Genomic DNA, 72,089 nt, shown 5'->3' with positions numbered 1-72,089 from the left:
CCTTTATGATTTTTTTTTTATCCCTTTTTTGCCACCTATAGGTAAGTGATGCTAGGAAATACAGAAGGGTCAAGCTTGATGGGCACTTGTCTTTTTTTAACCAAATTTAATTATGTAATTATGAATAATACTGTATATAACTCAAAGGAATTCTTTTGCCATGCATTAAGTTTTAGACATTTATGTATTGTAAAATTATATATGCTTTTGTCTGTTGTGCATCAGTGAGAGCCATAATCTCACCCACACTTCTAGCTAAATTAAAGGAGAACTAAAGCTTAACTAAAGAAGTAGGCTAGAAATGTTGTAAATTATATTTTGGGTTCTGTACCAGACCAAGGCAACCACCGCCCTTTAGCAGGGAAGATCTGTGCCCCCAAAGATGCACCAGTATCTCCCTATCTTCTTTTCTGCTGTCACTTACCTCATCTTAGGAACTGAAAATATACTGTATATATAGAACATAAATGTGACAATATAATAAAAGTAATTACTACAGGCAGTTACTACAATGAGCTCTGAAACCAGTACAGCTAGCATCAAAAACATATGACAGGCCAACCTCATTTTCTACTTCATAATTTGCGACAACCCCTAAGCTTAGCTTCTTAACAGCTGCTCACAGCTCACTAAGAATGTTGTGTTGCAGATACTTTCCAAGATGGGGAGCTCCTGTGACAACTGTAAAGACCTGGATCATTGCTGCTATTGAGGTGCTGAAACTTTAGACTGGCTAAGTAAGTTAAATATGTAAAATATGGCATTTTTAGCCATATTCATTTGAGAGCTTAGTTCTCCTTTAAGTTTATAACCAAGAAGAGTCCCTTAATAAGATAAACACAATCTACCGCCAACTCTTGGGGCTTTCAGAAAGCATCTGAGCAGCACTTAACGGTTGTGCTATAGCACAGCACTAGAATATATATCCAAAAACAGATAGGAAGCAGAAGTGGTCATTACTGATAAGTAAAATGTTTGCTGCAGAATACTTAGTATGAGACTTTTTTCTTAAACTTATTAGCTTTGTTAGGGATTTCTATTGCTTTACAGAATTAGAGTAAAATTAGTGTTACACAACATACATTAGTGCAGTGCTGTCCAACTGGCGGGCCGCATGTTGCCCGCGACCCCCCTCTGTGTGGCCCCCCACCTGTCTGGCTGCTTTGATGGTTTTATCCTTGTATAACATTTAAATGGTATCAGTACTGAGATTAACTGCCCCCCTGCATGGTTCTCACCTCAGATTCAGGCTGTAATCCCTCTGTATTGTTTAAACATGTAATCCCCTGTATTGTTCACACCTTTTAATCTATGCATTGTTTACCCCCTGCAGTGTTGACACCTCAGGCTCAGGCTGTAATCACCCTCATTGTTCTCCTGTTCACACCTCAGGCCTGTGTGTAGGCAGCATAGGGTAGGCAGAGTATGGCACATAGGCAGCATGGGGAAGGGAGGGTATGGCACAAACAGGCAGCATAGGACAGGTAGGGTATGGCACACTCAGGCAGCAAAGGGTAGGCAGAGTATGGCACATAGGCAGCATGGGGCAGAGAGGGTATGGCACAAACAGGCAGCATAGGACAGGGAGGGTATTGAACACACAGGCAGGGTAGGGCAGAGTATGGCACACACAGGCAGGGTAGGGCAGAGTATGGCACACACAGGCAGCATATGGCAGGTAGAGTATGGCACACAGGCAGGGTAGGGCAGAGTATGGCACACACAGGCAGCATATGGCAGGCAGAGTATGGCACACACAGGCAGGGTAGGGCAGAGTATGGCACACACAGGCATCATAGGGCAGGCAGAGTATGACACACACAACAGGCAGCATATGGCAGACACAGGCATCATGAGGCAGGCAGAGTATGACACACACAGGTATCGTAGGGCAGCTACCCTATGCTGCCTGTTGGAGGTGAACCCGGCAGGGGTTTGTTCTGGGAGTTTGTTAGCAGTTGGAAATAGCCAGTAAATGGTCCCTAAGGTGTGTAATTATGTACTGGGGGTTGCTGTGCTATCCACAGGGGAGGAGGAGTCATGGATTTTATGGTGTGCCTTAATATTACATAATATAATTCTTTCACATATGAATGATGGTTGATATCCCTGCAATGAGGACAAAGCATTTGGGTTTTTGCTGCACTACCACCATTGTGATAAAATGGGTGTGGTTTGAAGTGGGTGTGGTTTAAAAGGGGGAGTGGCTTCCATTAGCGTCCCTCCACCATGTATGCGTGAGACATTCTGGCCCTCGGCACCGCAGAAGTTGGACAGCACTGCATTAGTGTATTCTTAGTTTTACTAGAATTTACTTTGCCAAATATACAGTATCTTGGCATAATACAGGTATAGGATCTATTATCCAGTATGCTTTGGACCTGGTATCCTTCTGCAATTTGGATCATTATACCTTTAGATTTTAAAAATCCTTTAAACATTAAATAAACCCAATAGGTTAGTGTTGCCACCAATATGGATAGTTACCATTACCTGTTTTTATTATTGCAAAGAAAAGGGAAATTTTTGTAAAAATAAATATTATTTGCTTAAAATGGGGTTTCAGGTAAGGGATTTAATTTGTAATAGTAATAAGCAGGAACTTCTGCTTATGTATCACTCAGACAGCCCTTTTAAAAAGCGGCCTTTCCAGGGGAAAAAACAGACAGGTGGCAACCAGGGGTGGCATTGCCAGGGGTGCAGGGGGTACAATTGGACCCAGGCCACACCTCCTTGTGGCCCGCCAGATGCTTGCACCTATGTGAATTGGCTGTTAAAATTGTCCAGAGGAGGGTGGGGGCCAGGGTGCAGCCCGTGCATACTCATGTGGCGCATATAGTTACATTTATTGGTGCCAACCCAAACTATAAGGCTGCCTTGCACAATTTAGCTATGTTATTGTATTAGCCCCCTAGTTATAAGTACAATAAGTACAAGCCCCATTTGATGTCCAGCTGTTGGTCAGCTACCACCCTCGCCCCCTTTAACAAGGGTTCAGATATATCATGAACCCTTGTTATGGGTGAAAGTTACTGTTTGGGGTGGGAGGGGGTTTCACTGGGGGCTTGCATAGGGTGCCCTTATGTGTTGGCCCAGCTCTGTCAGTGAGGCACATGGCACAGTTTTGCAGGTGCAATGCATCCCTGTACTTTAATGCAGGGGGTAAGTACAGGGCTTTGCTGTACCCTGCACCCTCAGCTCAGCACTAAGATAATGATTCCTATTATCTACACAGCTGTGAAGTTAATAAAAATTAATTTTCCACAAAATATTGTTTTTAACCCAAAAGCCACTATAAAATTACAAAATGAATGACCCTGGGAAAAGCTTGCAGTGCCGCTCCTGCCATGAGGCAAGGTGAGAACCTTTGGTAACGTTATGAGCCGTAAGCACGGAGTGAGAGAGAGGGGGCGGCATTGGGGCACAGAATTGCTGCTGAGAGCTTGGAATGTTTGGAAGCCATCATATCATAAAGGATTGTTAATGCTTAAACTGTTTTACAATTTTTAATACTCTGCTAAATTAGTTTTTTTAGCAGAGTCCAGTCAGTTTGGCCCTTTTGCAAGGCATATCTGGGTGTGTTTATTTTAACATTTGTACATAAAACTATGGTGTGTTACGTAAAGGAAAAATTGCACAGCATTAGAATGCTGTTAGTATCTCTCAGTCGCAACATCTTATAGTCTGATAGAAAGTGGTGCAGACAATTCTGCAATTTTAGACGTAATACAGTGCCCCATCTAGTGTACATTTTACATAGTGGCCACTGTTAATCTACTTATCAATTTCTCTTGAACATTGAAAGCTTTATACAAACAAATACAATTCAATTATACTTGAATCTATGAACACTCTAGAGCAGGGGTCCTCAATATTCGGCCCCCATGTTCATTTACCTGGCCACCGATTCGTCCTCACCCTTGGTTACTACTTCGCTGCCTCAGCATGGTTCTTGGCCACGCCACTTCCTCCCACTGGGCGACGCTAATGACGCGCTGGGGCCGAGGACCACTCTGAGGCAGACAGGTAGTAGCCAGGGGTGAGGTCGCAGCAGGGGCCGTAGTTTGAGGACTAACTATAGTCCGGCCCCCCAACAGTCTGAGGGACCATGAACTGGCCCCCTGTTTAAAAAGTTTGAGGACCCTGCTGTAGAGACACTCGGATTCTTTGCTGGACCAAACACAAGTGTTTGGGGAGGACCCTTCTGTCTGGGTTTTTTTTTTCTCCCCAAATGTTGCCTTCTAGGTTTTACTCAGTTTAGCCTGTACGATCTGCCAAACGGCTAAAGACAGTCTGTGCCAACAAAGCAATAACTGGAACTAGAAAGGGAAGTTTGAGAACAAACTTCATGTTGGTTTGAAAAATGTGAAGTCACTGAATGAAATCTGATCTGTTTTTGGCTCCACACACTTTTTCTAACCCGGGACCACAGTTATATAGTAAAAGCCACTAAGCAAAGTTTGGGGACCCTGGTTTTAATAGTGTCTGAATGGCATCAACTTAAATTTCCCCACCGAAAGTCAATGAGTGACATCTAATTGGTGGTTGGTGGCTCCACCCACTTTTTCTAACCTGGAACTGCAGTTACCCAGTGACTAACTCTGCAAAGTTTAGGGACCCTAGGATTAATAGTTAAAGAACGGCAGCAGTTTAAATTTAAACCTATAAAAGTCAATAGGTAAATTGTGATTCCCCAGTGACCAACTTTGCCAACTCTGACCAACTCAGGCATAAAAATTGTGGGACTGACAGCATTTTACACTTCAAAAGTAAATAGGTGAAATGTAATTGGCTGTTGGTGGATCTGCCCACTTTTTCTTCCTTTGAACGGCAAATACCCAGTGACTAACTTTGCAAAGTTCAACAACCCTGGAATTAATACTTAGATATAAACCAATGACATTTAATGGGTGGAAATGGATTGGCTTTTCCTAACCCTGAATACGTTGTCAGCCAGTGGCCATACCCCCCAACTGTCCCGCTTTAAGCGGGACAGTCCCGCTTTCTATAGCTCGTCCCGCTGTCCCGGATAGTTCCCTGAATGTCCCACATTTTCGTAATAGATTACGGAAATGCGGGACATTCATAGAAGGATCCGTGACAGCGGGATGAGCGCTCCGACTCCTTGCGCTGCTTCTCTCATGTGGCTCCTTCTCCGGCGGTCCCTGGCCCTTTTATAAGGTTGCGCCCGTGCGTAATGACGTCACACGTACACACGGAGCGCAACCTTATAAAAGGGCCAGGGACCGCCGGCGAAGGAGCCACATGAGAGAAGCAGCGCAAGGAGTCGGAGCGCGTATGGGGGCTCTGTGTTTGGGGGGCCTCTATGTATAGGGGGCTCTGTGTATGGTGGGCACTGTGTTTGGGGGGGCACTGTGTTTGGGGGGGCACTGTGTATGGGGGGCCTCTGTGTATGGGGGGCCTCTGTGTTTGGGGGGCCTCTGTGTATGGGGGGCCTCTGTGTATGGTGGGCCTCTGTGTATGGTGGACCTCTGTGTATGGGGGGCTCTGTGTATGGGGGGCTCTGTGTTTAGGGGGCCTCTGTGTTTGGGGGGGGCCTCTGTGTATGGGGGGCTCTGTGTTTGGGGGGCCTCTGTGTATGGTGGGCACTGTGTTTGGGGGGGCACTGTGTATGGGGGGCTCTGTGTATGGGGGGCCTCTGTGTTTGGGGGGCCTCTGTGTATGGGGGGCACTGTGTATAAAGGGTACTGTGTATGGGGGGGCTGTGTGTATGAAGGGCACTGTGTATGGGGGGGCTCTGTGGGCTTCCTTAGGTAGTACAGTATGAGGGTATAGCACATTTGCATCTGATCCCACCATTTCAACTATATAAAACGAGTATTTTTAGAAAAAAATGGGGTGTGTTAATTGGGGCGAGGTCACAAAAGTGGGCGTGGCCAAAAAATTTGCCGCGCTGCGCACGCCACATCTTTTTGTCCCTCTTTTTGTTTTTCAAATGTTGGGAGGTATGCCAGTGGCTGACTGTGCAAAATTTGGGAACCCTGACATAAATAGTGTGAGAAAGGCAGCATTTTAAATTTAAACCAAAAAAAAAAATCAATAGGTGAAGTCTGATTGGCTCTTGGTGGCTCCATCCACTTTTTAAAAACTAAAAATGCAGTCCCCTAGTGACCCTTTTGTTAATACTGTGAGAATGGCAGCAGGTTGAATTTCCCCATTGAAAATCAATAGGTAAAATCTGATTTGCTGTTGGTGGTTCCACCCAGTTTTTCTAAATCCTAACCGCAGTTACCTGGTGACTAGCTCTGCAAAGTTTGGTGACCTTAGTAATATTTAAAGAATGGCAGCATTTTAAGTTTAAACGTATGAAACCTATATGGTGAAATGTAGTCACCCAGTGACAAACTGTGCAAAGTTTGGGGACCCTGATATTAAACATATGAGAGCATATGAACATATGAAAGCAGTTAAAATTTCCCCACTTATAACAATGAAAGAAATGCGATTGGCTTTTGGTGGCCCCGCACTGACTGTGCAAAGTTTTGGAACCCTGGCATCAAACCAATAAAATTCAATAGGTGAAATCTGATTGGCTGTTGGTGGCTCCACCCACTATTTGAAAACTAAAACTGCAGTCCCCTAGTGACCAACTGTGAAAAGTTTGGGGACCCTGGTGTTACTACTGTGAGAATGGCAGCAGGTTGGATTTCCCCATTGACAGTCAATAGGTAAACTCTGATTGGCTGTTGGTGTCCAATCTGAAATCCGATTGGCTGTTGGTGGCTCTGCCCACTTTTTCTAACCTTGAACTTGCCTAACTCTGCAAAGTTTGGGGACCCCGGTGTTATTACTGTGATAATGGCAGCAGGTTGAATTTCCGCCAAGTCAGCTAAAATCTGATTGGCTGTTCACAGCTCGGCCCACTTTTGGGCATCCAGCAATCATCATATTTTCATTCAAGCTGACCCCATGACTATGTGATTCATGTTTGGGGAGTGTAGCCTCAAAGCTGTAAGACTGGCAGCAGTTTCAATTTCCCCATTAAAGTCAATGGGCCCGATTCACTAAAGTGCGATAAAAATTATTGCACGCTTTTTTGCATTAAATAAGGCACGACAATTAGCGCGCGATTCACTACAGCATTACCCCATGCGATAAGTCGCCATTTTCGCATGCGGTATTTCTCGCGCTAGTTTTACCGCATGCGTTAATTTCTGCGCTGAAAAGAATACGATCGCAAGATTCACTATAACTTTGGCATGTTAAATATCGCATTCGGCTATGCGAAAATTAACACCTACTAGAGGCAGGCGAAAAATTATAGAAAAGTACAGTAAATGAGTTTTTGGCAATAAAATATGGACTTACAGTGTTATTTATTCAAGTATGTGTCTTTTTATTCAATTTTACTAAAGTCTTGGCATGTATGGAATTTCGCTACTAATATACAGTACTATAGCGGTGAATATTTTGTCGCGATAATGTACTGTACTGTAGCGGTGAATATTTTGTCGCGATAATGTACTGTACTGTAGCGGTGAATAATTTTTTTTATCGCGATTTTGTAATCTCGCGACTTGCGGACATTTTGTGGCGATTTTGTAATCTCGTGACATGTGCGACTTGGGGCCATTTTGTGTCATTGAGCCTGCAGCCACCAAACTGAGAGGACCATGCCTGGGGTTTCTGATCTGCTACCAGGGGAGAGGCGCTATATCATCAGCGTGCTCCTGCGTGCAGGATATGATGATTGTACTTTATTATGCTTTTACAGTATACGTTCAGTAAAAGATTTAGCAAGTAATTTGAACTAAAGGTACAAATGTAAGAAATGTCAGGGATGATGAAAGTAACATAGTAACATAGTAAGTTGGGTTGAAAAAAGACATACGTCCATCATGTTCAACCAAGCCAGTGAGGAACTGAAACGTTGGTCAAAATAAACCTCTGAATATTATTTCACATCTTTGTGACTCCTTGTGAAAATCCTGTGTGTGCTGTCACCCCATGCCTGTCTAGATTTTGTTTTGCCACAGGCACCCAGGTATTATTGTTCCTTATGGTGTGCAGCTTCCCAGCACTTCCTATTGTATATATATATATATATATATACACATCTATTTTCAAATACATATGCATAAATAAGTTTAAAGCAGTGGGGAAGCAGCAGGGAGCGGCCCATAGTGTGAGTCATTTGGGGAAGGGCCACGAATGTTTTAGGGGGCCCTGGCTAACAATGTCTGTGTGTATTGATGTGAGGGTTCACAGGGGGAGGGGCCATTGGGGGCGTGGGTGGAGGGGGGCCAAAAAAATGTTGTTGTGAGGGTCCCCGTTATTTATGATGGTGTATGAATGTATATATATAATATATTACACAAAATAACATCTTGCAATACTATTTCACAGAACTTCAGCTGGCGCCTCCTCCTCAGGCCCAACCCCAGGCCCCCCAGGCTCATGTGGCCCAGCAGGCTCCTCCGGCCCCAGAGGCCCGACCACCGGCCCCAGAGGCCCCAGGACCCAGCCAGGCCCCAGAGGCCCCAGGACCCAGCCAGGCCCCCGAGGCCCCAGAGGCGGAGGAGGCCGATGAGGCAGAGGAGGCCATGGACATCCCCCCCCTTTACTCCTCCCCCAGTTTGCCCCCAGTTTCCCCGGACCTTGAGTTCCCCTCCCAGCCCCCGGATGCCAGCCACCAGGTTCTCCTGCTGACGAGGGAAGATCACGTCGGTCCATGAAGGAGGACCTGGACAATATGAAGGCCGAGCTGGCCCAGCTCCGGGGGGAAGTTGCTGAACTGAGGAGGGATGTCACCGAACTCAAGGGCAGCAAGCCCTAAGTTTCCCCCCCCTTTTTTATTTTATACTATTAAGTAAAAGTTTTTAGTTTTATACTTTTGAACTGAGTAATGTCTCATTATTTATCCTTCATTGATATGGTATTCTATACTTTCATGTAGTTTCCCCTACACTCTTACATTTAGCAGTAACACATCAATATGCTATATGGGTTAAATGTTTGCAAATATTCTGCCAACAATTTTGTCTTTAGCCCATTTTGCTGAATAGTAAAACTTGCGTTAATTAGTACGTAGCGTATTTTCTGGCGAGTGTGATAACTGCCAATCCAATGTTTTGTTGCCAGAATAATTGCAATATTATATTTGTCCCCGTTTAATAAAGTGCCCATAACATATTTGCCATTTATTCTGTGTCTAAAATCTCCCACTTAATTTAAGCCACTTTAGCAAACGGACCCCTAAGTATTTGGCTAAATATTCTTAAATTCCCCCCCCCCCCATTTTATTATCTCTAACACTTCTTTTTTTTTTCTTACTTATATTTTTATTGGTTTTTTGGGGTTTTTTTTGCAAATAAACTTTTATACAGCACCTCTCTAGCACTTTGTGCTCTCCCAGGGCAAAATGTCGCCAGCTTTATGCTGCCGATTGTCGCGTGCGTAATGGCGCGACAATTAGCGCATGCAATAAATACCGCGCACGCGATTTATCGCGACGAAAATATCGCATGAAATACCGCGCGTAAAATAGCGCAAGTAGGCTTATAGTGAATCATGCGAAAATTCGCGCACGTTTTATCGCACTTTAGTGAATCGGGCCCATTGGGTGAAATTTGATTGGCTGTTGTTGGCCCCTCCCACTTTGGGTGATCTAACAAATGTCACTGTTTCATTATTATGTTATTCAAGTTTGTGGGGTGTAGCTTCAAAGCTGAAAGCGTGGCAGCAGTTTGAAAATCTTCCCTGTCAAAGTCAATAGGAAATTTAGGGTGTTCAGAGCGGCGCCACAAAATGAAAGGGGGGCGGGATCACTTAGAAAAGCACAAGCAACCTGCTCCGCTATAGGGTGAAGAAGTATGGAGAGTTTGGATGTTGTACCCCTAAAACTGTAGGAGGAGTAGCGTTTAGAAAATGTGGGGCGCTAAGAATAAGTATTAGAAGAAGAAAAAGCGAAAAAAGCTGAAGTCAAAGAACAGTATGTGGGGGGTTTCAACCCAACATAATAAAACCCCTGGTATTGAACACAAAGCAATAAATAAGATGACAATTGGCTAAATGACAGGGACACTCAGTGGTGTGTAGCAAACGTTCCCTCTGCAGTTGTGTAAGGTGTAATCAGGTTGTGTCATTAGTCCCTGATGGTCAGTGATAGAGCAATGCACCTAAGCTAGGGCTCATCAGCTGAATAGAATCTCAAAACTTTTTGTAAAACATTCAATATAGTTAAACCTGCAGCCAGTAGTGATGCTGCGCCCCCCTTCCCCCACCCATTAAATAACAGTTCCCTCTCCCACAGCAGCAGTAGCGCTGTCTGTCCTACTGGGCAAGGAGATGCCTAGCAACCGTTTGAGGCACTGGGATCTCGTTTGCATATCAGTTATGGCGGTAGAGTCCATTACAAAGAGAGAAATATGTTCATTTATGCTTTGATTAAGATACCCGAGGAACACGCAGGGGTAATATTGATGATACGCACAACACTGTGCACTGAATATGGCAACCTTTGTTTACTCTGCAAAAGGCCAACAGGATGGGCAATTCAAGGTCTCTCCCTTCAGACATGCCGGCAGCTCCCCCTCCAACCCCCCCCCCAAATTAAGTAAACTCTTAATCTTTCAGCATTCTTGACTTTTTTCACAATCCTATTCAGCCGCTTATGCCAAATACAACCTGCTACAGCTGCCCCACAGACAGGGGGCCTCCATCTTTCTTTATTCACAACTCTAGGGGCCTATATAGGAAAAAGGCACACTATTTATACTCTTTATTAAACACACCAATAAATACAATTTACATCCACAAACAGCCCCCTAGTTATACAATTATGTAAGTTGTGAGCGACTGTATTGGCTTTGCCAGTAAATTGATTTACTACAAACTTGGCACCTGGTTATTGTATACAGGATTAGTCTAAAAAAACAGGTTGTTTTCTTTCACAACTTTCTTTTGGGACTTTTATACTGTATTTACTTAGCTGTGGAGTTTGGTCGGTATTCATTCACATATACAATCTGTGGACTTGAATGGACTTACATTGGATTTATGGACTGACTTTATTTCTTTCATGACTATCGTTGGGGTTTGCCATTTTCACCACCCCTTTCTCCTCCCTTTCTCATGGTATTTACTTAGCCCCTTTTCTGCATGCCATTGGCCTCCAGCTGGACAACAATGATCTATGAATAGCATTACCTGATAATTCTGTGAATGTGTGGAATATGTGTGGGAGTGAGTAACAAATACACTTTGATGGAATTTGTGTGTTTAAAAAAGTTGTATATCTACTTTTAAAAACATGCAATACTTGCCTTTGCAAGTATTAACACTTAAAACTCCATCCCCATGCCTGAGAAACAGCAATAGCAATGAAGAATACAGAATGAGGTTTAACAGGGCATTCTAAATACTGAATCCTCATGCTGCTATTTTACACTGATTTTACACACTCTTTTGGCAATTCAAAGGGATTGTTTCAACTCATACTTTTTAGGCAGCCATGATAGTCCTCAGTAATCAGTTTCACAGCAAATGTACACTACTCAACCTTTACCATATAAATATTAAGGGTTACCATGGAAACAAACCTAAGCATTTGTGTTATTCATTGCACGGAATCCAACCTAACATACCACACATTCCATAAATAGCGAATGCAGAAAAGAAGAGGTTTGGGGCCGAAAGCGGCTTTAATAATGTGATTCAGGGTGCTGTACCTTATTATTAAATAAGCTTGCACTAAATTTATCACTTATATGACATTCTCATTGGCCTTCCTTTGTAGGAAACTAAGGGTTTTTGCTGAATGTCTATGAAGACTTTAATTCATCCAGGTCATGGTATATCTACTATAAATACATTTAAAGCAACTGGACTTGTTTGGTAATCAATGATTATCAGGTTAGCTAGTGAGCAGCTTGAATCTCTGCTGAGGAGAGAGAAGGTCCTGTGTGTACCTCCTTCAGCATAGGGATGCAAATGCACAGACTTTGGGAATACTGTAGCTCGCCTAGGTTCCACTTGGGAGGCCTGATACTGGGGATTGACCACTTTCATTGACTAAATCCACAGCTCTGTTATTGACCCCTGATGAGTAAATGCTCCTGGGAAACTTTGTATGTGAGTAAATGCAGAATAACTTTGCTGAATCTATTTGTCACTGTCCTCCAAGTGATTGTTCATATGTTCCTGTGAAGAGGTATTATTCCTTAAGAACCCTTGGCCACAGTTGATTTAATCATTGTGAGTTTTGTAGTCCAACAACAGCCTCTCTATTATATGTCTATATGTCTCTATTGCCTTTCTGGAACAAACAGTACTGTTTTGATTCATGACAAGGAATCCAGATATTCTTAATGTCCTAAATATATTGATAAGGACTTATCTGCAGGACTCAATGTTCAGCACCTAGTTATTTAATTGAAAGGGTCCCATTTCCTCATTTATAAAAATTCCATTCTCTGGGTTTATGAGTGTATCACTGCATCCTCCATGCAGTTGCCTTGGAAACTGCACCTTTATTACTCTAATAAAGCAGCTAAGGATTTTAAGGGCTCTGCCACATAAAGAAAATTTTAATGAATTGTTAGTTCCACGTGCTCTACAGATACAGTGCAGAGTCTTGTGAAATCACCATGATTTGATCCTTTATCAGCAAAAGGTTGTAAGTTAAATGGCATGAAAAGACAGTATAGAATTTATTAGCAAAGCCTTAAACTGAAACAGCTTGCCGCTGCCAACACTGCCATGATAAAATTATCTTGTATTTGCTTTCAATGGAAAACCAAATACTTTTCTTTTTAGCAGGTGTAATATATATAATTTCCAGAAGGTGTCACTGCAGTCTTTGTGATGGTAAAAAAAAAATACATTGTTATTCTGACATTACTCATATATACATATAAGAAAATGAGTTCATGTGTACACTCCATTAATTAGGGATTCTAACAGTAGTGTAGAGCAGGGGTCTCAAACTCGCGGCCCGCGGGCCATTTGCGGCCCTCGGTACAATATTTTGTGGCCCTCACCAACGCCTTCTCAAAAGCAATGAATGGATCGCAATTTTTATTGCGATTCAAGGGATAATGCAAGGCACGGCGGGCGGGAGCTGCTGATTGCGGAAATGACGTTATGCCATCATAACAGTTATTATGGGAAGACGTTCTGTGTGCACAATTAGCTGCTAAGGAGCTAATTGTGCACACAGAACGTCTTCCCATAATAACTGTTATGATGGCATAACGTAATTTCTGCAATCAGCAGCTCCCGCCCGCCGTGCCTTGCATTATCCCTTGAAAGCCAATTTTTTGTGAAATCCCTTATGCGGCCCAGCCTCATCCTGACTTTGCCTCCTGCGGCCCCCAGGTAAATTGAGTTTGAGCCCCCTGGTGTAGAGGGACAAATTCTGGCCCTAAACATTGTGCAGTTTTGCTTGTGAATCAAGTTATCTTTCTAAAATTTAGAGGAGCATAAAAATATTTCCTTCCTGTTACAAACTGCTATCAGTGGCCACAGAATACCGCAATAGTTGAACACCATTTATCACACACTGTCAAAAGGTCTTATATAATTGCACTGCAGTGGGCAAAGTGCAATTTTTGGACACAAGTCGACATGTATTTTTCCCACAATGCTGTCTTTTTTTCTATTTTTCTTCTTTGCTATTATTCGGAGATTGTGTGACTTCCAGTTTGCTAATGAGCGTGGTGTCACAAATCTATTGCAACTAACACAACCCACTGCAGGGACCCTGGAACTACTGCCTTGTCCAGGCTGTCAGTAATTCCAGGGCAGGGTAAGGATGGTTACAAATAGGCCTCTTGTAATTCCCAACTTCCAATTGTCCGCATTTAACATCCGCAGAGTACCATTATGGTGCCTAATTGCAAGCAGATTAAAGACTCATCCTTTGCTAAAAAGAACTAAAGATGGATTATAAGGACTTTAACTCACTTTGGTACAAACCTATTTTCCATAGAAATCATTATTGTTTTGTGATCCAAACCTGCCACCTAGAGGGTATGTTCTTACAAACACACCTGATTGAAGCTTCTCTCTGTTTCCTGTTATATTCTACACAATTTTCTGTGTGATGCTATTCAATATCGCTGTCTTGCCACACAAATTTGTATATACAATATGTTTAAAGTACATTGAATGAAAGCTTTGCTGTTCATATGAGCACATATATTCTTTTTAAAAAGGAAATAATGCTGTCTTTTGTAGCACGACGGCATGTTATCACACATTTCAGACACATAAGCAAACAATAGAATCGTTACATCATAGGGGGCATTTACTAATGATTGATTTTTTTCCACGATTCATATTTATTGTGCCAAAATAAATGTATTGTGATTTTTTGGGGGGAATTATTATGCAACAAAACTACGAAAACCTGAAAGAAAAAATATTTTGTTTGTGCTTTTTTTAATTTAGATCTTTTAATAAATGACTTTTAATAAAACCATGACATGGTTTTAGTCGAAATGAGTTTAGTTGGGGTTTAAAAAAAACTCTAAAACCATGAAAATTAGAATGTTAATAAATCTGCCCTAAGATGAGCCCTTGGGCTATAGCTTTCAATGAAAATTGAGCCCCAGTGATCATTCACATCAGCCCATGCCCTAGTGTAACTTACTATGTAAGGTCTGTATCACATTCACAGATAGTAAGGTTAGATTAAGCCAGTTAACTTAGCTGTATGTTTTTGGAGTGTGGGAAGAATCCAGAGAACCCAGAGGAAACCCACACAGACATGGTTAGAACATAACATCTTCTTGCAGATATTGCCCAGGACAGAATCAAACTCTGGACCCCAGCTTTTGTACATCTACATGAAAACACCATTGGAATATATGCGGGGTAAGCCTCCAGCTTTTGCAAAAGTTTGTACCACAAAAAAAAGTGTGAAAATACAATTCCCCAGAGTGGAGCTCCACAGCCCTCTATATTGAGTATATCATTTTTAAGGGCATATTTATCCAAGGGTAAGAAAAGTAATGCAAATGTTCTCTCTGGTGAAATGTGGCATGATACATATGCTCCCAGGCCTAGTAACCTACAGCACCAATATGCAGTATGATACTGATAAAGCTAACCTGAGGGGCATCTTAAATTTACTCAAAACTAAGGTGGTATTTATTAACATTCGTATTTTTTTCACGATTTGTAGGGGTTTTTTTGCACTTAAACTCACATTTTTCATGAAAATAAAATTTGCTGCAATTTATTAAGTGTAAAAAACACTAATACTAAACTTTGCCACCTAAAAAGCTGTCTGTCATGTATGGTATCCCAAAACCCAGAACAAATGTCAAGATTCTGATCTGAGCTCATTCTTCTGCCTAGGGTTGCTATCTGCCTTGTTTTGTCCCAGACAGCCTGGATTTTTGGTAGGACTGTCTGGGTCAAAACTGCCTGCCCGGTTTGCCTAATTTAGAAGACGGGGCAGGATTCTCCAAGATTGACGTGGTAATTGGCCAATAGCTGAGTCTGAGCCCCACCCCATGATGTCAGCAACCCGCCCAGTGATGTTACACTCTGCCTACCTGCCCGGAGTTGACAAGCACCAAACAAGGCAACCCTACTTCTGCCTATAACAGCCTCCTTTCACTTTGGGAGGAGCCCTCTGCTAGTCGGATGCCACCCGGACTTAGGGGCAGATTTATCAAAATGTGAGTTTTGAGCTTAAAACATAAAAACTCACCCATGTTCTATTCGTTCCAATGGAATTTTTAGGGGCAAATTTATCAAATGGTTAACTCACTTTCACCCATTGATAAATACACTTATAAAAATCCCATAGGAATGAATAGAACGTGGGTGAGTTTTTATGTTTTAAGCTCTAAATTCACATTTTGATGAATCTGCCCTTAATGTGGGAAAACAAAGGCAAGAGTTCTGGCCAAGCAAAGGAACCTGAGCGTATCAGGAGAAACAGGGAGAGTACAGCAAAGTCACAGAGAACAGGACAAGGTCACAACCAAGCAAGCAGCCGAGTACCAAATCAGGATCCAAAAGGCGTAGTCAAAAAGTGAGCAAAAGGGTCAGTTTAGGCAGCAAATTTCAAAGTCAAGAATCAGGCAAAGGTTGGACACAGGAATCAGTCAATAAACACACCCAGGAGCTACAAAAGACAAAAAGTAAAAACCACAAAAAAAATTTGGTTTTTATGTTTTTTTCTGTTTTCATTCTGCATTTTAATTTGTTTGTGCTTTTTCAGTTTGGATCTTTTAATAAATGACTAGATATTCGTAGTTTTAGTGGAAATTAGATTATTCATAGTTTAAGCCTCTAAAACCACGAAAATCAGAATGTTATTAAATCTGCCCCTCAAGAAGCATTTTCCTGAGGTAGTGCTACAGGCTGTTAGGGCAGAATGCAGTGCAGCAAATGCATGCAAGAGAACAGACACAGGCACGGAGTCTAGTTGTTCTGTCCTACCTGATTGGTGGGCAGACCTTTATATATATTGATTTTGTACATAGCATGTTAATGTTATGTAGGTGGTCCTGCTAGATGACCAATCAGATTTAAGCATAGGGCAGTAGCAGCAGCTGGTATTTAACATTGTGTACATGTTTTTGGTGGACAATTATTACAGCTCAGTACTTTGGGCGACACTAAGGGGCAAATTTATTGAAGCTCTATAAGTTTTCATTTTTCTTAAATTTTCAAACTCGACTCATTCCCTCAAATGTCTAACATTTACTAAACGAAATCCATTAGCAAAAGTCTGTGTGAGAAAAAGTTGCAAAAAACGTAAATTTTTTCGAGTCGTAACTCCAAAACCTTGACTTTTTCAAAATGTCCCACAAAAACCAGCATAAAAAATCTGAAAAACTCGAAAGTTTCTAGACAAAAGAAGAATTTGTGTTTTTAGCCATTTAGACACAAAGTAAATCTCAAAAAATCGTGATTTGTTTTTTTGGCGACTTTTAGTGCTAAAAATCCGAATCGAGAAAAAAAATTCTGATGATTAGTAAATGGGCCTGTAAAGAGTCATTATCTTAGCTAATTATTTACTAAATGGCCTGTGTACAACCTGTATTTCTTCATAGTGTATACAGGGTGTGGTGTGCACTGAGATTTTGTAATAGAAGCAGTTAATTAACAGGCTGAGCCTGTGTGAGTCAGACTAGTGAAAAAAATCATGTACCATACAGCCAAATTCTTTACCATGTTGTCGCGTTGTCTCTTCCAGTTACCACAGGAAAACAAATACCAAAATTTACCACCAGGGGGGTGCATCATCTGTGGCTTTTCTATTGTGTTTTGCACCATTTGGGCTATTGCCAATAAACTAAAAAACATATTTGCAGTTGGAGTTACTCATACTAAGTACTTGCTGGGGCTTGGTGCAGGTACGGAGGGCTATTTTGATAAAGGTCTGTGCTGTGCCTCATGGTATTTGTATAAGCTGTGTGATCACCAAATCAATAGCTAGAAATTTTTCAGAGAACGTAAGAGATGAAGAAATCAGCTAAACTATGGGATCATCAGAGCATGCATAGAATGATGGGAATTGTATTAGGAAATCAGTCAAACATACAAAGAGAATTAGATAGAAGTTGCCTTATGGTATTTGCACGAGTTGCATGCAAGGACAGTATCCAATCAGGGCATCTGGAACTAGTCCACAATGATATCAGTGGCTTAACAAATCAATACCTGGGAAACCCCCAGATACAGTAATAACTGGAGATACAATAAATGAGCTGAGCTGGCAGAGAAAGATTGGAGTTGCAAGTGATTAACTAGTATACATAACATGATTGGAGATGTATGGGATGAGGAGCGCATACAGAAAGTAATGGGACAGTTTTATTGGCCTCCTCTATTCATATTCCTGTCTCTCTTTCAAACCACTGCCTGATTGCTAGGGTAAATTGGACCCTAGCAACCAGCTAGCTGCTAAAATTGCAACTGGAGAGCTGCTGAACAAAAAGCTAAATAATTCAAAAAACACAAATTATAAAAAATAAAAAAATAGCGCTCTCTACATCAGGGATCCCCAACTTTTTTTTATTCATGAGCCACACTTAGATGCAAAAAGCATGAAATGTTCTTTGGGGATGTCAAATAAGGGCTGTGATTGGCTATTTTGTAGCTCCATGTGGGCTTCTGGCCTGCAGCAGGCTCTGCTTGGAGAAAATGGTGTCTCTGTGCTTCTAAAACTTGCCTCCAAGCCAGAAATGTAAAAATGGCACCTACTTTGAGGCCATTAGAGGGTGGTGAGCAACATGTTGCTTGCAAGCCACTGGTTGGGGATCACTGCCCTACATCATACTAAAGGTTATTTTAAAGGTAAACAACCCATTTAAAGGTACACTATTGTTTGAGCAATCTCAATTAAATAGGGCTTGTTTTAAAAATATCTTTTGCTGAATTTATTATTTATTTTAATTTTTAATATTTCTATAGTTTGGGGCGTATTTTGTACTAAATAGCACAGAGCAGCACAAGGAGACATAGAAAAAAAAATATATATATACATACATATATATATATTTTAAAGTTTTTTTAGTGCCAAAACTCTCAAAAACTCAAATGTCTAATATTTATTAAGTGCAAAAAACCAGAAAACTCTTATGTAAAACTTTGACTTGACATCTTGACATCTTAAATACATAAGTTTATGTAGAAGAGAGCTGTCCTAGGCAAAGTCAAGCCATATTTTGAATTCGAGATGTTTCATATTTTTAGAATTTTATTTGAGCTTGTAAACTCACAAATTCGACCTAATTAAGTTGTTTTATTGTTGTTTTATTGGAACGAGTTTTCCATATTAATTAATAAGCAAGGATTTTAATTTTTTTTAAAATGTGAGTTTATTTGAATTAGTAAAACACTTCTGAAAAATAAGCCCATATGTCTGAAGTGATTGGAAATGCATTTCTGTACATTCTGTACATTTAAGTTAGGAACAAACGTGTATCCCCCAGGCACTGAATAGGTTATTCCTTGCCCTGTACAGTTGTGTACAGTCATGAATGAGTCAGGGCAGAATAAGCCTGAAATAGGGCTCTGGCTCTCAGCAAGCATTTTATTGTCCGTGGGATGTTTCTACAGAAAGGGAGGAGCAGGCTCACAGTCGGTGTAAACAGAATCCATCACTGCCTCTTCACGTATTCCAGGGTCAATGTTCTGTGGGAGTGTAAGTCAGAGTGCCTGGCACCTGCTGGTGTAGGAAGGTGGGCCAGCAACAATAAACCCACAATCAACCTTGATGGCTGTGCTAAGTGCAGACTGTAAATAATAAAAACATTTTCTGTCAGAGCTGGGAATAGTGTGTTGGGTAAACAGAAGGAATTACAACAGCCCTTATACTGCAAACAGGTGGCGGCATGTACTTCTCCTCCTCGCTTTCTGTCCTCTTCTTCCTCTTTTGCTTGTTTGATGAAATTGTTCTTTTTCTGTATCGGGGGAATCAAAGTATCAAGAGGAATCAAAGAATCAGGGGGAATCAAAGAAAGCAATTTCTGAGAGCAATTCCACACAGAGGAGGAGGGGGACATTTTTAACTAGGGAAGATAATACTAGAAGGCTCTCTGTTGCAGAACATATATATATGAATAAATAGCAGCAGTTAATCTGTTTTGGGGGGCCAAATCCTACTCAATCTTGATTATTTAAGTATATGGCTCCACAGAGAAGGGGTCATTTACAGATCCCCAGGGCTCAGGAGCTAGAGTGCTTAGGGGGCGCAAATAGCCGAGAGCGCAGCAACAGGAGGTGCAGCTGAGCCCTGTCCTTACTGTATAGGAAGTGGTTGCGGCAGGGCCTTGCTGCAGTCTGCACCTCCTGAATAGAGCGCTGGTGTGCTCAGGGCCACAGCAGCACAAACTACCTATTTGTGGCACTATTGCCCTAACCTGACTTCACGCATATGTTAGAGCTGTCTGCTATAAGCCTGATTAAATGGAATGTCCACATTTCTATCACAATCATTAATATTTTTTAGTAATCGCCAAGCAAGCATGTAAGTAATTCATTTTCATTAAGAGCACAATATATCTAAGATGTAAGACTCTTTATTCAAGAGTTGGTTTGCATTTTGCTTTAAGAATTTCCACACATATATACAGTACAGGTATGGGACCTGTTATCCAGAATGCTCGGGACCTGGGGTTTTCCGGATATGGGATCTTTCCGTAATTTGGATCTCCATACCTTAAGTCTGTTAAAAATCATTTAAATATTGAATACACCCAATAGGCTTGTTTTGTCTCTAATAAGGATTAATTATACCTTAGTTAGAATCAAGTACAAGGTACTGTTTTATAATTACAGAGAAATAGGGAATCATTTTTAAAAATTAGAATTAGTTGCTTATAATGGAGTCTATGAGAGATGGGCTTTCTGTAATTCGGAACCTTCTGGATAACGGGTTTCCAGATAAGGGATCCCATACCTGTATTTAGATAATTGCATGCATTTATTGGCTGACAAGGCTGGCTTCTCTTAAGTCTTTGTCTTCTGCCTCTGTGATTTCTTTTTATATTTATCTCCTTTCTGAACTAACTTGGCAGAAATATTTCTCTGTGCAGAGCACTGAAGATCTGTAATGTGGGTTACAGGGTAGGGGTCTATTAGGAGAAAGGATATTTTTCTCCAAATTTTAGGAAAGCTTTTCATATTCTAAGGCAAAAAATAAAAGAAAACCCTCTCATTAGAGGTCAAACTAGATAGTGAGGGTAGTGGAAAATAAGGTCTGAAAATAAGGGTCTCAGTATTAGTCAAGTTTTTCAAAGTAACTGCAGTGCTTCTACTGTAATAAGAACTATTTACTATTTTTACTTTACTTTAACTTTTACTATGGTTCTTCACTTTTTGTTGTGGTTTTTTTAATTAGTCAGCTTTTTGTTTAGCAGCACCCCAGTTTGGAATTTCTGCAGGTATCTGGTTGCTAGGGTTCAAATTACCCAAGCAACCAGGCAGTGGTTTAAAAGAGAGGCTGGAATATGAATGTGAATAAGAGTGGGCTGAATAGAAAGATGAGTAATAAAAAGTAGTTATACCACTTAAATTGTAGCTTTTACAAAGCAATCATTTTAGGCTGCTGTGTTCAGTGGAAAGAGCTGGAAAGAGTCAGAAGAAAAAGGCAAATCATTCAAAAACTATAAGAAATAAAAAACAAAGACAGGTTGAAAGGTTGCTAAGAACTGGCCATTCTATAACATACTAAAATGGTGAACCACTAACTGCACCCTCATGTAATAAAAGGCACTATGTTTGCCCAGGAGCAGTAACCCATAGCAACCAATAAGATGTTTGCTTACAAAGAGGCGACCAGTAAATTCTACCTGCTGATTGTTTGCTATAGGTTACTGCTATGGGTTAACTTAGTGCCTTTTATACCATAACCCCATAAAAGTACCCAGCATCAGGGCCCAACATAATGAATGCACAATGAAGTAAATCCCACCAACAATGTTCCAAAAATCTAGTGGAAAGCTTTCCCAGATGAGTAGAGCCTGTTATACCAGCCAGGGTGGGAATGGGCCACTTGGACATTGGGAAAAATCCCGGTGGGCCCCGGCTCTAGTGGTCCCCGGCGGCTCAGACCCGACCCTTGCCGGTGCTCCCGCTGCCCGACTGCTCCTCCCGTGATGCGTTAAATTTACACACGCTCGGGGGAAGACGTTGGGTGGGGGCCCCTGCGGGGGCAGGGGGTACCTGCAGGGTCCCTGGGCGGGAGCCCCAGTGGGCTCTTCACCCCCCCAGTCCGACCCTGATCCCAGCAATGGGAGGACCAACCCCATATTAACCTTGATTTGAAAAGAGATGTTAAACAGACACATCCTTTGTTAATATAGTGTACCACTAGGGGGAACCACCTGACCCATTGCATTTTGTTTCTGAGTTATAGCTAGCCTGATTTATCTCAGCGCTTTAGATTTATCAAAAAAATAGTTGCTATCTTTAGAAAATAGAACACAGAGTTCTATTTTTTAAAGGCTGCCACATTTTTTACCAACAGAACACCATTTTATCAGTGTAAACACCACTGTTAATTCCATGGAACATCATCCATGAACCTATTTCTTCTATAACAATGGTTAAAAAACTGATCTGTTTAAAACTTAAAAGGAGCCCAAAAGCTGTGTCTGTCAGTCCCCACAGAATTGTTGTTTGAAAACACCTTTAAACGGAATGCAAAGGTCCCGAGGAACCGGGTTTTTATTAATGACAGTAAGATGGTAGCATTCGAAAGATGATTATTATCCTATAACATTACTAAACAGCAACTACATAAAAACTACAAACCATTTTGTGTTATAGAGAAAATACTGATTACTGCTGAGTACTAAAATAAGTACAATTCCTTAATGTGCAACATAATTGTGCAATAACATTTATATTTATGGTGTTAAACAGGATGTCAGCATGTAGATTGACTCTGACATACAAGGTGCTGTGCTGCAATATTGGTGTTTATGGACACTTCTTTTTATCTATGAATAGATTGAAACTGAAGTGGAACCACAGATATATTAATATGTCATGTTATAAGTGCAACATTCATATTACCTTATACTAGAAAAACAACAGTCTTTCTAAATTACTTGTGCATAAAAAAGGTTTACAGTAAGAGACCAAGTACAACACTGCTAAATCAAATCCCTTGCAGATCACTTGAATCCTTGTCTCTATCAATTCATATGCTTATGGCAATAGAAACTAACAATGGAGACTATAAAAACCTCTAGTAAAGAATTATTTATCCCATTTTTTAATAACGTGCTCTCAGTTTTAACTGTATGTATGCCTTGATACAATAGAAAAGAACAAATAACATCCTACTCTAATGGAATCAGTCATCAAAAACCACAGCAGTGTAAAAATATTATTATTACTATATATTTATAAAGAACCAAAATATTCTACCACACTGTACAATATAAATGCATGTCCATCAATATACAGATTACATGTAATTACTGACCAAAGAGGGCCCTGTCAAACACGGCTGATTCTCAGCCTATAGATAAACACATAAAGCGTGAGTATGCATTTCAGTGCTGAAATCTGCTCCATGTGCCTGCAGCTGGGCCGATGCAGAGGTTTCAGGTTCAGACATGGGAGATGACTAATGCTAGTGTAAAACTCTTGCTAGCACAGCCTCAGTTTAAAAAACACATTTGTTTTTGTTTGAAGACTTTCTCATACGCGCTGGTGCCAAGTTTGGGTGACTGTTCTTTGTGGAAGATCTTGGCTTTTTTGAACAAGAGATGAGATAATAAAAAAATAACATCTCTTATTTATGGTTGCAAGGTTCTGTATATACATGATAGGAAAGGGAGAAACCACTTGGCCCATTTAGAAGAAGTAGAGAATGTAGAACTCATTTGTAAGGCAGAGGTGTACCCCATGGTTCCTTATTAACATTTTATAAAAGAATATATAACTATATAATAATTGTAATCGTACTAAAATAAGGGTTAATGTTCCTGGTATGCATCTGGGTGCTGTTGAGTGCAGAGCTAAAATGCATCTACACTTGCCTGAGGTAAATGCGGCATGCATAGTGCGCCACCCCGTATTTTTGAAATTGGAAGTGATGTCACCCGGCAGTGATGTCACTGCACATGCACAAAGAGTCACTTAAAGCTGTTAATTGGCCATTGTGCGTGCACACATCACTATGCTGCTGCCAATTAATGCCTCTGCGCATGTGCACACCTGGTTTTTGTTGGAGGAGCCAGAAAATCCGGAGAATGAGGCATTGTGACAGAAGGGAGGCAAGATTAGTGTAACCCCTAAAAAAATAGGGGGGGGGGTTGACAGGTCTGCATTTGGGTGCTATAAATGTTTTAATGTTTTGCTTTCTTGGTTAGAGAAAACTAAATGTTCCGAACTTGGCATTTTTTTAAAAAAAGAGAATTCATCTCTTTCAGTTTCAGAGCAGGAGGGCATATAATAGACATAGGGTGGGGAAGGAGTGCAGTTGGTGTATGGAGAGGCAGTGTGCTATTCAAATGTTAGAGTGTCACAGAAGACAACATGTCTTTTGTGCCTCTTAGTGCACTGCCTAGAGCAGGGATCCCCAACCTTTTTTACCCGTGTGCCACACTCAAATTTAAAAAGAGTTGGGGAGCAACACAAGCATGAAAAATGTTCATGAGGGTGCCAAATAAGGGCTGTGATTGGTTATTTGGTAGCTCCTATGTGGGCTGGCAGCCTAAATGAGGCTCTGTTTGGCAGTGCAACTGGTTTTTATGCAACCAAAACTTGCCTCCAATACAGGAATTCAAAAATGGGCAGCAGCTTTAAGGCCACTGGGAGCAACATCCAAGGGGTTGGGGAACAACATGTTGCTCACAAACCACTGGTTAGCAGCTGGAAGTGTGTCAGATTCCCACAGGTGGCACATTACTTTTAGAATTTTAGAATACCCCTATTTAATAGGAAATCTGGCTGTTAGTGTTAGGAGCATAATGTACTTCCATTGTAGCTCAATTTACTCTCTGCCATGGGTCTTTCACTGCAGGTAGCACCTCTGGCAGTACAGGTATGGGATCCCTTATCAGGAAACCCGTTATCCAGAAAGTTCTGAATTACAGAAAGGCCATCTCCCATAGACTCCATTATAAGAAAATAATTGTAATTTTTAAAAATGGTTTCCTTTTTCTCTGTAATTCTAAAACAGTACCTTGTATTTGATCCAAACTAAGATATCATTAATCCTTATGGAAGGCAAACACACCTATTGGTTTTTTTCAATATATAAATGATTTTTAGCAGCCCAAAGTTATCGAGATCCAAATTACGGAAAGATCCCTTATCTGGAAAACCCCAGGTCCTGAGCATTCTGGATAACGGGTCCCATACCTGTATCTCATACTGATTCTACCTTTCAGGTTTTTCTATACCCTTGCATAGCTTGTGTATACAAGTGCTTTGTCTATGCTTACCTACAGGTATGAAATATTTCATCTAAAAAAAAACCCAAGCACTGATAGATCTTAGGATTTGCTCGACCTCAACTTTCTGCAGTATAGTGGTGCCACTCGTACAAGGAGCAGTCAGCTGGAGCATTTAAGAGGTTAGCTAAACCTAAAAATAAACTAAGAAAGCAATTTCAGGACCTTGGAACTTTATCTATTCAGTGCACAATTCAAACAGTACAGGAGGGACTTATGCAGGGTGATTTTCCCACTAAAATTGTATTGTGTCATTTATTAAGTATGTCATCTAATGAGCTGGCAATCTTGCTGAAACGATGCAGAACATTTCTGTATGTTGTCTCTCACCACCTATGGTACTTACTAGTTAAGTGATCCCTGTCTGTACTGGCAAGATGAATATATGTCATATACTATGTCATATATTATTACTGTTACTATCAATAGAGGAGAATGAAACCTTACTTAGTAATAGATTAATAGTCATATAACCTTTAATTGCCTAATATTTGCTCATAAAGGTATAATAAAGATGTACTAATTGCTTAGCTTGTTCTACTTTACATTCTTTGTTAAACAGGAAAGAGAAGGAATATGAGAAATATTTCTACATAATTGTTAGGTTTATCTCCAAAGTGACATTTTAGAGATAATAAATCTTTTTATTGCAATGATCAAACATCCACTTTATCGGCCCATTTACATTTCAGTGGGCAGTAACATACAGTAACTAACATTATGGATTTTTTAAACACAAGTCATCGTTAGCAACAGTCTGACCTGCGAACCGGGATTCCCAGATTAACAGGGATATTATATGGAAACAGTGGGACAAGCACTAGGGTATAACAGGTGTATCCATTATTAATATCATCCTTTTAAGAAGAGCCTACATACAAGATTTAGCAAAGTTATAAAAAGAATTTCCCATGTCTGAAAGAGTTAATGTGGGGATCTTAAGGAGCAGATTTATTAAGACATGAATGCTCCGAGCGTATTTTCGGCGAATTTTTCGACGCCTACACGTCTTTTTTGTATGCTTGCGCGAAAAAATCGGAAAGGTTTTCCCGCTGTTTACAATCGTTCGGTACGAAAATTTCGTGACTTTCGGATCGGCAATACGATATTATTGTGACTAATATGATTTTTTCGTAAGCATTTTAGTGATATTTGTGATCATCAGAAATTTTCGTATCCAATCCGAATTTGTCCCATTCGGGATTCGAACTTCTGTTTTCATGAATGTGCCCCTAAGTGTTGTCCCTTATCCTGTTACACTATCCATTAGGAGAGTAATAATAAAAGTGCAAAATCTATTATTTATATAGCAGCCCATTAGATATGTATTTGTAAACAGATGACTAATAATTAACTGTTATGAGCTTTAATCTTGAAAGTGACTTGCTAGTAATTTGCTGGGGTAAAGCACACACCACCATGTTTAAGGCAGCTTATTGGCCATGTATGTGGCCATCTGATGGGCATACGTCACCAATATCTGCCTGAAAATTGGATGTCGATAGGGCAGGATTGATTTTTCCCCTTGCATCGAGGACTGGATATGTGCATTGATGCAGTCCTTTGCAGCAGAAATTATGATCCAAAACAAGCAGCTCTTTCATTGTATGGTCATGAAAGCTACATAATTGCCTTCCCCCCTTACCAATGTCTATGAAATAGCTTATTTACAAAAAAAAAATCACTTAGGCATTTAGTAACAGTTTTGAAGTTTGAAGTGCAAATAGATATATCGATTCAGGTTTTTTTCATGATTGTGGCTGATTATCCAACAAGCCACATGTTCAAAAGCAGGATCATATCATACAAGGAAACCTTTGGTGCCTTAGGGCCGTGACAGGCGGGGAGATTAGTCGCAACACGACAAATCTCCCTTGTCTGTCACAGCCCTTAGGGCATGTTTAGGGCTATAAAAAGCCTTGCGAGGAAACTTTGGCGATTTGCCGAAATCGCGCCGCCGCGTGTGCCATCCCACAGGCGACTTACATTTTCGCCGGTGGGATGGCAGGTGATGGCAACTCGGGGAGATTAGTCGCCCGCAAACAGGGAGTTTTGTCGCGGGCGACTAATCTCCCCGTGTGCCAGAGCCCTAAAACTCACCTGGATAACCACAGTCAGCATGCACATTTTCAGTTGGACATTATACTGCAGTTGGAAGTACAGCAGTGAATTAGACTGCACTGAAGGCAATACTAAGTAATACATTGCAGTAAACATTACATTTTATAACAGGCAATAGTATCACTGACTCAAGATGTAGCTCTTATTCCACATAACTTTCTTTAACTCATTGGCTCATAAAATTAGAAGATGATGGCATACCGGACAGTGTTTGGATTTATTTGGAAAATTGTTATTCCAGTTTGCTGTAAAGTTCTATGATGAGTACTGGGCTCAGCAGTTTTCAGTCCTTTTATTGCTAACCTGTGCAAAAATCTGACATGTAAGGTTTAGCTAAAGTAAGAGGCTGTAAGTTTTATATTTCCTTTAACATTTATATAAAGTATATGCATTTTCTTGCTTAATAGGGGGTTGACATAACTAAGCAGTAGCCTTGCTTTCTGTAAAAACAACAGCATGCTCTCTATTCTGACTTTTCTACTGTTAGGTCTAAAGTTAACATCACACAGGCCAGTTTGCCCGACACTGCTATGCAGTGCCATATTAGCCATAAAAAGTTTGCCTCATGTGACATTTTAGCAGGGGTAGCAAAAATCCACCACAGGTACTTTGCTTGTATTTTTTGGATATTTTATTTTAGTGTAATAAGTCCCCAAGCATTTTTATGTTTTTGATCCAAGTCGAAGACAGAAAAATGTCATTATTTGCAAGGTTTCAATAAATGAAGAATACAAAACACTTTACTACTATACTATGACCTTCATGCAAATTTCACCTAGTTCGTTTTCTGAGGGCTTGCATCAGTCTCAAGGACGCTGCTTGCAATCTTTCTTCTCTGTGATTAAGCTGGCAGGGAGCCATTGTCAACATGAAATCTCACTTACATGCTTGAAAGATTAAATATCTGATTCAAATTTCTGGCTGCTAATATGTTGTGCTTGGCCATATGAATCACTTTGAGCAATGAACGGTCTTTAATTGTGCCCGATGTTTCACATGACGGAAAGGAGGTCACATTTCAGCCACAAAACAAGCCCAACACAACTTTATCTTTTACTACTTACTTTGCATGTTAACCCGTACGGTATCTTGACCACAAATACATGGAAAAGAGTCTAAAAAGTTCTTTAAATTGTGGTTTCTAATTGTAGAAACTTCCCAAAAAGCCCTTTATATTATCATTATAATTGAAAAAAAGTAATTCAAAGGTAAAGTGCAAACGAAGTCAACTAACTTGTTGTAAGTGACTTAGGGGTCCTCATCCCCAGAAGTGGTTCTATGGTCTGAAGATAACTTGGGGGGGGGAAGTCTTTCTAAAGATCCAACGTCTGTGACAAAAAAAAGCTTGCAATGTAATTAAGGCATTAATGTCCTTACCCCTTTACATTAAAATTCTTCCTCTTTACTTTTGTTGCAAATAAAACAAAGGTCGAATTCACATTATCTATATTCACCATTTTCAAACATATTTAAAGGAATACTGTCATGGGAAACATGTTTTTTTCAAAATGCATCAGTTAATAGAGCTTCTGCAGCAGAATCCTACATTGAAATTCATTTATCAAAAACACAAATGGATTTTTTTCTATTTAATTTTGAAGTTTCACATGGGGCTAGCCATATTTTTCATTTTCCAGGGTCCAACAACTATGAGACCTGTGCTCTAATAAACATCACTCACACTTTACTGCTGAGCTGCAAGTGATATCAGTGATATCAGGAGTGATATCACCCCCCTCCCAGCAGCCGATCAGCAGAACAATGGGAAGGTAGCAAGATAGCAGGTCCCAGTAGATATCAGAATAGCACTCAATAGTAAGAAATCTAAGTCCGCTTGGGACTCCTCCAGTTACATGGGAGTAAGAGAAAAAATAGGTTACCTGAAAGCAGTTCTAATGTGTAGCGCTGGCTCCTTCTCAGGATGTATGGCTGCCTACACACCAATATTAAAACTAATAATACATACAATACATATAACAATAATACATCTGTTGGTTCAAGAACAAGAATTTAAATGGTAGAGTGAATTATTTGCTATGTAAACAGTGTAATTTAGATATAAAGAATAGAATAAAAAGTATACCATAAAAATTATGACAGTTTCCCTTTAAACTGAGAATGCTTTGTAGTGTAAGCTCTCCCCATATTGTCTACTAGCAATACGCAATTGCAACTGTGAATTGATTCTGGTGAAATGTTTGTCTGTATATGTAAACTGTTATGTCTTGTATTTGTATCCTTTTACTCTGTAAAGCACTGTGGTAGACAATGGTGCTATATAAATAATCATAATAGGAAAAAAAGGGTTCATTAAGTGTGACAAAAAAAAATCACTGAACTGTGCTAAAAATTGTGAGACATCTAGAGTTTGTACATTAGGAATGTGATGTTCCAACTGTTGTTTGTTTAACTGTAACACTCAGAACCTTGCAGGCAGATAGATCTATTCTTGGTTGATATTCTGTTGGCCCATTAATGTGGTACTGATGAACAGTAAATATTATGGAGAACAGAAGTATCCAGTTCTCTGTGCACGTCCAAATATTTAACCTAACAAATAACACATCACACCAATACAATTTGGTCCAACTAAACACAATCTAATTTTGCTGCCAGTGGCAACCATTTAGTTTACATAGGAATTGTATAAGGTGGCCAGCTTCATGCTGTCCTTAGTGTCAGGTGTGACTCAGTTTGATTATGTAGACATTAACTTATGACTCAATAAGTATCACACATTTACCTTATGTAGCATGTAGGAAACTGAAATGGACCGAAGGCTATCTTGATAAAGCATTACAGTCAGCTGATGCCGTTTTGTAATGATTTGTATTGCAGTGTCAGTTTGTGACAACCAACTTCTTAATGCCAAAGGCAATGTCCTTTTGACTTTAACTTGGGAAAGGGTGAGGTAATCACAATGTGCTTGATCTGTGCTAGTGGTTAATGTGCCCTTGACGTAGAAAACACTGAAATAAAACAAGACAGGGGAAAATGATTATGGTTATGATTTGTATAGAATTAGGAAATAAAATGGCTCATTTATGACCCACTTAAATGGACACAGTCATTGCAAGCTATTGGAGCCATTTATTGTGTAAATGTATGCCGCTTGCACTCCCCTATAGTTGCTCTCAAACCTAGCGCATCTGTCTGCCTTACACTCTGAATTGTGCACAAGTATGCCTATTGACACAGTGGAAGCCTGGGGCTACTGGGGTTATTTTACGTATCCCACTGTGGGCTGCATCAATAGACTTGTGCCTGAAGAATTACACGCAGTCACTGGAAACAATGCAATACTGACCCCGCGTTTTGAAACATCTCCTGCAAATGAGCAACTTTCCCTCATTTACTCATGGGAAATGCTGCATTGTGGGTAAAAAAATGGCAAATTGCATCTGAAATTGCATTTTTCACACTGCACTTTAATAAATAAGCACTCTACGTGTAGTGACCGTATTTATATACACTCCTCATAACTACAAGTAGATCATAATGGGTAAATCTTCCAACAAGCAGTGGTATAACTACCAGGGGAGCAGCGGGTATGTTACTGTGCATCAGGGCCGCCATCAGGGGGGCACAGGGGGGACAGGCCCGGACGATCCTCGCTCTTTAAAGGGGGCCCGGCCATGATAGAGTTTTTAAGCTTGGGCCCCCTTTAAAAAATTGCAGGCCCTCATTGGTTGGGCCCTGTGTGTGCGCGTGGTGTCAGTGCACACGGGTCGCAACCATATAAAAGTGTGTGGATGCAGCGGGGAGCCGGGGGACAGAAGCAGCCGAAGGACGGAGTAAGCTGGCGGAAGCAGGAGGTCGCTGGATGATGGAGCTGTAGGTTTCTGGGGGGGGGGAAGCTAGGGGTAGGACGCTGGGGTGAGCTGGAGGATGTTGGGAAGGATGCTGGAGGGTGTTGGGAAGGATGCTGAGGGGAGCTGGAGGATGCTGGGGAGTGGAGCTGGAGAATGCTGGGGGGAGCTGGAGGAAACGGGGGGTGGAGCTGGAGGATGCTGGGGGGGAGCTGGAGGATGTTGGGGAGGATGCTGGGGGAGAGCTGGATGATGCTGGGGGTGAGCTGAAGGATGTTGGGGAGGATGCTGGGGGGGAGCTGGAGGATGCTGTGGAGGAAAGCTGGAGGGTGCTGGGGGGGAGCTGGAGGATGTAGGGGGGAGCGGGAGGAAGCAGTGGGTGAGCAGGAAGCAGTGGGGAGTGGGCCATAGTATGAGGACACTGGGGTAGGACCAGCAATGTTTTAAGGGGCCCTGGGTTGGCACTAATGCAAAACGTAACCCCTGGCTACCAATGTTTTTTAGGGGGGCCCTGGCTACCAATATTTTAGGGGGCCCTGGCTACCAATGTCTGTGTGTCCTTTGTACTGATGGGAGGGGTCACGGGGGGAGGGGCCATTGGGGGAAGGGCGTGGGAGGAGGGAGGGAGGGGCCCAGAAAACTTTGTTGTGAGGGACCCCATGATTTCTGATGGCAGCCCTGCTGTGCATGCTTCAAAGAAGCCCGACAGTAAGAGGGTTTGATTTGTGCCAGGTCCTGTGGTCCCCAAGTTATGCCACTGCCAATAAGCTCTGCTACACTACACTTAATTAAGAAAGAAATTGGATGATTGTAGAATATCATGCAAGTCCTACTGACCTGTCCAAATCTCCCTCAGATATAAAAAATAGGATAATGTTGAAAGCACATTCCCTGGTCACATTCCCATATTGGACAGGGTCAGCAAGGTCAGAATAACAAGAAAACATTTTGCGTGTTTTGACTAATTTCAATCGTATTCACAGACAGATTTGTTAAACATTTGGGCTAAAACATTCGAATTACAAAAGCAAAACTTCATTTTATAATGAAGACATAGGGCCTGATTCACTAAAGGGCGATAAAAATTATCGCACGCTTTTTCGCGTTAAAAAACGCAAAATAATTTGCGCGCGATTCACCATAGTATTATCGCGTGCGAAAAATCGCCATTTTCGCATGCGGTATTTCTCGCACTAGTTTAACCGTTTTGCGTTAATTTCCGCGCTGAAAAGAATATGATCGCATGATTCACTATAACTTTTGCGCGCTAAATACCGCATTCGGCTATGCGAAAATTAACACCTACTACAGGCAGGCGAAAAATTATACAAAAGTACAGTAAATGATTTTTTGCAATAAAATATGGACTTACAGTGTTATTTATTCAAGTCTGTGTTTCCCCTAGAGTGACGCAGCCGCCAGTTTGCAGCAAGTATTGGCGTGTATGGCTAACATGGTGTGTGTTCATTTGCGCGACTATTTCTATTTGGCTACAAGTGATGAAATGTTTTGCCAGGCATGGATTCGCAGCGAATTTTTGGACGTGCGTTGAATTTTTTTCGCGGCGGATTTTTTCATGCGTTTCTCAAAACAATCTGCCAATGGCAAAACGCATGAAAAAATTTGCCACGCAAAAATTCACCGCACATCCAAAAATTGATACAAGTGTCAAAAAATAATAGTCACAGCAACAATTTTTTTGCCCGCACGACATTTTTGCCGTTTCGTGGATCTTTCGAAAGATTTGCTAATTTTTCACTAAAGATAACCAGAACACATTTGCTCATCACTAGTGGCTACTATTTATAAGCATCTACTATTTATATGATACCATTTATATGCTACCATTCATATGCGGCGATTATTCGCGTATTTAGCGCATGTACCGGCAAATACCGCATTGAAATAGTCTTTTCGCGAGTTAAATAACGCATGCAATATCGCACGTAAAAAGCGCGAGTATGTTTATAGTGAATCGTGCGAAAAATCGCCAAAATTAAGCCGCGGTAAAAATTTTAGCGCACAATAAAAATAGCGCACGTTTTATCGCCCTTTAGTGAATCAGGCCCATAGTCGGGACCGTGCATCAGTAATGTCCACCTTTGTACTGCAGTTCCTTTTGACTCTCCATGTAGGGAAGGAAATGGATATTTTGTGGCACAAGGTGTGTGAAACCTTCTCCATTCTCCCATGAGAGCAGAAAGCAGTTACCAAATCAACCGGGTCAGCTTCAAAGACATCCCTAGGATTAAGTTAGTAAAGGTTGTGCATTATTTGCACAGTGTCAGTGTCTAGTGCCTAATGCTATTTTGTTACAATAAAGAGTATATTAAGGTGTGGTATATAAACTTCTTCATAATGCATGGGATTTTTATCTGACTGCATTACGCTTCTCCTTAAAGTGTGTACATTAGTTTAACAGCATATTCCGTTCAACCTGGCATTACAGCATTGTGGACACTACAGTCGACTTCACGTGAAACAACATTTATGACAAAGAACAGGCCAGCGAGTAAGGAATTACACGTCTAATTACATTGCTTCTCTAGCATTCATATGCAGGACAACAAATGACTGACCCTGTTTCCTTCGGAGCCTTGAATTTCTTTCTCATGAAAGTTTAGACTTGGTCTCTACATGACCCCATCCAAGAAAGCATGATGAAATATAGGAATACTCAGTCACTCGCCATCCTGTCTCTTGCAGAGTTCACATGCCCAGTCATTTCTCTTGAATATGCCTCAGCCTAGGAGTACAATTACAGCAGAGTATCCTACCAAAGCAGTCTGTGATTGGGAACTATGGAGTGAAAATTCCTAATAAAAAACTCAAGGAAGAAAGTCTTTACAGTCACATTTAGGGTGAGACAAAAATTGAAATGATTTTGTGGGTGTCTATGCATTGAAAAGTGCCATGCTAGAATAGCAAATCATTGTGTTTGCTGTGAGTGACGCTGCGTTCCTCACTTCTGCGCAGTATGTGCTTGGATGTTGATAAAAAATTGTGCACAGCTTGGATCACTGTTAGAGGCTTGTAGAAGCCCAGTTAGACCCATGAAGAGAATTGCTTTGTGAATTAACCTGTACAGAGCTGGCACCTTCCCACACTCACAAAGAGAGTGAGCTTCACAGGTTCACATCATTCGATCTAAGAGGGTCAGTGGTTGCTGCTATTGCTTATTATATATTCATTTCTTCAATAAAGACTTATAAATTGGTTCCTCACAAAATTTCTTGCCTTCATGTCAATCCTGTCTCACCACACTGCAGAAGTCAAGAACCCAGTTCAATCCATGTACATCCAGACTGGCAAATGCTGGTCCTGCCAACCAAAAAGGCTTCACATGTATGATTTTCTGTTGATTTTTAAACAGGCTTAACAATTAGTGATCAGATAATCTTATTTTTGACAATAATTCAGCTTAATTGCATTAAGATTTGTTTTAATATAAATGAGGTCTTTGAGGTCCACAATACATTATGTTAAAAATACTTTTCTGTTTTATGTTGTCTCCATCCTTTACATTTCTTTTCACAATTATAACAAAAGGTAATGTAACTGCCAGCAAATTAATGCCAACCCATGGACAACACTGCTAGATATTCAAAGTGCTAATGGCCTACGCTGCTAAACATATCCCATGTGCCCCAACATTAACTTTAGGTAAAAAATTCTGTGGCAGTTCATTCTTCAGGTGTCTGAACAGAAGTGCTTATTTTCCTCAGAGGGGTAAGGATCCAGTCAGGTGAAGGGAGATGGATATAAGTAAAGTGGGTGTAGATATAAAACAAAGATATTTCTTACCATAAGGCTAAAGATTTGTTGTAAAGATGACTAAATATCCACCTATGTGCCATTAGGCCAGAATGAAGAATTACATGCAGACATTGCACTGTGTGTGTTTTGGGGGGAGATAATTCCATATCCCTCCCATCAGCTGGAAGCAACCAGATGAAATTTTGTCTGTCACTGTAAGGGACATTATAATAACTAGTTATGTATGGAGAAAGCAACAATGCTTCTAATAACTGTTGTTATGATACAAGGATGCAGAGAAATATTTGCTCAGTTATTGCTTCATAAATCAAAATTTTTCCTATTTTTCTTGATCATTCAGACCCTGGGATAGTTGTTTTATTGAAGTCTCTCACTATTTCCATTTGCCTTTTTTTATTATGGCAGCTCACTGTTATAAATATACATAGAAATACCTCTGGTATCAGTTATTGCTTGCATTTTTGTTTGTAATCTCTATGCTCAATTTATACACTTATATGGAGGCTGTGAATAGCTGTCTCTCTCTGTGTTGTTCTGTGAAGTGGGAGGAGTCCAACCCCTGTGAGCTAAAGGAAGGAAGGCCTGCAGAGGAGGTGCAAGGTTACCGGGTTGTCCTGCCAAATTGGGCTACTAAGTCAAAGCTTGGGCAGGTTTCCAAAGTACAAACCAGCCAAGGTACAGCTTTGGGCTACTTTTTGGACCTTGGTAGGTTTGTACTTTGAAAACAAGCCAACTTTTTCCCTAGTGTATCTAGCATGGTTCCCTCAACGCATGTTGGGGTTGTAGGTTGTATTTAACAATTAGTCTACAGCCAAGGTTAATGTAAAACTACATTACTCAGCATGCAATAGGACTGATGTAGAAAGAAGCTCCTTATTCTACTCTGCTTTGCTGCTGTTCTAAACTTTCAGTCCCAACCTGTCTACATTACAACCTGCTTCCTGCTCTGCTATGAGATTGCATTACTACTTTGTACTGTCATGAGGGAGGCTGACATTTCTACTCTGCAGTTGACCCTTAAACTATAACTTTCAGGATCTCTTAGGGTTTCTAAGAGTTGTAGAAGTTCCTGACTGTATACCAATTGCAAGTTATTTAAATGTACAGTGTCTAGGGTTGCCGGTAAATGGTGCTTAAAGGACAAGGAAAGTCAAAATCTATTAAGCACACTATTAAATAGTACTACTATTGCTGTGTAAAAACGCTATATTTCTGGCTTGCCAGAGATGCACCTACTACATTCTGCATACTTGTTTCAGTGAACGGCGCCGCCATCTTTAACAAGGGATGCCCACTCCCTTTCCCTTACTGTCTCTACTGTGCATGTGTCCCCAACATCCTCCAGCATCCTCCCTGCGGCCCCCCGCTCCCCCTGCGTCCTTCTGTGTCTCCCCCCCAGCAGCTGCATCCTTCTGTGTCTCCCCCCACCCCAGCTCACACACCAACTCGTCCAACTCACACACCAACTCGTTGTCACCACCACCCCCGCTCCGCTACCCTCGCCTCTCCCCCCCCACCACCTGCCTGCCGGCTGCGTCCTCTTGTTATGGCCCCAGCTGCCGCTGCATCCACTTTTTATAAGGGCGGTGGTCGCCATAGCAACCAGACGCTAGGGGGAGCGCTCCTGCTTGTGCGCATGTGCCGCCTACAGTCCTGGTGGTAGTGTCTGTGCAGGAGCGTTGCATTATGGGAATCTTCTCTACCCAGCTAAGCGTTTTTTCTTGTTTGGCTTCAGATCTTCTGAACAGGAGAAATATGGGGAGACTTAAGGGCACTATTGAGACAACTGAATGTATGCCTGCAGCTTGAGATTAACTCTTCATAGCTTCATTAGTCTTTCCTTCTCCTTTAATGCTAAAGTTATTAATAGGAAAAAAAATCTTGCAAATCAAACTATCAACCCTATTTCTGAGTGTGATTGTGGATCAGAGAAGTTCCCATTGGGGAGTGTTACTTTCCAGTCTGTCCTGGCCCTGGGTGGACACATGCCAGTTTATAGTGTACCTGCTCTCCCATACAGCGGAGACACACGACTCTAAGACACAGGACTGTAGTGCCAAAAAGAAGCAATCTGTGCAATATCAGTAGCAGAATGGGGCTACACACTCATTTATTACACTGCAGCACTACAGAATATGTTGTCATTTTAGAAATACTTTATTAATTATAATAATGATGATGATAATAAATCTGCTTTGAGCAATTACACTTGCTGTTTGCAATTGCTATTGCAAATAAATCATTGTCATCATGTTACCTGCCTGTGTCCTTCTGTTTTAAAGGAGAAGGAAAGTAATTTTGGCATTTTACTGCCAATAGATTTGCCACATTAGTGCCACCTAGAACACTATATTTATTCTGCAGGAAGCTTTGCCATACCTGAGTTAACAGCCCTAGAAGCTTTCTCTGTTTGTTTAAGATTGCAGCTGCCATTTTATTTTGGTCTTCATAGCTTCCGTCTTTATAGCTTGAGAGGCTGTTAGCTCATATAACACATTCCCATGGGTGGGGGGAGTGAGTTTTATGAATTCTTATGGGAGGGGAGAGCAGATGAGAGCTGCGCAGACTCTGGCCCTGGGAATAAAGGATTTTTCTGAGAGAGGAAGTCAGAGACCCTAACAACATATTTACAAAAAAGGAGACAATAAATCCTGTGTTTCTTTTGATAGAGGACTCAGTGCAGCTTTTCTGTGAGTGCTTATGCCTGTTTTTACATAGACCTTTCTGATAAAGCTTACTTAGTTTTTACCTTTCCTTCTCCCTTAAGACATCAAATACACAATACACAAGATGTTAAAAACAAAATCAATTAAAATAGCCCTGGCTATTACAAATACCCAATAGCCAATAATGTAAAGTAAAAGACTAAGGCTAATTTGCTAGCATTGATTCTAAATTGCACAAGTGCTGTTACCAATAACAACCAGTTGTTCAATGCTAATTTTTTATTGGTTGCAATGGGTAGGCACACTGTTGTAATTTAACAACTATGTTTGCAATTTAACCTTGGTATTATCAAATCTTACTTGGAAAATGGTAAGTGTAGGGCTTTCCATCATGTGTGAAATGTAAGTTCTGCATACAACGTTCTTGCCTAATCCTGGCCAAGGGCAGCAACTACACATTTGGGAGCCAATTATAAGACAGCAGCTATACATTCAAGAGTCTGGCTAAACTAAAATAGCTGGAAGCATTCAGAAGTCTGCCTATAAGAAATTGGATATACATTAAGAAGCCTGGCTATAAAAAGGGGGTATCCCTTTAGGAGCTTGGCTGTAAGTAAGCAAAAATGCATTCAGGGGCCTGGCTGAAAGAAAGTCGATGTGCATTCACTAACCTGCCATAAAAAGGAGAAATGCATTCAGGAGCATGGCTGAAAGAAAGCAGAAATGTATTCAGAAGCCTAGTCATAAATAAGCAGATATGCATTCACTAACCTGGCTTAAAAAGCAGATATAAATCCAGAAACCTTGTTGTAAAAAAGTAGATGGATGTAAGAAAGCAGATATGGATTCAGTAAGATTCCTGCCTGTAAGGGCAAGGGCACACAAGGCGGATTGTAAGCCTGCGGATAACCATAGGCTGACAATCTGCCACTACCCTTAAAAAATCTTCTTGTTGTGCCTGTACCTGTAAGCATTGAATCCACCTGGGTGCAGGCACATGCAGCCAATATCTGCCAACAAATGCCAAATCTTGTAAAGATTTTTTTTAATAGGGGTTTGTTGGCAGCCTGCCCTAACTGCCAGGTTGACAATCCACCCTGTGTGCCCTTGCCCTAAGAAAGCAGGTATGCATTGAGGAGCCTGGCTGTTAAGAAGCAGCTGCATATTCAGGCTGGCTTGTAATAAAATTGTTATACTAGGACCTGGGAGGCTGCAGCAGTTCAGGCTACTGAAGTTCACCTCAGATAACAAGGAAAAACTTGGCAACAACACAGCAATTTTGTATCCAGGCGACATTGATAAAATGCCTACAACAATTTGCGCACGGTGTTCTGTAAGAAACTTGACAGTTTGTACCGGCAATTCATTAGAAGTTCATAGCAAATCAGTCTGCAGGAGATTCCTGTTTCTAAGAGTCCCAAAAAGTGACTGCTTTTAGAAGAGAGGTCTCCGCCAGTATGTGTCCTCTGTTTGACAGGACCTGGTCAATGTCCCACTGCTGAGGGTCGTGGCAATTTCTATCCGCTATGTGTACTTTAACTTATCTGCACTGTAGCTGGCTGGTCTCTTTCAGTCAGTCTGTCTCCTTGCAGGCTGTGAGACTTTCCTGACTGAGGGACTAAGTGGGAACTGGTTGCATTGCGTCTGCCAAGTTCCCGAGCCTCACCAATAACAACAAACTCAACAGAGGAGCCAGAAATCTCCATTCCAAACCACAGCAGACACAGCACAACATGTTAGCAGTGTGTATCGTCTCTTATGATTCTACATGCAGAGAAGTTCAGTCCTTACTTCATGCCTCATTTGTATCACAGTGACAAAAGCAAGGGGCTGATTGTGATATGCTCTGGGCTAATTTGTTTCATGGCAATTAAGCCACTTATGGAGTGTCAGTTGCAATAGTCTATACTGGCAGTGCTGCCTGTATTTTGTTTTGTGGCCTATTATTTCCCAGTCCCCATGGGAGGCATTAGTTCATTATGATCTGATAGGGGGATTTGTGTTCCAGTTAAGCTGTAACATTCGGTATTCTGGTTTCTTTCTTTTCACTTAATGTCATCATCGCCCTATGCATGCAATCACATAAGCGCACACATACAGATATAACAATACACACCAGGGAACAACACAGCACTAAGGCCTGACTTTGTGGCAGGCAGTGTGCATTTTTATTCCGTTTTCCTAATATAATAACTTATGTTATAATAACTGTTGCTTTTTCAATGCAACAGTCTCTTCTGTTTAGACTCATAACTCTGACATCCTAGACTTTACAGGTGTGCTGAGCTGGTATTGTGTATAGGTATGGGCATTCTTCCCCTAACAGGGAGTTCTATTCACTTTCACACACAAATGAAATTAATGACCACTTGGCTTTTCTCTCTCAATGGACATCGCACTGCTCAGTCAAACAGCTTCTCCAAGCTGGGCAAGTAATAATCTTACTCAACACTGCCCATTTTCATATTCTGAGTTTAGCAGGGACATACTCTTTACTTTATCAGTTAAAACATATAGCTGCAAGTAGGGTTTTACACTTTATGTTATATAGAGCTGCCAATTTTTCCTTCAGGCTGTGACACAGGGGATGGGGCAGAGAGGGGACAAGTCATGGGGCTGGGCCAGAAAAGGACTGCTGCACTCCAGATTATGTGAATAGGCAGGGATTAGGGGAGGTGGGAAGGGTTTTAACAAATAGGGATTATAAATGTACTGAAAAGTAAATTGGAAATACATTATGGAAATATTGAAGTGGTCAAAACACTCTTCCTCCACCTGCAGCCGGAGGGCGCTGCAGTGGTCAAAATACATTGTGTTTCATAGGCGAGGCAAGGGTGTGTGGCTGGCTCTGCTCCTTCCTGTTCAGCTTTCAAACATCTTCAGACTCTACTGAAAGTCTTTCCAAGAATTCCCAGAGATGCCAACATGGTTCTTCTATGCTTTGGGTGTGTCTTTGTCACACCCTGACCATGCCCATAACACCCATGTTTCCCATATCAAACATCCTGCTTTGCCAAGACTCAGGGCCAGAACTAGGGGTAGGCAGAAGAGGTAGGCACACTTGTGCAAGAATTAGGGGCAATAGGACCCTAGGCACCTAACTCTTCTGCCTCCTCTATCCCTAGCTCTGCACGCATCAGATCAGAAATGTGTGTCATGCCAGGGGGGACAGGAAAGGGGATGGTGATGCAGAATTGCCAGGACAAGAGAGTAGTTGCTGGGTGGAAGTGGTTGGTGGTGACAAATTGTCAGAGCAAGAGCGTAGTTGCCAAGTTGGAGGGAAGGGTGGTTGTTCAAAATGAATCTTGGGCCTAGCCTTGGGCACCCCACTTTGTTGACCTGGCTCTGCCTAGCCCTGGATGCTGCCTGTCTTTGAGGATTTCAGGTGTGGTTTCAGTGCTTTTTAATGGCAAGGGGTAGCTTTAAGTCAGGTACAAACTACAGGGAGCGGTGGGGTCAAATCAGTGTGATTCCTTAAGAATCTGTGAGTTGACATGTCTGCTTCCCAGCTTCTACAAGCATTCTAGGTGGCTAGTCTGTAGCTAATGATCATCCATCAAAGATATGGTGGCTCTCACAGGGGACAGATCAAGTAAGTGAACTACAGTGTCCATAAGTCTGGAACTCATAGGAATGGAATGTAAGTTTCAGGGAATTTCTTGATCTCAAACAATTTACGATTGGTGTATGCTGTAAGTACCATGTCAGTTATAAAAAACACTATACATTTATTAGGTCCGTGTGCAAGCAGAACTGTTAAGATATAACAGCGGTTTCCATTAAATTTCATCCAGTCACACTAGGTGAATTGTCCTTTTGCACACTGATAAATTGTCTCTCCCACTGCATTTCTTAGTAGATAAAGAATTCCGCACAGACTATCTGTCTGGTGCCATCACATCACACCACCGCCGGAAACTGCTGCTAGCTCCTAATAAATGTCAAAAAATAAGTCATATTTGGCAGACAGAAATCATTCAGCGGCCCATAGCAGGAGAAATGTTTTCAAGGCAGCAGTGGGAAAATATGCAGGCTTTAAGTCCTATTATAATAGTATATATATTTATAACAATATACATTTTACTGACAATTTTCAGCACTCAGAGTAACAAAAATGCCTTCAATTCTATACAAGAAAAACAGATTTTTGTTATTTCTCTATTTTTATATATCTATTGCTAAACATTTTTCATAGCAATGAGAAGTCACAACAAATTAGTGCAAAAACATAGTATTCTCATGACTGCATATAGCTATTGGGTTTTGTTATTCTAACAAATCAAAACCCTTTGCTGGTTGGTTGCCACATCTCTAATAGATTTTTGTACAGTACCTGTCTGACTTTTGTAGCAAAAGCCAGCTGATTCAACTGTGAGAGGAATAAACTTCAGCCACATTGCTCAACAGTCAGAACCAGAAAACACGAAGTAATGAAAAAATACTACTTATAATTACATTTACAAATAATTGTACATTTACAATTATTGTGTGATGCTTAAAGGAGAAGGAAAGGCTAAGTCACTTGGGGGTGCCAAAATGTTAGGCACCCCCAAGTGACTTAGAACGCCTACCTTGTACCCCGGGCTGGTGCCCCTGTACGGAGAGAACAGCACCAGCCCGGGGTAGCTGCCGGCGCTTCCTCCTTCCTCCTCGCATGCGCCGGCCGGCGGATTTCGCCGGCAGCGCGCAAAGGAAGGAGGAAGCGGTGTCTACAGGTGCCCCGGGCTGGTGCTGTTCCCTCCGTACAGGGGCACCAGCCCGGGGTACAAGGTAGGCGCTCTAAGTCACTTGGGGGTGCCTAACATTTTGGCACCCCCAAGTGACTTAGCCTTTCCTTCTCCTTTAAAATAACATTTTCTTAAATTTTGCAAAAAATCCACATATTGAACTGCACTCACTCATAAAATTTACTTTGTGAAAGATAGTGTCAGTTTATTTAATAATACTTACTGTTACTATTTCTTCTTGCAATAGGGTCAGCTCGGGTGCAGGCACATGGAGTGGATATCATGCATAATCGTGAATGTCAGGGCTGAAGAAAGTCAGCCCATATGCTGGCATTAGCAGTCTGATGCAGTGGCTCTGGGTGCTTTCTGCAGGCCAAGAATAAGTGCCATCTGGCAATAAGTTTCAAAATGAGTCAATGAAATAAGTCTCAAAATGAGTCTGAAATTCTATATTATACTGTTCACAACCCTGCATCCTAATTATTTCTTTATCAAAAGGCTCAATATAAGAAAATAAAAACAAAATATTGTTTTACTATACCTTTTTCTTATTTTCATAAGCTTAAAAGCAATAATTAGATGAGGAACAATGATAATGCCCAATTCTATTATACAGACAACTAGAATCCTGTGATTGGAAGAAACAAGAATGACATTAAGGGCACTGGCACGCACAATAAATCTTTGCTACCGGCAGCATAGGGCAGGCAGAGTATGGCACACACAGGTAGGGCAGACAGAGAATGGCACACACAGGCAGGGTAGGGCAGGCAAATTATGGCAAACACAGAGAGCATAGGGCAGGCAGAGTATGGCACACACAGGCAGCATAGGGCAGGCAGAGTATGTCACACACAGGTAGGCAGGCAGGGTAGAGCAGGGCAGGGTGAGTGTGACACAAACAGGCAGGGCAGGCAGAGTATGGCACACACAGGCAGGGTAGGGTAGAGCAGACAGGCAGGGCATGGCACACACAGGCAGGGTAGGGCAGGTAGAGCATGGCACACACAGGCAGTGTAGGGCAGGCAGAGTATGGCACACACAGGCAGTATGGGGCAGGCAGAGTATGGCACAAAGGCAGCATCGGGCGGGCAGAGTAAGGCACACATGCTGGAATTTGTGCTCCAGTAATAATCGAGTAATGTATGGTTTAGATCCAATTTGAAAAACAAAGAACATGATCAAATATTCTTTATCTGAAAGGTTTATTTAGCACACTGCTGCCTAAAGAAATCTTTGTCTAAGTTATCTGTGAAAGCGGGAGAGATAAAATGCTGTTATCTTCATGGCTTGTATCTGTATGCCTGTGTGTCCGTGATAAGATCAGCTTAAGGCTAAGGAAGGACCCACGGAGCAAGTTAGTTGCCGATCGCTTTGCATGAAGTTGCCTGCAGGAGGAAACTTTGCGTGACTTAGCAAAGCGAAGCAATGTGTCGGCCTTTCCACCGGCGACTATTAGTCGCCCATGGTAGCAGCGATCTATTACAGGCGGTTAACTCACTCTGTGGGTGCTTAGCCTTAAGACAAGGGTACACTATGCAGATTCACCACTTTCCCCTGCTGGCAGTTTTTATAGACGCAGAGGAAGGGCTGGACGGAACGTATATTGGCATGTGTGAAACTACACAGAGCGCATATTGGCATGAAAACGTGACTGTATACATTTTCAAACCAATATCTGCACTGTGTACCTCCACACAGGCCAAAGCCAGGTTTGTCAATGGAGCAGTGGGGGTAAGTGCATAAAAGCAGATCTGCTTGCAACCATAAAAACGCCTGTGGAAGAAAACAGTGAATTCACTTAGTTTGCACTTGCCCTTAGCAGCTGATACCTCAGGCTAATGGCACACAGGGAGATTTATCACCCATGGTTAAATCTGCGTTACGGCAAGCAACATATTACCCCAAAATGCTTCTCACCGCCAATAAAGTAAATATAAAGTTTTCTCATGATGAAACTTTGGATGACTTATTAACAAAGCTCCACATACAGTATATTTTCCCAGTGGCAAGTTACATTATTGCAGTAGAAAAGCATCTTGAGGAAATTAGTTGCTTGCTGTAGTGAAGATTTATCGCTAGCGACTAATCTCCTCATGTGCCATGAGCCTCACATTGAATCTTGTTGTTTGGTCTATTGTAAACATTATTCTTAGATCTTTTACCATAGTATATTATGTATTTACATTTACTATTTAATTCACAAATAACTTTCGTACTTCACTCCAAAAATTTATGATTTTGCATGTACAAATACCGTTGTGTGTCTGCACCCAAAGCCACTGTGTATTTTTACTGAAATGCATACTCATGCATTTCCAGGCTGAAATGTGCTTCATGTGGCCGACGCAGTAGCTCCAGGTGCAGACACACATGTAGCCGACGCAGTAGCTCCAGGTGCAGACACACATGTGGCCGACGCAGTAGCTCCAGGTGCAGACACACATGTGGCCGACACAGTAGCTCCAGCTCCAGGTGCAGACACACATGTGGCCGACACAGTAGCTCCAGCTCCAGGTGCAGGCACACATGTGGCCGACGCAGTAGCTCCAGGTGAAGACACACATGTAGCCGACGCAGTAGCTCCAGGTGCAGACACACATGTGGCCGACGCAGTAGCTCCAGGTGCAGACACACATGTGGCCGATGCAGTAGCTCCAGGTGCAGACACACATGTGGCCGACGCAGTAGCTCCAGGTGCAGACACACATGTGGCCAACACAGTAGCTCCAGCTCCAGGTGCAGACACACATGTGGCCGACGCAGTAGCTCCAGGTGCAGACACACATGTGGCCGATGCAGTAGCTCCAGGTGCAGACACACATGTGGCCGACGCAGTAGCTCCAGGTGCAGACACATGTGGCCGACGCAGTAGCTCCAGTTGCAGACACAGAAGGTAGGGGATGTGTGGCATTAACCTTATGTACAGTAGTAAAGCTTTTTAGAGCTTCTGTCATTTAGCCCAAGCTCTTGTACATAATGTGTATGTTAGATGTGCATTAATAATAATCATGATAATAATATTGTTCATTTCTTTATATATATAGACTTGTTCATTTCTCTTTATATAGACTTGATTTTTAGACCATATTCCCTAAAGTTATTAAGCAATCCATTCTTGGGAATGTTATAAAACAAAAGCGTATTTAACCAACTTCTGTCCCTGTAATGGAAACATATTTTCATATGACTTAAAGCACTGCTGGTGGTTTCTGATAACCTTTTTTGGTGGTTATGTAGTATTTTCTGCATTCCTAAATATCCCTTAAAGGTGCTTTCCAGTCAATAATGTCAGACGTACTGACTGCTACTTTTTCTGTTGTTAACTAGAATAAATGTTGGAAGCTGGGGCTAATACCAGGCCTAGTAATATATATTATAACCTCTTTAAAGTAACTTTCTTTATTAGGTCACATTTTTTATTTCATTCTGAACATATGGGGCCGATTCACTAAAGGTTGATAAAACGAGTGCTATTTATAGCATGCGTTAAAAATGCTCAATTCACTAAAAGGACACTTGTCATAATTAAGAAGTGATGTTATTCGCGTTATTTATCTGGCGATGACTGATTTTGTGTGGTATTTTCTGCAGCACGTGGTATTTTCCACAGCGCGCGGTATTTTACGCATGATATTAACACGCGATATTCTGCACGTAAGTGTTACGCGTCATATACCACATGACTAACGCCATTTTGTGCAGTTATGTTGTTTTTCTTTAAATTCCAAGTATGAGAACCAACATTTTTTATACGTCTAAAAAAATGAAAAACACTCTTTGAGCAGTAAACTCCTTTCAACCTTAGTAATGCTCCTCACATACACTTACATTTGCTACAGCATTATGCATCTTTAATCACCTACACAGAGCTTACTGTTAAAGGAACAGGAACATCAAAAAATTAAAGTGTTTTAAAGTAATTAAAATATAATGTGCTGTTGCTCTGCAAAAAAACTTATGTTTTTGCTACAGAAAAGCTACTATATAAATAAGCTGCTGTGTAGCCATGGGGGCAGCCATTCAAGCTGGAAAAAAGGAGAAAAGGCACAGGTTACACAGCAGATAACTAGTAGATAAGCCCCATATAATGGTGGTTTGTCTGTTATCTGCTAAGTAACCTGTGCCTTTTCTCCTTTGAATGGCTGCCCCCATGGCTACACAGCAGCTTACTTATATAAACTATAGTAGTCTTTCTGAGGCAAACACACCAATTGTAGCAATGCAGGGCAACAGTACATTAAGGGCTCTGGCACACGGGGAGATTAGTCGCCAAATCTCCCTGTTCGCGGGCGACTAATCTCCCCGAGTTGCCATCACCTGCCATCCCACCAGTGAAAGTGTAATTCGCCGGTGGGATGGCACACGCGGCGACGCGATTTCGGCAAATCGGCATAATAAATACACCCCTATATTGTTATTACTTTTATACACTTTAATTTTTTGGTGTTACCCTTCCTTTAACAATATGGACCCTCTCTATTCAATCTCACATACACAGGAAAAACAAGTACACTGTCTAAGTATCAAACCAACATTTACCTTTATTTACACCCTCTTTGCTAATAATACTAATTTTATATTATTCATGTATATTGTAAGTATAGTTTCCTTTTCCTCTACTTTTCCCTCCAAGCACATCTAGAAAGCATACTCATATATAACACAGTAGCCTTGTACACTCAAAAGAATAATCAAAGAAATACCTGCTCATGGGGTAAACCTGTGTTCACTGAGGTACCAAAAGCGCAGATAATTATCATTATTCAAGTCTAGGCATTCCATCACCATATAAAAACATGAGGCCAAAGGTGTATTCATTTTGTTTTATATAATCAACTATTGGCTGGATGAGGTTAAAGCAAGATGGAATAAAACGAACATTCACTATTTAGCATAGTCATTAGACTTGACAAACCTATTAGTGCATTGCATATTATTTGCACTGAATAAGGGAAAATATTCGTGTAATATTTTCCATCTGATGACATTCTCATTAGCGACATTCCCACATTTCTGAATAATAAAAAAAGCTTTTAAATATCAGCAGTTTACCTTAGCACTACTGCTTACTGATGGGCACCAAAGATAAGGCCCAAGTTTCACACTCTACACCCTACTCATTGCTTGTCTCCTTCCTGCTTTATATATTAACTGTTTACAATTTCAAGGTCCTTAACAATATAAAACATGATAAAGGCAACTCTAATGACTACTTTGCAAGTATTTCTCTTAGATATAATCCGCCTGTTTGCTTTAGTAATAGAAGCATATTAGGATATATCTTTTAAGGTTAATGTTTAACATCTTTATTCTACAAGTCAGTACATTCACTTTATCAGTTTGCCAGAAGGTCAAAGATATGGTAGAGTACAGCTACCAGAGACACCTACATGGAAGAAAATAAAATGCATAAATGTGCCAAAAAGGACAAGATTTGTGTTAACTTGACTGACCAAGGACATTAGTATATTTTATAAAACATACAGTTGGGCATATACTGTAATAATGGATGCCATCCATTGAAATTTACATTACATATAAGGGTTTCATTAAATTGATTCATACTATGGGTTGATCCACTTAAATCTCTTTAAATGAGAAGGGAATATCATAGTTACTGACAAAAAAAAAAGAGAAATAAACACACTGATTTACTATGGACATAAATAACAAAAATAACCTGTTACTGTATGTTTATTGATGTCAATAAATGTCTACTTTTTGAATTTGTGTGAGGGAAATATAAAAAAAATACTACAATTATATTGCTGTTATAGAGGTGCTAATCATATATAAGCCACTGTTTGGGGGGAACATATCAGTCAGTAGCCAGTCGCCCTTTTTTATTCAAAGTACATGCCATTTGGCTATAAATATGAGCATATACATTTTAGCAGACAAGTTAATAAGGGGGATTCCATCCTAACTCACCACTGGACAATGGCTGACAGCATGTACATTCCTGTAGAAATCATCTGCCAGCCTGATGTTCCATTTTGAGTAATTAACGAAGCTGAGTTAATAACCAACTGTATTTGGAGAAATGCTCAACAGTCATTTCTGACTAAGTGTTTGGGTTCTCTAATTAGTGATTTAGTGCTCAGTGCAGTGATTAGTGATCAGTGCTGTCAAAGCTACATGGTGGATGGCCTATAATGTTATCACAATAACTTTTAAGACCATAGCCACATTAATTGTGGCAGCACACCAAAAAATGAAATATATTGTGCTCACATGGCATAGACCTTATAGAGCACACACAGGCAGTGTAGGGCAGGCAAAGTATGGCACACACAGGCAGCATAGGCCAGGCAAAGTATGGCACACACAGGCAGCGTAGGGCAGGCGAAGTATGGCACACACAGACAGCATAGGGCAGGCAGAGTATGGCACACACAGACAGTGTAGGGCAGGCAGAGTATGGCACACACAAGCAGCAAAGGGTGGGCAGAGTATGGCACACACAGGCAGCAAAGGGCAGGCAGAGTATGGCACACACAGGCAGCAAAGGGCAGGCAGAGTATGGCACACACAGGCAGCATAGGGCAGGCAGAGAATGGCAAACACAGGCAGTGTAGGGGAGGGAGAGTATGGCACACACAGGCAGCATAGGGCAGGCAGAGTATGGCACACACATGAGCCACAGGTTGGCAATCACTGATCCAGTACAGAGCAGTGGCTTACCTGTTTGGCCTAGTGAAAGAGGCATCATTTTATACCAATTATGGCATGCCAGAATAAAAGAAAGGGCCAATGTTCAGCATATTCATTCTCATTCACTAGGCACCATGCATCAATGAAAATGTACATGATCCTTGCTTCTTTTGGGCGATGGGACACAAGGAGATTTTGTGGCTCCATTGAAGGGAGACAAAAAGCACCTAATTGCCCTTTTGTCAGTGTTGAATTTTAAAGGACAAGGAAAGGCAAAGTCACTACACCCCAAGTGAATTTAATCGCTTACCTTGTTCCCTGGGCTGGTGCCCCTGTTAAGAGAAAACTGCACCAGCCCGGGGTACCTGTAGCGCTTCCTCCTTCCTGCTTCATTTTACAACGACTAAACGACAGGCGCATGCGCAGTAGAGTGAAAAGCTGACTTCTCTGTTAAATTTCGGCTTTTCACTCTACTGCGCATGCACGCGCTAGCAAAGCAGGAAGAAGGAAGCGCTCGCTACAGTTACCCCGGGCTGGTGCTGTTCTCTCCTAACAGGGGCACCAGCCCGGGGTACAAGGTAAGCGAATAAAGTCACTCGGGGGTGCCTAACATTTTGGCACCCCCAAGTGACTTTGCCTTTCCTTCTCCTTTAAAGCATTTGATGTAGTTATTTGGAGATGCCTTTTGCTCAAAAGCCCATTTTCCATGAATAACTGCCCATAAAATACTGCAAAGGGAACTTTTAGTCAATTTCACTTGGATATTAATGGCAGAAAAATCAGAAAAAATGCTGTTTATTATTAAATAAAGGAATGTCTCTAATGAGAATTGAGGTCATCAGATGGAAAATATCACAAATATTTTTCCATATTCAGTACAAATAATATACAATGCATTAATAGATTTGTCAAGTCTAAGGGCAGGGGTACATGGGGAGATTAGTCGGCCCGTGACAAATGCCATCCCGCCGGCGATTTACATTCAAGCCAGTGGCATGGCATTGCGGGGAGATTGGCCACGGCGCGACTAATCTCCCTGTGTACCCCTGCCCTTATGATTGTGCTTATCAATGAGTGTTTATTTACAGTTGAGTCCAATTTGTATTAACCTCATCCAGCCAATAGCTAAATGTGTTAAATAAAATTAATGTAGCTTGAATTAATGGAAGGAAAATATGGAGAAAAAAAATAAAATATGGTTTGTCCCCTGCCTACAGAAGTTGGGTACAGAAAATTCTCCAAATTACCCCATGCACTAGCCAGCTACAGCAAACTCCTTGTTTAATTTGCAATGAATTGTACCAAACATACCTATTACCTATTTTAACAAAAGAAAATTCATTAGCTAAGCAGAAACCTGAAACTACTCCATATTTGGGGCTTTGCAAGGCTGATAATTAGAAAGTGCAGAGACAAGAGAGGGAGATTGTCTGTGAACTGGCAATCTAATTATCTACCTTGCAAGGACCAAACTAGGAGTTGTTTAAATTTTACTGTTTGCCCAATTTAGCTCAATAAATAACAAAACACATAGGGGCCGATTCACTAAAGGTCGATAATGCTTATCACAGGCTTTTTTGCATTAGTCATTTCGCATGCGTTAATCTGCATATCGCATGCACAAAAAAATGCATCATCGCCAAGCATTATTTCTAACGCATTGCGTTAATTAGTGAATAGAAATAGTACTAACGCAAGATTCACAAAAGCAAAATATTGCATTAATATGTGTGGATATTAACACCTACGTGGGGCAGGCGGTACTTAAAGAAAATTGCGGTTAGTGAGCTTTTGGCAACACAACATGGAGTATGTGTTGGCCCTAGAGTGATGCAGCCTCCAGTTTGCAGGGAAATGGTCATTTTCTGATCAGTAGTTTTTTGAAAGGAATGTTTACGTGCGTAATATCATGCACTAAATATCGCACGTGTCGAAATATATCGCGCGCGACAGGAAATAACGCACGTGGCGGGAAATAATGCAAGAAAATCGCTCATCATAGGTTAAATAACGCAAAGAACATCGCTTCTTAATTATGACACATTTCCTTTTAGTGAATCGAGCATTAAGTCGCAAAAAATAAGAAGTGATAAAAATTTTAACGCATGCTATAAATAGCGCTCGTTTTATCAACCTATAGTAAATCGGCCCCATATAGTTTAACAATGAAACCAATGGGCAAAGTATTATGTATACTTGTATATTATTCTTGTATACTTGTATATTATACTTGTGTTTACAGGTATTGGATCCCTTATCTGGAAACCCATTATCCAGAAAGTTCCAAATTACAGAAAGGCCATTTCCATAAACATTATTAACAAATAACCGATTTTTTTAAATGATTTCCTTTTTCTCTATAATAATAAAACAGTACCTTGTACTTGATCCAAACTAAGGTATAATTAATCCTTATTGGAGTCAAAACAAGTCTATTGGGTTTAATCAATATTTAAATGATTTTCAGCAGCCTTACGTTATGGAGATCCAAATTACAGAAGATCCCTTATCCAGAAAACCTCAGGTCCCAAGCATTCTGGATAACAGGTCCCAGACCTGTACTGGCAATCTAATTGGCTTCCTCACATGGATCAAATGTGGAGTTGTTTCAGTTTTCCTGTTTGCCCAATTTAGCTCAATAAATAACAATAAAACAATAGGCAAAAAAGTATGTTCAGCACAAGTCATATATTATACTTGTGTTGAACAAGGGGGTATACTGCCACTTTAAAGATATTTTCAGATAGTGTTTCACAATTATGTCTTTTTAGGAAACTGATCAATGAACAGTGATAATGAGGGATATATCTATAATATGTCATGTATCATATTGTTAAGTTTAGTCATTTGTGTCTAATGGTGGTGCTGGAGGCACGAGAATAGAAAGTGGCTTGCCTGAGGTCACAAAGAGATAAGGGAAACAAACCACCTCCCCTGCTTGTGAGTCTGTGCTTTAGCCAGCTAAATGCATTTCTTTCTTATCACATGTTCCTTTATGTGACAGAGCCAGAAAGCATTCGTTTTGGCTCAGTGCTCAACATTGTTGCACATAATAAATAAGATCCATTTTGTTACATGACAAAAACATAAACTGTTTAAATGGCATACAATATTTATTATAGTCATCTAACACTGTGGAACCAGGAATTGTTATTTTAGGACAGCGCTACTGTTTTTTTTTTCTTTCTTACCAAGGTCATTCCAGGGGAAATGTAAATGCCATGGTCGGCACACTCTATTCTCATGCCTTCCAGTATTTATTTGTCTGGTTGTTTTAGTAGTGAGACCCTTGGAAAGCAAAGGCCACTCTATATTATCAACAATATATAAATAATTTCATACAAACTTTCTTTGTAGTGAAACATCCCATCAAACACGCTGCACAAAATAATACAATGCAGGCCAATTTCATTTGATCTTGACAGACAGCCCTATGTGCCACTGACCTAATAAATGTTACAAGGTTTGCACCAGTTATAGTAACCTATAGCAACCTATCACGTTTGTTTTAAAAACAAATGATGAATAAAGATTATTTGCTGATTGGTTGCTATGGGTTACTAGCCCCTTGCAAACTTTAAAGCATGTATTACATTACCCCCTCAATATAACATGGAAAGGAAATGTCTTGTTTCTATGGGTAATAGTGAAATGGAAAGGTGTGCAACTAAACAATTTTAAAATGTGCTATCTACAAACATTTAGATATGGGCACAACTTCTGAATTTGCTATTATTTTTGTGATTATTAGTGACCTGCTCCATGTTGTAACCAGTAAAAAGGGCACCCACTGGAATTGCTAATCTTGGAAAAACATAAGTAACAAATTGTCTCTGTTAAATTGCATAATGAAATACTAAATTCTGAAATAATCAGATGGTAATAAGTGTAGGGCTGGCACAGTTTTGTACTGGTGTGTCCCACTGGGGCTGCCACCTCAGGGGCCCCCCACCTTTTTTGTTAAACCCACCAGCCAGTTTTACCCTCAACCCCTGCGCTGCATACCTTTTACTTTCTCCTTGCAGCAGCGACTGGGGGTGAGGGTAGAGCACCAGAAGTTCAGGGCTGGGTTTTTTCCGGTGTTCTGCTGGCCCAGTCCGACCCTGGACGGTTCAAACCAGGAATGATATTTGTTCCGTTGTAACAAACAGCTTTCATTGAGGAATGAAAAAAGATGTTTTTTTATTTCTTAAGATTTCCAGTAGTGACACAATTACAAACAACTGCCAGGATTAGGTTTTGTATTCCTTGGCTTAAATGTTTTATTCTAACAATGGAACAATAAAGGAAACTTTGCTCCATGGTATAGAGATTGTTCCAGTTGTGATGACTGCCTCTGGGAAAACTAAAATGATTAAAACACTGAAACCACTGCCCAGTTAGCATATAGGATGCTTCAGCAAAAAGTAACATGGAACAGTGGATGTCTAGAGTTTGTTGACTTGCCCTTATGTGCTGTGGATAACACTAACTTGACGAGACATACAGGACAAGAATATTTAATGTATTTTATTAAGTTAAACTGGGGAGGAATACTTTTTATAATATTACTTTGCTTTTCGTGCAGCTTTTACCATGAATAAAAAGAATGATTACTATTGAAGAGACAGTGTCCTACGGTGGTTTCTTTATCTGATTAAGAGTGCTCAGTAAATTTAAGCACAGGAAATTACCACTAAAATGGAGTTCATTTATAAACTGCTCTCTGAATAACATTCTCATTTTTGTCCATCCCTTGGGATACATCTAAACTCATTCTATTGTTTCATCCGCAGGAGTAAAAAGCCCCCTCAGTTCACAAATAGTAATAACAGTCTAGTGGCAATCTGCGCAACATGGATTTTTTTAAGACTCTTTAGCTATTGCTAAGCTATAACTCCCCACATCCATGGCAAAATAGCCTCATATCTCACGATCAATAGAAGCATTAAATGCATTTCTGTATTTTCTATTAATCTGCCTAGAAACTGTATTGCCAAGGAGAAGTTGCCCCTGTTTAACCCTCCTTATTGAAAATACTTTTGAGAATAAGAATCGTGTATTGCTAACAGAGCACATAATATATATCAATGTAAGGAATAGGAGCAGCACTTCGATGGCACTGATGCAGCTCAATGAAGAATATTATTTTGGAACTGATGCAGAAAGAGCTCCTTGAGTAGCACAAATAAAGGTCACTGAAACTGGGGTATAAACATGCAAAACAGGGTCACTGCAGGCTCAGTAGAAAGGTGCCTCAGTAGCAAATACGTTAAAGATTTTTAACAGCCACAAAATCAGTGTCTAGTACAGTATGTGGGTGATTATCAAAAAAGTTTTTTTTCCATGTTATAATTTCTACAAAAAAGCTTTAAAGTTTCTTCCCACACCAAAGCTTTCAGCACAGATTCATATCCAAAATTATGGATGATAAAATCAATGTAAAATTATTTTCCCACAGTTCAGAAGTAATCTTTGCAGCATCCTTTGTTCATTTTGTACTTATACCAAAATATTACAGCTTTACTGTGTTTGTCCCTCTAATACAGGGATTCCCAACCTTTTATACACATGAGCCACATTCAAATGGAAAAAGTGTTGGGGAGCAACACAAGCATGAATAAAAGTTCCTGGGGGTGCAAATAAGGGCTATAATTGGCTACTTAATAGCCCCTATGTACACAGGTAGCCTATAGAAGGCTCTGTTTGGCTTTACACTGGGTTTTTATTCAACCAAAACTTGCCTCCAAGCCAGAAATTCAAAATTTAGCACCTACTTTGAGGCCCCTGGGAGCAACATCCAAGGGGTTGGGGAGCAACATGTTGCTCACGAGCCACTGGTTGGGGATCACTGCTCTAATATATATTAGCAGATGCAGTGCTATCCCAATGAAGCAAAAACATATAGTACTGGGTTCCTTGGCTGGATCTAAGCTAAACAGGAATACATTTGTGGACCTCTCTGTTTGTGTATATATCATACCTCCAATGGGCACACATGTTAAAGGAACAGTAACACCAAAAGTGCCCTGCACTGGTAAAAGTTGTGTGTTTACTTCAGAAAGTCTACTATAATTTATATAAATTAAAGCTGCTATGTAGCCATGGAGGCAGCCATTCAAAGGAGAAAAGGCACAGGCACATAGCAGATAACAGATAAAACACTATTGTATTGTACAGAACTTATCTGTTATCTGCTATGTAACCTGTGCCTTTTCTCCTTTTTTACAGCTTGAATGGCTGCCCCCATGGCTACACAGCAGCTTATTATATAAATTATAGTAGTGTTACTGTAGCAAACACACCAGTTTTACCAGTGAAGGGCAACAGTGCATTATATTTTTATTACTTTAAAGCTCTTTCATTTTTTGGTGTTACTGTTCCTTTAAAGGAAAACCTAAGCTAAATAAAGAACTAGGCTTGAAATGCTGCACATTATTTTTTGTATTAAAATCTTTTTTAAAGATCTGAAACTTGGAACGTACCATTAGGAACTCCCCATCTTCTCTTCTGCTGATACCACAGGGATAAAGTATATATTCCCACTACTTTGCATTTGCCCATTTCCCCATAACTTGACATAAACATTTTGTAAACTAGACACTTTATATCTGTAAGAATGATTAATTTTTTAATATGAAAGAAAACCCAAACATCAGTCTTTTTCTGTTAATGACAAAAAGGTATGTTGATGCAGAGGCCACTATTGCTGTAGTTGTTGGAAATTAAGAAAGTAAGCCTTTAAAGGAACAGTAACACCAAAAAATTAATATATTTCAAAGAAATTAAACTATAATGTACTGCTGCCCTTCACTGGTAAAAGTTTTGTGTTTGCTTCAGAAACATTACTAGAGTTTATATAAACCCTGGTGTGTAACCATGGGGGCAGCCATTCAAAAGAAGAAAAGGCACAGGTTATATAGCAGCTAACAGATAAACCCTGTAGAATACAATGGTGTCTTATCTGTTATCTGCTATGTAACTTGTGCCTTTTCTCCTTTTTTCCAGCTTGAATGGCTGCCCCCACAGCTACACAGCAGCTTATTTATATAAACTATAGTAGTGTTCCTGAAGCAAACACCCCAGTTTTACCAGTGTACATTATATTACTTTAAAACACTTTAATTTTTTAGTGTTACTGTTCCTTTAAGAAGGCTCTTGGTGCATGTCTTGAATTGTGAAGGTCTCTTAGGCTCCTTTTAACCTTTCTCACCCTAATCAGGTTGTTTTTTTCTATTTTGCTGCTCTCCAAATCAGGGCCATTTTAATAAATTGGCAAAAGGTGCAATTGCCCAGGGCCCACCAAGACTGTTTGTCCACCTTCAGACATTCATCTTATATAACTTTGGACTGAAGTATGCCCCAAAAAATGTCAGATGCCTAATTTTAATAAGAAAGAGCTTAACATAAACACTGATTTACTTTCTATTACAACATAGTATGTTCCTAAACTACATACTGGTATTGGTAAGCTGGTATTTGTGATAACAGTTTATCTTTTACCACCACTGTTGGTACAGGCTGGCATACCTGGACCTCACGTCTATTTTAGTAAGCATGTATTTCCTGCCTTATTGTACTCAAGTTCCCCTGCTTAGGAAATTTATTGGAGCAGCTCTGGGGGCCCCAAATCTTTGCCCTGGACCTGCATTTACATTTACCATGAAATTGTTATAAGTTGCTTTTAATGCCAATTTCTTTCATTAAGCAAAAATCAACAAACTTTTTGGTGGGATGATGCAATCTTTTTGATTTGGTTTCCGCAGCTTCTCTAAAGCTACTTCTGTCTGTTGTAAGTTCAGCCTTTCCCAAAGTTGTCTTTACCTCTGGCCTACCATCATCATCATATTTTTGGTTTTTTTTAGCAACCCTACATAGTTATTTCTATTTCATTTTTTATTTAAATGATATTTCTCCATGCAGAAGACATAGGGGGTCATTTATCAACACTGGGCAAATTTGCCCATGGGCAGTAACCCATGGCAACCAATCAAATCGTTGCATATATTGTTTTACCTGCAGCTGGCTGAAAAAAGCCAATCACTGATTGGTTGCTATGAGTTACTGCCCAAGGGCAAATTTGCCCTGTTTTGATAAATGACCCCCATTGTGTTTTAGGTAATGTCCCTTACAGGATATAAACAGCTCTTCCTATTAAGAAACGAGATTCAGAAATCCCTATGGCTCTTAATAATAATCTTATATCACATAGACCCCTTAAAGAAACCCAGAAGAAGAACGGAATGTATGATCCCAAAACCCCCAGTTTCACTGTAGACATCTGTCATGCTGGAAGCTTAATTCTTGTGTGGGGCTTCTTTCATATACAAGAACAGAAAGGGACTCATCAGTCCAAAAATATAGTAAACATCAAAGTACATTCTGCTAATGCTGGAATTCTGTAAAAAGAATTGTCAAAATCTGCACTTGTATTATTATACCTAAAGTTGTAATAAAGTATTGAAATATGTACGTGTATCTGTGAATGGTACAACATGTGCTTTCACATAATCGTAATTTACATTTCAGTTTAAAAGTTCATATAAAGTTAAGGAATGTCTTGATAATCCTAAGAGTGTTGCTTAAAATACTTGAATAGCAGAGGCTAGCATGGTATAAGGCATACATTTGTGTTTGGCAGGGAGAGAAACCCTTGGAACTGTCAAAGAGTTTCTTATCTGTAATATGTCAGCATTGTCTCCAGTGTGGCTCAGTGAGAGAGAGAATATTTCTCTTGGGATGCCAGGGGGCATAAAGAAGTGTAAGTGCAGTCGTACCATGCACAGCACAGTCTGCTGTCATGATTTGTCAGTCAAACTCTTCTACATTGCTTGGCTCACACTGTCACTTTGCTGGTGATGGGATTTAAAGTGAAGGGGCTCATTGAATCAATTAAAATAATGCAAAAACAACAATTTGTTAACCATCATACTGACATGTAAAGTTAGCATTTCTTAGCATTTTATTTGGGAAAGCTATTATACATGGCGAGTGACATCTGTAAACTGAGCCTAAATATGTGCTCCAGTCCAAGCTCTCAGGCAGTGGGTTCTATTTAGAAGCTACAGGCTTTGCTCTCCAATAATGCATTGTACATGCCAAGGTTTTATTGCTCTGATCTATTGTGTTTTTAGTTCGAATATGTCGATGTCTGTAAGTAGGCAACTGTATGTAGCTTTAAAACAAAACAATTACTACTTAATATAACATTTTCTTCATATGGAAAGGGTCCAAGCTATTGTAATACAAACATAAATCTTTTCTTAGGAAAAGATTAGTTTAAATTTTGCTTTTCCCACAATTTGCCAGTTTTTTACTTATCTACCTCTTATCCAGGGTTGTATTTTTTTTTATATTCCCTTGCTTCAAGAATGGATTGACTATGGAATCTCATCCCCAGCCAATAGCTGTTTCATTATGACTTATCAACACGGAATATGTTTTATAAAAGTACATCATGTAGGATGAAAACCTAAAAAAGTTTTCCCCTTGTAAAGTTGCCTGCAGGAGCCTAACTTGCTCTGTGGGACATTAGCCTAAAGGATTCACAGTCATTTCATTTTGTGAAAGTTATTAGCACCTTTCTGACAGCAATTTTTTACTGACAAGAACAAATTGTCATTTTTATAAGTGCCACAGGGCATAAAATCTAATATCTGTAAATAAAGGGACTGAAGTGCCAGAGATCATAGAGTTACACTTCTTTTTCAAAATACTTTGATTTCCAGTAGCATGTAAAAGTACTCTGTAAATCCATATGCCCAGTTGATAAAAAGAAGCAATTACAAAAGATAATCACTTTTTAGCGAAGTAAACTAAAAATATATTGAATATACCTCAATATGTACAACACCAGTGTAAGGGTGAAGACACACAGAGAAGTAGCAGCTACTTGTCACGGCTACTAAAATAGACAATGCTGATCATTTACTGTTAATTATGTGTTTTTTAGCAGAGGCAATTCTCAGTATTGTCTATGGCAGGGTATTTCCTGGAGTCTAGTAGCCATGAAAAAATAGCAGCTACTAGTAGCTCCATGTCCATGTCTTCCAGTCATAGATATAGAGCAAATAGCCTGTCCAATATTCTTATAGTCAAAATGTCAATATGTTCTGCTTATGTGCTTCTTGGGATACATTCAGCCATGGAAACATGGAGGCCTTTGTGTAAAAATGCCTTAGGAGTGTATTTCAGAAAAATAAAAAGGAAGGAAATCTGGCAGGTCAGCTAATTGCTGGGGGCAACGTCACAGGAAGAGCCCCGTGGAACTTACATTCTTTGCTCCAGACACAACAATGATATCAGCTTAGTAGAATGTTTGGGTGTAAAATAGTGCTCAAAACCTAGGATTTAGTGAGTCACTGCAGATAAAAAAGATTATATGCGCCCTACAGGTCCCTTTCATGCTCCCAGTATTCGTCTGGCATTTTGAACATTCATTTAAGTATCAAATAAAACATAAATCCACCAAGTTCAGTTTTTCAAAAATGCTCAACAGATTGGTCCAGAGAAAAGCAAGGAGCCCCCTGCCTGAACAGGGCAATGATTAGAAGTAGTGAAATATGTATTAATATAATATTAAGGCTCATATTTATTGATTGATTTTTTTGCTTCAGTTTTGTTATTGGCCTTCTTCTTCAGTGTTTTTGCAATGTTTGACATTCTCCCGTAAAACAGCATAGGTCTTGTAAACAAGGAAGGAAGAAGTAAAAAAGTAACCGACTTCCCATCCTAAAACAAGACAAGATACAGGTTCTGACACTCTTTAGCAGTCTGATCATAGCAGGGACAACTGACTCCTCACAGAAACAGCAATGCCAGGTGCTACCTTAGTCTGTTTAGGTCCCTGCCGCCTCTGCTGGAAAAGAAGCTAAAGTAACCACTGCCATAAGCCCACCTCTTTCTGACTTCATATGTTATAATAAAAATTGACAAATTGAAACAGTTACTGTATAACACTGCTCAGCTATTATGGGAAAACACAAATGTATTAACATTGGCAAATTTACCAAGGGAACATTGCAGAGCCAATTGCCTCTAATACTATGGTGTTCGTTGTGGCAGGGGACAGGCAGGAACATGGCAGGGTTTGCAGTAGCCCCTTCAATTGTTTAAAATGCAGTTTGCATTAATCTAAAATCTTAAACAAGCCCTATATTTTGTTAGGGTATAAACTTTTATATACCTGACCAGTACCAGAACCAGACCAAGGTTAGCTGTCTATGCCCCATACAGTCCCATCACACCATTACTCCTGTTTGGAAGAGAAACAGAGCAGCTGTCATGGGAAGGCTAAGATGAGAGAAGGAGCTAGTGTATTAATAAGGGGCTTAAATAGTGTGCTGCTGTGCACTGCAGTAAAGTTATTTTCTAGTATTTTATCCCACCCTTTCACCCAAGGCAGGTTCCTCTGAGGCAACCCCTAGTTCCATCCCTGCACATTCTTTGCATAGAACCACCCACGATAATGCACATCTTTTCTAAAGAAAACTGCCTTAATCAGAGTTTTAAAGGGAAGATTATTTATGGGCAATACTCTCTTACTCATATTACTGTAAGCTCATAGATTTTGGCTGTATTTTTGGATGTCTCTCAACAAGTCAGCAGAAAAAATGAAATAAGTTTGGAACCCTGTTTTCTCATTGCTTCTTTACAGCTAAATGATGGTGACATAATGTATCTCTAATGGAGGCTATTTAAAAAACGATCCTTCTTGAGAGCTCTTATCAGCTAAAATAAACGCTATCTACCACAGGTCAGATGTGCACAATTGTTACTTACTAACACAGCCTAAAATATAATCGTTTGCAGTTTGCAATAATAAATCACAACTCATTATAATATATGATTCTTGGAGTCTAATAGAAAAACTGCTGCACTGTATTACAGGGGGGAAATATTTAAGGATATTTATTGTTCAAGACACTACACCGAGTATCACACAAACTCCCCAAGTTCCAAATCTCAAAAATTCCAGACTGAAAAAGTTCCTTGACAGTTTGTAACTAAAAAGCCTGACGCTAACTTCAACTTTTCAACTCTGCTCCTCTGTGAACTCTTCTTGATTTATGGAATATTAAATGTACCACTTACTTTCACCAGCTCACGTTCCTTCAGCGCAACTTAGGTTTTAACATTTTGTATTGCCACTAAGGCAGAGCTGGTAGCCATGCTAGAATGTTCTAAATGTCAAATGAATTGTGTGGAATCAAATTTAAGATAAATTAATAAAGGCAGTAATAAACTTGTTAAATGCAGTTCCATGTATAATCCTGTTGGAAAACATAACAGGATAAAAAACTGGGCCAGTTTTGTGTACAATGACCCTAGAACAAATTGCATTATAAATGCAGTGCCAACTTCACATATTATACACCATCCTATGTGCACGCTACTGTTTTACTATATTGCACCTACTTAACGCCATGAGATGAATTCCTTCATTTTGGATACAAATTTGAAAAGGTGTTACACCCCCTTGTTTAATACGAGTGCAATAAATAGGGCTTGTGCTGAACATTTTTTGCCTATTTTTTGTTATTTCTTGAGTGAAACAGGGTAAGCAGAGTAACTGAATGTTCCTTCATGTCTAGACTTGATGATATAATTAATAGGACATTGTTGCGATTACTATCATAGATGGCTAATAAAATATTTAGCAACAAGTACTTGGATATAATACACAGGAACTCTGTGCAATGCACAAAGTGTAATTTTCAGACGCAGATTGACAAGTTTTTTACCCAAAATGCAGCATGGCCCGGATTTGTGGCAAAGCTACCAAGGCCTGGGCCAAGGCGGTGTGATTTTAGAGGCGGCATGTTGCCCAGCTGCTTTTGATTTTTCCTGGGGCGCTGAGGAAATAGGCATGCAATTTGTGGCTAACATTCTCAGAGTGGTAATTGTGTCAAAGAGGAAGCAGCTATTCTTTTACCATAAGCAGGACCGGATTTGTCTTCTGGGCGCCCCGAGGCCGCCCCTGTTGCTCGCCCCTCCACCCATGCGCATGCGCGAACGCGCAATCCCCCCCCCCGCCTCTGCGAGTGCGCATGATTCTAGGCCCCTGCAGGCAGAAAATCAGCCCTTACACTTGCTTTAGCCTACCATTGTAAGTGCACCTGGTGCCACTGAATTGACTGCAGGCGCAAGGAGGGATTTCAGCGCCATAATGCATACTGATGCGTTTAGCTGCTGAAATCTGCTTCCTGTGCCTGAATCCAGGCTGACGCAGTAACTCTGGGTGCAGTTACAAGTATGGATGCACCAAATTTAGGATTCAGTTAGGGATTTTGGCCAAGATTCTGTTTTTCGGCAGGATTTGGATTCAGCCAAATCCACAAGCCTGGCCAAGCCAAATCCAAATCCTTAAAATCACATTACTTTTTTTTACCACATGTGAAGCCCTTCCATGGCCTTATTTGCATATGCCAATTAGGATTTGGTTTGGTATTCGGCCGAATCTTTCATGAAGGGTTCAGGGTTCAGCCATATCCCAAAATAATAGATTTGGTGCATCCCTAGTTACAAGGGCAGGCCTATAATCTGCCTTCTGGTTGTCAGTGTTCCATTCACTGTGAGGTTTTAGTTTTATTGGTATTCTTATTTTTACTGATGTCCTATTTATTTTCCATTTGAACATTGGCATAGCTAATAGAGGAAGCAGACCCTGGGGTGTTGGGGGGGGGGGCAGGGGGTCAAGGACTGTGAGATCTGCTTCCTCTATAACTCTTAAAAGTCCCCCCTCCCCAACTCCCCCCCTCTCTTACCTACTTAATGCAAGTGGCTGGAGAGCTGGGACACGGGCAGGCGGGTGGAGGGAGGACTGGGTAGGTGCGCATCAGGCCCCTCTGAAGCCGTTGCTATGTGGCTGCATTTGAACTTGCTTAACCATGCCTTATTGCTTGTAAAAAAAGCTAGACTAATTACAGATTGCTGTCTACATAATACTAAATACACCTCAAGACCCTATTGTGGATCCACTATAGTAAGTGAGTGGAGAGAGGGAATATCTGTCTTTCTACAGTGGTATCTGGCTGGATAGGGGTGCTGAGTATCTATAACTCCCTCCTTCAAGAGTTCAGAGCAAGGCAAGAATGGAACAATAAAAAGGTTTGGCCAAAGCAACAAAAGTAAAGAATAATACAGTGATATCTCTGCAGTTATCCGCACCTGGAATAAAATGTTGATAGGTTTCCTATTCACAGTATTTACAGTGGAGGTTGTAGCGTAAAAATCTCTGGCAAATAGCGGGGTGTAGGAGTTGCTTGTTGGATGCTGTTTGGCAAGGCCCAGAAAGAAATGTTATTAAAATTTATTATATTGTTTTGGTAGAAGTAGGAGCATATCCAGAGTTATCTCACTTACAGACATCTTGATGAATAGTTCTTCTGGCTCCTATCTCATAACCATTGTTATTATTTCAGAATTTATATAGACGCTGAGCTGCTGAAATTCACTATAAATTATGTGATGTAGTTGGTTTTAGGGGCTGGCAATACCACTCATTGCATTCCTTGGATCTCTCTAAGAAATTTAATGGATGAATGCAACCATTGTGAAAAGCCTTAGTAGTTAATGGTGATTTTTGTTTTAAAGCATCCTTAAAAAAAAGGAAACAGGAATTTAAATCAGTAGAATAAAAAATACAATATTTTTGCAATATTTTATTTGTCTTGCAGATGTGTTAAAAGAGTCTGTAGGGCTCATTTATCAACACTGGGCAAATTCGCCTGTAGCCAGTAAACCATAGCAACCAATCTGTGATTGGGTTTTTTCAGCCAGTTGCAAGGATGAATGCAAAAATGTGCTTGCCATGGGTTACTGCCCACTGGCAAATTTGCCCAGTGTTCATAAATGCCCATGTCTTCTTCTTGTAACTATAATTATCAAAGAGATTGCTCTCTTTTCACTGTTCCATAAACATGGCCATAAAAATCTGATGCAACAAAAAGCTGTGAAATATCCCTTGGGTCAACTATGGTGAACTCTATTCTCACTCTTAAGTGAGATAAGTATACCCCTAAAAATCTAATCCTAGTGGACAGAGAGTTGTGATAGTTTCCTCTAGTGACTGGTGACAAACTCTTTCAAAACTAGATGTAGCCTTTTAGCAGTTTATTATCAAAGGTTTCTCAGCAGACTGGTAACTAGTTTTATCAGCTCATCTGAGGTTCTGTTGGACTAACGTAAAACTGGCTTCATATTCTGGTTTAGTGTCAAAATAACATAAACCATATATATTTCTTAATGAAAACAATTAGCAACAAGTATGTTCAGCACAAGCCCTGTTTATTTGGTTCATGTTGAAAAGGGGTGTGTACTGTCTCTTTAATATAAAGTGCACATAAGCAATGTGCACAGCATGGGAAAAGAAACCTAAAAGTGGTTTTGATGGTGGGAGGACATGGGGTGGTTGTCTAAGATGGCACTACAAACATTAGATTTTTCTTTCAAATGGCTGATAAGTGCTGCAGGTTACTTGCATATTAGAAAACCTTGTACTAGTATTAGATGCCTCTATGAGTGCAGGGGCCTTTTGGCCCCTAGTGCTGCCCTGTGGCGTCTTTAGGGATGATACCTTGGAGGGGTAGGGGTCTCCTCTGCGCGTAGGTTTCTTGTCTCGGAGGGGGCAGAGCAGCGAGGGCAATAGCGCTGTCTCCTCTATCAAAAGAAACACAGGATTTCTTGTCTCCTTTTTTGGGAACATGTTCTTAGTTGATCTGACTTCGTCTCTTTTAGGGCTCCTTCAGGTTTGGGACACGAGTCTGCTCAGTTCTCTCCTCTCTCCATCTCCCCCTCCCTTCTCCTGCCCCCCCCTCCCATAAGAATGCAAAGGAACTCACTGCCCCCCTTAGGAATGTGTGATCGGAGCTGTAATGGCTATAACTGCAGCAGGAAGCTACCAAGACCAAGGTAAAATGGCAGCTGCTATCGGAGGGATCTTCTAGGGCTCTTTACTCAGGTATAGTTAAGCTTTCTGCTGAATAAATATAGTGTTCTAGGTGGCAATAATGTGGTGAATCTACTGGCAGTAAAATGTTGATTCACTAAAGGTCGATATTTCGAGCGATATTTATAGCATGCGTTAAAAATTTTATTGCTTCTAATTTTTCGCGTTTTAACGCACGATTCACTAAAAGTATATTTGTGTTAATTTAGACGCGATGCTGTTTGCGTTACTTAAGTCACGAAGACTAACGCATGTGCGCTACTTATCGCACGCACTCCATATTAGCCATACACACCATTACGTTCGTAAAACTACTTTTTTTTTTAAAATGACCATTTCCCTGCAAACTGGAGGCTGCATGACTCTAGGGCCAACACAGACTTGAATAAATCCCACTGCAAAGTCCATATTGTGTTGCCAAAAGCTCATGAACTGTACTTTTCTATAATTACCGCCTGCCCCAAGTAGGTGATTTTCGCATAGAGTAATGCAATATTTAGCGCGTCTAAGTGTTTGTGAATCATGCCTTAGTATTATTTCTGCGCGCTAATTAACGCAATGCGGTTGCACGCTAATTAACGCACGCGATATGCGACTTAACGCATGCGAGAATACTTAAGCGAATCACACGTTTTTTCCGCGTGAATTTTAACGCACAAAAGCATGCGATATGCGTTATCACACTTTAGTGAATCAACCCTCATGATCTTTGTATTATTATAAATATACACAAGAGGTAATATTATTTATATTGTGCAGCACATTTATGATGCACTTTATGGACATTATAGCATTCACATTAGCCCTGCCTGAGTGTAGTGTGCAATCTAAAGTCCCTAAACCGTATAGACTATAGACAAAAGAATAACAGAGAGTGCCAAGGTCAGAATTGGACCCCAGGCCCCCAGTACTGTTAGTGTAAGGCAGTAGTGCTAGCTACTGGACAAGCAGAATATCCAAGGCTATTGTGATACTAATATCTACAGTTAGTATTAGTGGTTGTATTTATAGTTTATGTATTGGTAGATTGGTAGGTGTGGGTTGTGTGTGCTGGGTTTACTTGGATGGGTTGAACTTGATGGACTCTGGTCTTTTTTCAACCCTATGTTACTTTGTAACTATGTAACTATGTACTGAGCCACCATTTTGTACCCAAGCTCATACCTGGCCCTTTCCCTGATTGCTCAGCATACAATGAATGGGTTTTTGCTACTTTTTAAATCCACCATTTTGTATTCTAACAATATCTGGTTTATCATTGCTCTCATGAAATTGAGCAGATTTTTCCTTTAATAACTGTCCTTTGAAGGGAGTTGCTCATCATGTGAATGTGAGTTACCATGAGATTTTCTCCCGATTACTGTATTTCTTTCCAAGAGCAGTTCAAAGGAAGGAAGTTGCTGTGAGGTCACCCATGAGACATTCTGAAGGCCTGCACCTGAGGAGTATAAGGGTAGGTGGACATGTGAATGATTCATATTGATAACTATTGAACTGAGTGTTTAAAATGTGCTTCATCTAAGTACCTTTTCAAGCAGCTCTTCCATAGTATAAATCTTTCCAGCACTCCTTAAATTATCATTATGTTATCTCATCTGGCCTGCTGCTGAAGTTTCTCCCAAACACTACTTAACTCTTTGACACGGGGTCATGGGTGAGTTTCTTTTTTTAAAAGCAATTCTGCTTTATCTGAAAAAAAGAGAAATTGTTCCTCTAATACAGAATGTGGCGTGTGTGTTAACCAATTCATCTTCTTTTCATATGAGAGTCAGTTGTAGGTTGGCAGAAAAGGGTCTGCCATGGACCCCCAGCTTTTGTAACAACTGCAATTTGATTATGACCTGTAACTCTCAGTTTCACAATGACAGCCTTGTACCTTCAGGAGGATTATGGGAGATGTAGTTCTACAACTGCTATAGACATTTCTGATTTTTCTGATGTTTTTCCATTGGGGCCTCTCCCTTCTTGCATTGCCAACAGCCACAAAAATAGTAAAATAGCTTTTCCCACCCTACCCTTAATGACAAAAGACAATCAAATACTTTGCAGATAAACATATTTATTTTTTTTAAATATAGGAAAAAGGTTCATTTGTGTGCAGACTACGTAGGTTCTGGGATTGAAATTCACATATTACCATGTCCAGCTGGAGGCCTGGATTATTTTGTTGCCATCCAAATAATTGCTATGGCTGCTTAAAGGAGAGATATTGTGTACAAAATCAAAAATGTGCTAATTTATTATACTCCTCTAAATATAGAAGAATTGTGATAAGTAAACTAATGTTTCGGGTTGATATATTTTCCTAAAACCCTACCAGTCCCACCAATGTGTTCCACTTCCTGCTGCCTCCTTTCCCAGGCTGTGCATGGGAGCCAGTGGCACTCAGCACACTGCACTGTGGGATAGGAACCAATCAGCAACCCTGATTTGAAATAGGGCATGGACCAAGTAAGATCTATAGGTGCTCCAATAAAGTGATATTTTTTTTAAATATAATATTCATTTTTGACACAAAGTAAAACCAGCACCATATATTATAGTGTCACCCACTGTGACCTACAGCACTTATATTTGCCTATTTGTGTCTGTTAGTTACCCTCCCATATAGATTGTAAGCTCTACGGGGCAGGGACCTCCTTCCTCTTGTGTTCTCGACTCTTAACTTATTGCTGCTGTATTTATCTGTATTTATTGTTATACTTTGTATTTATCTATTATCTTATTAACACCCTGTTTGTATTAATGTATTCTACTGTACAGCGCTGCGTACATAAGTAGCGCTTTATAAATAAAGATATACATACATACATACATATATTATTCATTATTGCCTACAAGAGGGGTTTTTTAGTTATGCTACTGTATATAACTTGCATAGTAATATATATATATATATCAATATCACTTTACATACCAGGAAATTACAGCCTCATGGATTTTGTGGTTTAAACATTTGGGTGCAGGCCTTTCCTTCATTTTCTGAAGAAGGCAGTGTAGGACCCACGCAAAGAATGTTGTGGTTTCTGTCCACTGACCCAATAAAAGGGTTCATTTACATTTAAAAATGCAGTGTACAAAATGCAGGAAAGGCTACAATCAACAATTTTTGAAGTTTGAACACTGTGTTCTGCCCTATTGTGTATGCTTTTTGATTTATATAAATTTATATTTTATAAACTATATCAAATTAAGCAATATTATGAGGATTTTTCCTATGTTTTTCTCTACTTTGTATACATGACAAGATCCAAAAGTTAGAATCCTGCATGGGGTTGGGAATACCCACAAAGTGGTCGGGTTTGAGGTGGAAAAGTCCCTGATTCCCTGACCATGTGTGCGGTCTGTAGGTAGCTTGCTTGGGTAACCGGCTCAAGTGCAGAATTATGTCCGCCCTCCATCCCCCAAAGGTAATGCTAATTTTTACTCTTACCTGGTGAAGGGGGCATAGCACGGTAGTGGGTGCGGGTCGGGTTGCAGGTCAGCGGGTATGAGTCAGATACAGGGCTGCCTGGCAAGACCCCTGCAGGTCTCTACCAAAGCTCCTATAGTAGAAACAGAGTATGCATTATCAAATTATACTGTATAATTATATCACCAAGCTAAAGATATTGGATACATTTTTATGGACAATACACTTTATAGAGTACTTTAACTCACCTAACACCCATATTTAAAAAAAATCGCACAAAAGAATATATATATATATATAATACAAAAAGGTACCCCGCACTCACAGGACTTATATGAAAATAAACAATTTTTATTGGTCAAAAAACTAACGTTTCGGCTGGCACAGCAGCCTTTCTCACTTTGAGAAAGGCTGCTGTGCCAGCCGAAACGTTAGCTTTTTGACCAATAAAAATTGTTTATTTTCATATAAGTCCTGTGAGTGCGGGGTACCTTTTTGTATTATCTTCATTATAATTCTGCACCCAGGCATCCTTACTTCTGAAACGTGAGTGCCTGATCCTCTTGGACTTCTATATATATATATATATATATTATGAAAAAATAGTGAGTGTGCAGCAAACAAATCCCCCAATTAAACCTAATTAGACCAATTAGACCAGTATGACGTCATACACTGGGAGTGTACTACAATATATGATCCAATAAACAGAGAACACCAAGTGGAAATGAAAAAGAAACTAATTGCAAATAAAAAATAGAGAATGTAAAAGTGAAGAGAGTGTAAATATGTTAGATAAGATACCCAGTGCAGCAAAAAAAGTAAAAGTGAAAAGAAGCTCTAGTACCAACATGTACTGAACTGTAACTCACACACTTTTCGTCCATAGGGTATTATTGCACGGGGGCAAGAACTATTGGGGTTCATAGGGGCCGGAATAAAGGCAGCACATACCGAGGGAGTTACGGGGGTCTAATCGACGCGTTTCGATCCACAGGGGATCGTCGTCAGGATGATAACCAGAAGTGACCACGGTGTTTAAATAGTGTATACAACCAATCACTTCACACAATCAATTAAACATGATAATATATCCAGGTTCATGCCTTCCCATTTAAAGGGGAACAAACAGTGCTCATTTCTTATCCAAATATGTCTTATAATTTAAGAAATAATTGAAAGTGATTAAAAAGTGAATAAATAGTGATTAAAACCATTTAAAAAGATCATATATAATTTCTCATAATATCTGTAAAATCATAATATCCATCATTTATCTAGGGGTGTCTGGAGAGAAAACCAACCACTCAAGAAAAGTTTCCAATAGGAGTTATTACTGGGAAATCTTAATTTTAATTTATGAGGCCCCATGGGTCACCTATAACAATCAAAGTCCCATCACTAGATATTTATCTTTCCAAAACCCATATTAGGCTAAACACCCCAATATTTATTTCCATCTCTAGAGGCCAGATCTGACCACATCTGACCAAATCTGACCACATCTGACCAAATCTCTTCCAGTGCAATGCTCATACTGAGCCTTCTCATGATCTAAACATAATCATAGGGAACCCAATCCCTCTCACAAAAAACATGACAATGATTGCATCTCATTTAGCCCCCAAGGAGCTATAATATCCAATACGTGTATCCATCTTGCCTCTTTCTGTAACAGTCTCTTGGCCCGATCACCACCTCTAGGAAGTGATGGTACATGGTCTATTAAGATTGCCCGAAGTGTGGGGAGTGGATGTTTCAACAACATAAAATGCCTCGCAAGAGGAGTGTCTGCTTTGCCAATAGTTAAAGCCGATCGTATAGTCGATCTATGATTATTCATCCGTAACCTAAATGATGTAATACATTTCCCAATATAGTAAAGTTCACACGGACAGGTACTGCAATAGATCACATGATCAGACGTGCACGTCAGTCTGTACCGTATTTGGAATCTCTTCCCATAGTGTGGGTGTGATAAAGAGTCACCTGTAAGTAAACATCCACAGGTTTTACAGTCGCCACATCCAGTTTTTTGTATATATATATATATAAAACCTGGAATTTGTGTTTAAATGAGTGAGTCTGCTACTGTGTGGAAGGAAGTACTGAAAGTGACAGTGATCAGCAATGATATAGCTATTAGCACTGCCCAATTAAGGCCATCAAAGGCCTGGAGATGAAGATTATACCTGTAATAGTTTTGTTCCCCAAAATAAGGTTTTACTTTTGTACTTTATTAAACTTTACATATAAAAACAGACTTAGTTATTGTATAATACCATTGATTGTATACTACTTTAACTGTATTGTACTCATTTTTATTTGGGACGAAGCCTGTCATTCTACAGTGAAACTTATCCTTGTAGTCCTAAGGTTGGTCTAGTGCTTTGTGTGCCTTGGCCATTTGGGATCTTTGGTCCATGGATCTGAAGTGACAGTTCAGATGATCTCTCCATGACCTCAAGCAGTCACATACAATTCATGTATTGGGATTGACAGTTGTAATGGAATAGTATAACATGACATGTTTCCATTCAGCAGTAGCACACTGAGCTACTTTTACAGGATCCACTCATGGTGAGGCCACCAAACAAGCAGATGTTTGTTAGATTTGCTAGCCAGGTGGTAGACAATAATGGACTGATCTGAATGTCTGGGTCCAAGGGCAACAATAGTATTACATGGGAAGTCTGTGGAAAAACTCTCAAGAGTGAACCATTTTTTAAGCAATATTAGGTTTAGTTTTTTTACTTGGAAATATTTCTACTTCTCCACTGTATGGCACAGCATCTACTTAAAGAAACTCATGTAAATATTGGACTTGCTCAGGATCTTTGATCTTTCATAATTATTTGTTGGAAATATTTGGTGGTCATAAGTCAAGAGAGCATTATATCCAGCAGTCGCATTTAATTCATAATGATTTATTTTGGAAAGGAAATGTAAACAAATATCTATTCTTAGTTTGTTTATTGTTGCATTATTATATTGTATACAAAAAGATTGCCAAACAGATTATGTTATTACATTTTCAGGATAAGAAAAAAGTTTCATTTTTTCCCCTCACAGAACTAGACAGAGTGTGCTTGGGTTTAAAACAGCATCACTTTATGTACCAGGACATTCCGTGTTCCATTGTGAAGTGTGACATACTTTGTGAGACCTGTTGGCAGTTGTTTGTGATCTTAGGCAAGACACCACCATTCAATGACTCACCGCCAAAGCATTAGATTTCAGTGTTTGCCATTGGGATTCATTGTGCCTTACAAATGAAACTGTACACTGTTTGCATTAAAAATGCAAAATACATAGAGATTTCAATAACTGAGCTTAAACTTACTCTCAAATATAGAAAAAAACAATCAGAGTAATCTGTGTATTTTTATATACTAATCTGTGATTGTGTGGTTAAAGTCAACATCTTACTCTATATCATATTGATATGAAGACTTTGGAAGGGGTGGCAGTTGACATTTTTGCCACAGGGGGGAAAGAGTTTTTTGCTGTGCGTTCTGTATTTCCATTGCCCAAGATCTCAAACAATAGATTAGATTAGGAATAAAGTTTGGTAATTCTGGTACATGGCATCTTAAATATGCTTTTGACATATAGTCACTTACCTTCTAATACATCATACAAAAAGCTAATGAACCTAAAAAGAAATTGGACAGAGGGGCTATTAAATAAATGGCACAGCAACTTCTGTCTTGAGTCATTTTTAGTTGGAGTCATTAGCCTTAAATTTGGAGGTGCAAATCAAGAAGGAAGCAGGAACCTAAAAACAGTCATAGCAGTTTTTTGAAAATCCAGAATTCACACTTTATTAAGGCACAGGTAAGTTAAGCAAGGCAGGAAGGTAGGAGCTGGGATGGGCAGGGTAAGATAAATTGGTAGGCAATGGTAGGCAAAACTTCTCAGCAAGGCACAGAAGCATTTAACAGGCTCAAAGTCCAATTTCAGGCAATGAGTCAGGGAAGGCAGCCTACAAAGCAAGGTAAGAACAAAGTGAATACCAGGAATATCAGGATCAATTACACAGCAATTACACAGCAGTTATTCAAAGGGACAGCAATCTTCCAAAAGCCAG

The 72,089-nt window shown here is 40.3% G+C and overlaps 1 long non-coding RNA gene across 1 annotated transcript; it reads right to left on the bottom strand.

The window, feature by feature from the left end:
* Window positions 1–18,802: 18,802 nt before the first annotated feature.
* LOC116411726 lies at window positions 18,803–35,892 on the bottom strand. Its single transcript, XR_004223316.1, has 4 exons — window positions 33,412–35,892; window positions 29,767–29,992; window positions 20,997–21,056; window positions 18,803–19,391 (listed from the first exon to the last, which is right to left on the bottom strand). It is a non-coding gene; the product is annotated as an uncharacterized LOC116411726 (long non-coding RNA).
* Between the last annotated feature and the right edge of the window lie 36,197 nt (window positions 35,893–72,089).

This window comes from Xenopus tropicalis, chromosome 6 (assembly GCF_000004195.4).
Source record: "Xenopus tropicalis strain Nigerian chromosome 6, UCB_Xtro_10.0, whole genome shotgun sequence".
NCBI classification, from domain to species: domain Eukaryota; kingdom Metazoa; phylum Chordata; class Amphibia; order Anura; family Pipidae; genus Xenopus; species Xenopus tropicalis.
The sequence above is the reverse complement of the archived record's forward strand: the minus strand, read 5'-3'. Positions and strand labels throughout refer to the sequence as shown.